The sequence below is a fragment of the Quercus robur genome, chromosome 6 (genome assembly GCF_932294415.1).
Source record: "Quercus robur chromosome 6, dhQueRobu3.1, whole genome shotgun sequence".
Taxonomy (NCBI): Eukaryota; Viridiplantae; Streptophyta; class Magnoliopsida; order Fagales; family Fagaceae; genus Quercus; species Quercus robur.
Genome location: NC_065539.1, coordinates 43,629,752 through 43,699,309, shown reverse-complemented (window position 1 = coordinate 43,699,309; position 69,558 = coordinate 43,629,752). Strand labels below are relative to the sequence as shown.

At 36.3% G+C, this 69,558-nt stretch overlaps 8 protein-coding genes, 1 long non-coding RNA gene and 1 other non-coding gene across 18 annotated transcripts in view; 4 read left to right on the top strand and 6 right to left on the bottom strand.

The window, feature by feature from the left end:
- The window catches only part of LOC126688909 (FIP1[V]-like protein), a 9,981-nt gene extending 9,113 nt beyond the window's left edge, over positions 1-868 (bottom strand). For 2 of the 3 annotated variants that reach the window (XM_050383842.1, XM_050383843.1), the window contains exon 1: positions 73-865. In XM_050383842.1, the coding sequence (XP_050239799.1) occupies positions 73-633 (561 nt within the window). In that variant the 5' untranslated portion in view covers positions 634-865. Of the gene's footprint in view, positions 1-72 lie in introns of all 3 variants that reach the window. The other variant, XR_007644367.1, reaches the window with a different exon arrangement.
- A 3,584-nt stretch (positions 869-4,452) lies between these two features.
- On the bottom strand, positions 4,453-6,592 carry LOC126688908 (LEAF RUST 10 DISEASE-RESISTANCE LOCUS RECEPTOR-LIKE PROTEIN KINASE-like 1.2). The gene is made up of 3 exons (XM_050383841.1): positions 5,764-6,592; positions 4,863-4,904; positions 4,453-4,741 (listed from the first exon to the last, which is right to left on the bottom strand). The coding sequence occupies exons 1-3, from the start codon at positions 6,500-6,502 to the stop codon at positions 4,626-4,628; spliced, it is 897 nt and encodes a 298-aa protein (XP_050239798.1). The 5' UTR covers positions 6,503-6,592; the 3' UTR covers positions 4,453-4,625.
- Positions 6,593-27,509: 20,917 nt separating this feature from the next.
- On the top strand, positions 27,510-28,979 carry LOC126688907 (protein TAPETUM DETERMINANT 1-like). The gene is made up of 3 exons (XM_050383839.1): positions 27,510-27,746; positions 27,865-27,942; positions 28,116-28,979. The coding sequence occupies exons 1-3, from the start codon at positions 27,590-27,592 to the stop codon at positions 28,415-28,417; spliced, it is 537 nt and encodes a 178-aa protein (XP_050239796.1). The 5' UTR covers positions 27,510-27,589; the 3' UTR covers positions 28,418-28,979.
- A 2,005-nt stretch (positions 28,980-30,984) lies between these two features.
- Positions 30,985-33,570, bottom strand: LOC126689734 (receptor-like protein kinase ANXUR1). Its single transcript, XM_050384922.1, has one exon. It carries the CDS (start codon positions 33,568-33,570, stop codon positions 30,985-30,987), a length of 2,586 nt encoding a protein of 861 aa, XP_050240879.1.
- Positions 33,571-36,704: 3,134 nt separating this feature from the next.
- Positions 36,705-37,308, top strand: LOC126689733 (dirigent protein 11-like). Its single transcript, XM_050384920.1, has one exon. The coding sequence runs from the start codon at positions 36,754-36,756 to the stop codon at positions 37,306-37,308; it is 555 nt and encodes a 184-aa protein (XP_050240877.1). The 5' UTR covers positions 36,705-36,753.
- An 872-nt stretch (positions 37,309-38,180) lies between these two features.
- On the top strand, positions 38,181-42,985 carry LOC126688905 (uncharacterized). 5 transcript variants are annotated; one of them, XM_050383836.1, is made up of 13 exons: positions 38,181-38,334; positions 38,415-38,560; positions 39,897-39,945; positions 40,035-40,181; positions 40,702-40,838; positions 40,936-41,005; positions 41,209-41,299; positions 41,691-41,760; positions 41,894-41,989; positions 42,114-42,213; positions 42,309-42,395; positions 42,557-42,579; positions 42,668-42,985. In XM_050383836.1, exons 1-13 carry the CDS (start codon positions 38,283-38,285, stop codon positions 42,803-42,805), a joined length of 1,206 nt encoding a protein of 401 aa, XP_050239793.1. In that variant the 5' UTR covers positions 38,181-38,282; the 3' UTR covers positions 42,806-42,985. The 5 variants fall into 5 exon arrangements, with proteins under 5 accessions (XP_050239793.1, XP_050239792.1, XP_050239791.1 ...); XM_050383835.1 differs by having other exon boundaries at positions 38,182-38,334; positions 40,080-40,181; positions 42,488-42,579; XM_050383834.1 differs by having other exon boundaries at positions 38,182-38,334; positions 42,488-42,579.
- Positions 42,986-43,163: 178 nt separating this feature from the next.
- Positions 43,164-43,359, bottom strand: LOC126690664 (U2 spliceosomal RNA). Its single transcript, XR_007644708.1, has one exon. It is a non-coding gene; the product is annotated as a U2 spliceosomal RNA (small nuclear RNA).
- A 1,496-nt stretch (positions 43,360-44,855) lies between these two features.
- Positions 44,856-45,969, top strand: LOC126688904 (uncharacterized). Its single transcript, XR_007644366.1, has 2 exons — positions 44,856-45,175; positions 45,617-45,969. It is a non-coding gene; the product is annotated as an uncharacterized LOC126688904 (long non-coding RNA).
- A 1,381-nt stretch (positions 45,970-47,350) lies between these two features.
- On the bottom strand, positions 47,351-51,952 carry LOC126688903 (vesicle transport protein GOT1-like). 2 transcript variants are annotated; one of them, XM_050383833.1, is made up of 9 exons: positions 51,624-51,952; positions 51,360-51,420; positions 51,188-51,250; positions 49,598-49,689; positions 49,392-49,472; positions 49,160-49,257; positions 48,994-49,075; positions 47,655-47,734; positions 47,351-47,500 (listed from the first exon to the last, which is right to left on the bottom strand). In XM_050383833.1, the coding sequence occupies exons 3-8, from the start codon at positions 51,216-51,218 to the stop codon at positions 47,696-47,698; spliced, it is 423 nt and encodes a 140-aa protein (XP_050239790.1). In that variant the 5' UTR covers positions 51,219-51,250; positions 51,360-51,420; positions 51,624-51,952; the 3' UTR covers positions 47,351-47,500; positions 47,655-47,695. The 2 variants fall into 2 exon arrangements, with proteins under 2 accessions (XP_050239790.1, XP_050239789.1); XM_050383832.1 differs by having other exon boundaries at positions 47,351-47,734; positions 51,624-51,950.
- An 11,519-nt stretch (positions 51,953-63,471) lies between these two features.
- Positions 63,472-67,776, bottom strand: LOC126688902 (L10-interacting MYB domain-containing protein-like). Of its 2 annotated transcripts, none has more exons than XM_050383830.1 (4): positions 67,436-67,776; positions 67,234-67,291; positions 63,809-64,512; positions 63,472-63,724 (listed from the first exon to the last, which is right to left on the bottom strand). In XM_050383830.1, exons 3-4 carry the CDS (start codon positions 64,499-64,501, stop codon positions 63,476-63,478), a joined length of 942 nt encoding a protein of 313 aa, XP_050239787.1. In that variant the 5' UTR covers positions 64,502-64,512; positions 67,234-67,291; positions 67,436-67,776; the 3' UTR covers positions 63,472-63,475. The 2 variants fall into 2 exon arrangements, with proteins under 2 accessions (XP_050239787.1, XP_050239788.1); XM_050383831.1 differs by lacking the exons at positions 63,472-63,724; positions 63,809-64,512 and adding exons at positions 64,611-65,371; positions 65,464-65,814 and having other exon boundaries at positions 67,436-67,568.
- Between the last annotated feature and the right edge of the window lie 1,782 nt (positions 67,777-69,558).

Genomic DNA, 69,558 nt, shown 5'->3' with positions numbered 1-69,558 from the left:
CAGATAAATCAAACTTACACATTTCAAATTTTACTTCATTCAAAGAACAATTCCACAAATAGACAAAACTACCTTGTACTGCGGATACAGCGAATTACACCCACCCCTCACACCATTTCCTCTCTCCCCATTAGAGCTCGGCTCCAACCCATCGCCGGATTGATTGCCCCGCTTCTGAATCTTACTGGGCCCACTTCCCTCCTCAACAACGACAAAATCATTCTTAACATCACCATCATCCTCATCCTCATCATCAACATAACCACCACCACCACCTCCTACAACCCCTCCATTCCCACCACTCGTACTCGGAAAATTCTTACAATCCTCATCGTTCAAAACTATATTCAAATCATCCTCACTGTCACTATCACTCCCACTATCCATATTCAACTCCGAACCCATTGTTTTCTGTGCCGAACCGTCGTGGACCTCATCAAATATCTGCGAATTGGAACACAGACCCTGGTTAGGGTTAGGTTTATTGGTAACATTGTTATCTTCTTCTTCTTCTTCTTCTTCCATGGGTTCAATGTACGAATTGGCAAGGCCTGGAATGCCATTGATGGCTGAACTCGCTTGGATTTCAACATCGGTGTAAAGATCACCGAAATCGTCGCCGAACTCTTCCATTTCAGTTTAAACCCTGGGAAAAATCAAAGTGAAATTGTTTTCCCTATGGTTTTGGGTAAAGAAAGAATAGCCTCCATGTGTTTGTGTTTTTTCCCAATTGGAAAATAGGAAATCTCAGAGGCTGAGAATCATAGTTGGGGTTTATAGATAATGAGACGCCCTAAAACCCCGAAAAATAAAAATGCATTAAAACCCCAAACAGGGTTTAGGATCTTAAACCCTAGCGTAGCCAATGGTTGATTTTATTTTATTTTATTTTTGAGATAGCGAGGGTTTTGACTCTTGAGAGACTAGCAGCGCTACTTTTTTTTCTTTTTTCTTTTTTCTTTTTTTAAGTCTTATTTTTATTAATTGAAAAGTTGCCAATTTCATTGAATGGATAGAAAACATTTTAAATTCAACAACATTAGGACACAAATTCATTGATTATTGAATTTTCTTCTAAACATGTTAGAAAGTTTATTTAAAAACTTAAAGAGGAATTGTCTAATAAAATAGCGGCAAGACAAGAGGATAAGTCCTCTAATAAAACAAGAAGTTATTTTTTTACCTATAAATTTAATTAGGTTAGTCTTTTAGTATCTTGAAATTTTGAATTTTATCTGAAAAAAAATCATCTTAATTGTCTAGGTAAAATAATAATAAAAACTATCTTTTAGAGCACTCCCATCAGGTGTGTTAAATGTGCCAAATGCTAAATATTTGGCACATTTAACACACCAAACACAAAAATAAGCTCTCATCAGCTGTTCTATATCTCAAAAAATTTAGAACACGTCTACAGTACTATCTCAAATATGAGACGGTACGGAACAAAATGCTATACACTGTTTACCCATATTTAATTCGTTTTTTCTCCCTCCTCCCTCATTTGTCTCTCTCGGTCACTCCGTCTGCAACCCATCGCTCTCTCTCTCTCTCTCTCTCTCTCTCTCTCTCTCTCTCTCTCTCTCTCTCTCTCTCTCTGTGTGTCTGGCATTCTCGCCTCGCCGGCTCGCCGCGCCGTCTTGCCGCGCCGTCTCGCCACGCCGATCTCACCACGTCGAGAGACAGAGATCGCCCAGGCTCGACCCACTTCCATCAGCGACGGCGACGGAGACGGTTTGTCGCTCTTGAAAGGTAACAAACACTGAAGGAAGAAAAAAAAAATGGGTTTGTGCCGATTCAATTTATGATTTAAGTGTAAATTGTAATTAATTTTATAATTGATTTGGTGGATTTGGGATGTGGTTTGTTTAAGGTTTCTGCCGGTGGTGGATGTGAATTTGTGCCGGTGGTGGGTTTGGGTTTGTGTCGATCTCTGGTTTTTATTTATTTTTTTATTTTTTAGGCAGCGTTGGCGGATGTGGGTTTGTGCCGGTGGTGGATGTGGGTTTGTGCCGGTGGTGGGTTTGGGTTTGTGATCTCTCTGGTTGTTTTTTTTTTTTTTTTTTTTTGGTTGAGGCGGCGTTGGCGGATGTGTATTTGTGTCGGTGGTGGATGTGGGCTTGTACCGGTGGTGGGTTTGGGTTTGTGCCTCACTCTCTGGTTGTGTTTTTTTTTTTTTTTTTTTTAAGGCGCCGGTGGTGGCCGTCGGTGTTTGTGCTGGTGGTGACCCTTGGTGATGATGATGATGATGATAGTAGTGATAGGGATAGGGAGGAGGAGGAAATATATTATTTTAATGTGTAATAAATATTATTTTAATGTATAGAATTGAAGAATAGAACATCTGATAAATGGTATGTTGTAAAATGATGTGTTAAAATGATAAAGTGAGTTTTTGGTGTGTTAAAATGGCATTTTTTTTTAGAAAGCTGATGAGAATGCTCTTAAGGTTTAGGCTAATCCTAGGTGTATGTGCCTGCTTCTCGGTTAATGGGCCAACTGTATGATTGGGCTCACAATTAATTTATTGACGTGGGGTTATGAATACCTTACAACGCGAAGTTCCTCTGAATAAAGGTTTAGGCCCAAAAGGATTACTAACCAGGCTGATCGAACACTTTTACCCCTGTTTCCTCCCTCGTTCTCTCTCTATTCTCTAGCTTTTTCCTTTCTAGTGTCTAACTCACTCTTCTGACCTTCCCTTTATTTATAGCTTTCTTTTAGTAGGTCATGAATGATTGTTTTCTAACAATTCTTGTATGGGTGGGACCCGTTTGGATTATTCCTGACAGAGTTGGGCTCCATTTTGGAAACAATATTGGAATTCGTGATAGACGCCGAGTGATACTTGGCAACGATATCTCCTAAGGCACTACTGATATATTCCAAGATGCATCCGAACAACAACGGCATCGAGGCTTGAATAGGCCTCGGCCTAACCAGCCATGCAGTCCAAACTAACTGGTCCCATCAGCAATGGACCTATGACCGTTCTTCGTATAGCCTTGGGCCCAACAACAATGGGCCTGTGACCACACACCGTACACTAGGTATTACCAAATTTTTTCAAAAATATAAATTGTACTTCCTTTCCTTCTACATCTTTGGTTGTTATTTATTAGCCATTGGCAACCAAGACACTTTTTCAAGCATATAAGAGCATTCATAGTAAAATTGCTAAAAATATATATAATTTTTGGCAACTCAAAAACTATTTTATATATTTTAACATCCCATTTTATAATATACCAAACATCAAAGATTTTATTTTAACATTCAACATATTAAAATAATATAAATAACACAATAAAATAATATATCCAACACAATAAACAAAAACCACAACCATCAACACATTAAAATACTATTTCTTTTTAACACCCCACGTTATTTTTTATTTTTATTTTTTTGAATTTAAGCTACAATGAGTAGCTAGAGATAGTAGGTCACTATATCTTAAACTCAATTTTATTTTATTTTATTTTGAATTTATTTCCTTTGCTGTACAATACATTTTTAGATTATTGGTTGCGAAATTGACTATAAAGTCAATTTAGCAACCTTACTGGTGATGCTCTAATAATTATAGTATAGTCATTATGCAATTGCGTTCTATGTCATCAAGGCAAAGTGTTGGAAGGAAGTAGAGGACTTAGAGCTATAGGAGAAGGGGACTTTCGAAATGTGTATAGTGTTATTTGTGTTTAGGGAAAAATTATATATTTTTATAAAGGGTCAAGCTAATGGGTGCCCTTAGGACAATGGTTAACAATTCATTTTAGGAAAATTTTAACACAACTTTTATGAGAACTGGAAAAAGATGTCAAAACATTAATTTTTTTTTTCTTTTCCCATAAAACTTTCTGTAAATGGATAGTTAATCATTACCCTAAAGGTATCTGTTAGCATTTCCCTAGTATTGGTAGTACTTGGTATTAACCCAAATCTCGAGGGCAATTTTTGCATTTTATCGTAATTGTTTTAATTTGCATTTCATATAACACATAACCCTTTGGTATAAGTATAACACATAAACCCTTAGGAATAACTAGAAGCATGACATTTAGCACCCACATGGAGTAAATATTTGGTTCACAAGATAACAAATGTTTTGACAATAAATAATTTGTTTGTAGTGGTCGATTATTCAAAAGAAAGTGTACATTTGGTGAGCTCAGTTTTCATATCGGCTAAAATGTCGAATTTTTCCTGGTCATGTCCAATATTGGCCGGTATGTTGCAAAAGAGGCATCTTGTATTGGTTCACTAATTGGTACAAAAAATACTGACCGTACATCCCGTTACAAAATCGGCAACTTTCGTATATGCTCAAATTCCCCCAAATTTCATCTGGACAAAAATGAAAAATCATGAAGATTGGGCTCGAAGTAGGTTTAGGCCGTGAAAATTGAGACAATGGTTCTAGCATGAAAATTGAGACATTGAAAGCAGTTTATGATAATATTATGGTGCAAATCGTGAAATTATGGAACCTCAAATTAATATTAACTTATGGATTCGAATCCAAATTTTCAAAAGATTCAGACAATACCACTAAGCCACGATTGACGATACAACAATCGTATTATGTCAATTGAGTTTTTTTTAAAAAAAAAAAAAAAGTCTTAATTTCCACTGCTTGGTATTCGATCAAAAACTGGTTTGTATACTGCAACTTTCTTTTTATTGATGAAGTAAAATAGTGTTGCCGCAACAATGAGACCGCCAAAAATCACAGCACCTGCAGGAGGATGCACATGGAGGATATTAGCAACCAGAATCAAAGCATTGGGGATGGGTTTTTCTTTTCTTTCTTTTTTTTTCTTATTATTTTATATAGATTTTAAAGAAGCATTGCTTACCAATTGCAACAAAATTCGGTTCAAACTTGATCATAACACCACCTGAAACATTACAAACAATCGTTACATAACATGAATCAGTCTAAGTCGATATAAATTAAATAATAATGAAATAACGGAAGGGAACATAGTAAATTGAGTATAAATATTTCTTAAAAAAAAAAAAAAAAAAAAAGTATAAACAATGCATCACAAATAGTTTGCATCACGAATACATGCAAGCAGTTTGCATTTATGTTCAAAAGATTGACACTTAATTGTTAAGTACGTTTCAAACCTTAAAAGTTTTAGTATGTTTCATTCAAACTTTTTATATATTTCATTTACAGCTTGAACTTTTCCAAAAAAAAAAAAAAACAACTTTTAAACCTTCTATCATCACAAATGCTCCTAATGTGAATGTCATGCAACACAATCCAGTTTAAATGAAATCTATTATTTATTTCAAACTATAAGATTTAAATGAAACTATATATCATAGGTTTAAATGAAACTTATCTAATTAATTAAAAATCATCAGACTGTTATGGACCTATGCCCTATGGTGTGATATTACTTATGGCCATTTTTTCTTTCAATTCAGCATTAAGTTTGAATGAATTATCCTTCTTCATTTCTAAATTTTATTTTTTATTGTTTTAGTCGTTAAAAATTGACATTTTTATCAAATTGATCAATCCATCTATTATTATCTATCTATAAAACTATCATTAAGTCCATCCAATGTCTCTCTCTCAAAAAAAAGAAAAGAAAAAAAGCCATCCAATGTCAAGACAAAAATGATAATTCATAATACTTAAAAAAAAAAAAAAAAAAAAGTGTTTTGGGGGGGGGGGGGGGGGTGTTTCTATTTTTATTTTATTTTTTTTTAAGATGCAAATGAAATAGTAAGAGCAATTACCCTTGACACGACATTTAATTGAATCTTGTCCATCATTGCAAATGCAAGAGAAATTTTGATGTTGACCACTACTAACTCCACAGAATCCACCGCTGGCTTCACATGACTCACATGCACCATCTGATTTCCATGTCAGCTTAAACCCATCTCGTAGGGCTTGGCCAATCAACCCTCTAGCCAAAACTCCATCTACCTCCTTTGCAATAACTGGGACAGTGACAATGGACTCGCAATATGCATGCCAATCAAACTCTGGTTCTGCTCCCACCATGAACACGAATGAGCGCTTAGCACCATAGTCAAGACACGTTATAGGAGGATGTGAAGGTGGGTATAACGTGCAGTTATAAAAGAAACGTAACATAGTGTTGCCTAAGGTATAGTTCAACAAAGAAGAGGTGCTTAGGTTAACATCATGAGGTATTCTTGGACAATTTGTGTCTTTAACTTCGAGGTAGTTGAGGGTGAGGGTATGATCAGAGTAGTTGATTGCTTGAACACTGTAGAAGGTGTTAGAGAGATAGAGGGTTGTTGGGTTTTTATTATTGCATGAGAGGTTAAAGCCAGGGTATCCACAATGTTGAAACATTTGGTTTTGGTGCCAGAATGGGTAGCCAATGGTGACACCATTGCCACAGTCAAAAGGAGGACAAGTAGCATTGATGTAGGTGAAGAGGAGGTTGATGAAGAAAAGAGAAGGAAGATAGTGTGCCATAGAAGCCATGAATGAGCTTGGCATACTGTGTTGTTAGGGGATTGGCAGTTTAGCATTTGATCTCAGAGACAAAAGTGGACTTTAACAAATTTGATCTAGGCTGTTATAGTCCATTAATTATTTGATATTCTTTGTTTTGTTTCTTTGATTAGATTGTAGTAATAATATTAGAGAGAGGGTCCAAAACTGAAGTCAACGGAGCAAGTAGCTAACCAAGAAAAAGTCATTTTATTTTGAGAATAAATCATTTGTTTTTAGCATTTTTCTTTTTTTAATTATTGCTAAGACATCTGTTTATAGCAGTTGGTGATCAGAAGATTATAATTTATATCATGAAGCATGTGTCTTCGTTGGGGTCAATCATCAATCCTACTCGTACAATATAGCTTAGCTTAACTTTGATTTTTTTTTTTGGGTGGTGTTCATTACACAAACTATGACTCTTAAAGTCACAATTTAAGTCATACTTTTAGTTATTTTTTGGGATGTATAAATGGTTTATGTGTAATAAGTATTAACGAAAGTCATGAGCATTTCAGATTAAGATCAAGATTTAAGGGTGATGCATGTTACATTTTATAATACCCGAATTTCCTTGGCCTTGACGATGACAAAACCCCAATCTTTCCTTTCAAAATTATCAACACCCCATATCAAGTCTAATGAGCCAAAAATTAGTGTAAGTTCCAAGTCCATTTCAATACCAAATGCAAATCCAACATTAGTGATTGATTGACATATGCCACTTAGAGGCAGCAGTCCTAAAATCACTTCATACCACATCTGACTCAATGCTAATCAACTCCCTATTTGCCAACAAGACCACTAATCCCTATCATTTTAATATAAAATTTGGGTCCGGTTAATATTTGTCTTAAGGGCATACATTAAATTATCTATTTTTGAAAACATTTTATTGAAAATTGAAAAAGCTGTTAATACTTTTTCAATTCTTGAGAAAATTTTTTCCTAAAATGGTTAGTTATTGTGTGCCCTTAGGACACACATTAGTAAAATCTATAATATTTAAAAAATTGTATATCACTTGTCGTGTTACCAGAACCTTATAGCTTAATTATTATTTTTCGGAATTTTCAAAATTCAGATCCAAATCTCTCCTCAATATCAATTATATAATTCCTATCCAAAAATTAGATATTAATTATATATATATATATATATATATATATTATAAAAAGTTAAAAACTATCAATTATAAATAAAGAAAAAAAGAAGAAGAAAATTATCTGTCACTTTGCGGAAGCCAGGTCCCCAAATCAGGGACCAATTAAGCAAATCTCTGTACGATGCATGTGACCAAGAGCCCCCAGTCACATTTTTATGGTAAATTGGAATCCCTTTTTTACCATTTGAAGCATTAGTTTCAGACCCTGTTCTTCCCAAATTGGCCAAATTAAACATATCATTTTACATTAAAGTCCAGAAAACTGTCTGATTTTTTACAAGGGCCTCATAGTCCAACTAATATTTTAGCCAACGAACGTACGTACTTACTTCAGTTTTGTCGGAATATCGTACGTTATGCGCAACCCACCGTGGGTATGCACTATGCAGTATTGGCATGCGCATGGGGTTCCAAGTCCACGGCCACGGGCGCTGAAATGGCTAATCTCTGCAGTGCAGGACCTGCAGGGTCGAAGTTGTACAAACTACACACTACACGCACCTGTTATTTTACTCCCTATAGGCTATAGCTGGCTAGGTATCAGGAATCAGGATAGGTTTGGCCTCCATGCACGTGATTCATCACGTGGGACAAAAAAATACTCTATAATAGGGTTAGTTTTAGGATTTTTTTTTTTTTTTTTGTCAATATTATACTGTATACCATTAATAATTTTGTATTAATGTGTACATATACTCTTTGTGGGCCGGTTAATCAATAATTATTAAAACCGTGTCAAATGGGCCTGTGGCCCATCCAAGGACGTTAAACCATCTGAGGACGTTAAATCATCCGAGAAGGCCCATATAAGGTTATAAGGGGAACCAAATGAAAAGAAGAGTAAATATCACATGAGATGGGTCCAATATTCGTCCGAGGACAAAATCCTTCTCGGCAATATGTGTCCGAGGACGACTTGAACGCCATATTGTTACAAACACACTTCAGATCTACATTACCACTAAAGGTGGGACATGGGCCCAAGGGTAAGAAAGAAAAGATAAACAAATATCTTTAACAACTGCTGCCTCCGCATTAATTGCCTCTCAACCAGCTCTCTGGCCGCATTAATGTGGAGGTGATGCCTGAACAGTGATGAAGCAGTCTTACAGCTGCTGGATGAAGGTTCCAGGAAGTGTTGGATGGGACAGGAAGGGATCTTCCGAATCCAACCTACACGTGTGTGGTGAAGATGACACCAAGAGGGTAGTATATAACATGAAAGAATGCATTGAGAGAAAGAATCGGAACTTCTAAACAAGTGACGCTTAGAGGAAAACCTTATGAAATAAATAACTTAGCTTGTTTCAAGGAGAAATTGATCGTAATATTTGTGTTAATCCATCTAAAAACGTTAAGTTTAATCGTTTTTCTTTTGAAGTTAATCTAGTTCTTTTATATTCACGCTCTACAAATTTATTGTTTGGGCCTTTAGCGTTCGAACCCAATACGAGTTTGGGATCGTTACAAATTAAGTCTTTACAATTGGCACCGTCTGTGGGGAGAGCTTGATTTAGATTAAAAGAAATTTGGTTCAACGTTTATGATGGAGGAAGCAGGTCCACATCACTATGCAGCAAGACCACATCAGGTAGATGCCAACCTACACCAAGCAGAGTCAAGAGGCTCCCAGCATGGTAATCCGCATCGGAGTCCTGAAAGGAGAGAAGGCCGTGAGGGGAGTGTGCGCACAACTCATACCACCAAAAGTCGCTCTCGTGGGAAGAGTCATGTTTCTCAAGCAAAAAATGGCAGGAACCTACAACGTGAGATTGACGAGTTGAAAAGAGAGTTGCGCTATACTCGGCGGGAACGTTCCCCACCTTGCTCCGAACCATCATTCGAGTAGACGGATGGAGCTAGTTATAGGCGGAGATCCAGAACTCCGCCTAATGAGACTTTTTCCTATGAAGAGGAGCACAGCCATTGACATAGGTACAAAAGCCCGCCTTGCAGGGGCTTGGGGAACAACGCCATGAATAAAGCGTTAAGCCAAGTCTCCAAATCACCCTTCACAAGGAATATAGAAGATGCGATTCTTCCTCGACAATTCCACCAGCCAACATTCACCCTATATGATGGCCGGTCAGACCCAGTAGAACACGTTAGCCATTTTAGCCAAAATATGGCTATCTACTCCAGGGATGAGGCCTTGATGTGCAAGGTCTTTCCATCAAGTTTGGGTTCGGTGGCGATGAGATGGTTTAACGGTTTAAGGGCCAACTCTATTGAGTCCTTCAAAAAGCTTACCCGGGCTTTTGGCCCTCGATTTATCACTTGCAGTAGGGTTCCTCGGCCTTTGGGATCCTTGCTGTCTATGTTCATGCGAGAGGGCGAGACTCTCAAAACTTATTCAGATAGATACTGGGAAATGTTTAATGAAATAGAATGAGTGCATAATGATGTGGCCATAAGTACTTTCAAGGCTGGTCTTCCAGCTGATCATGATTTAAGGAAATCTCTAACTGGTAAACCTATTACCAGTGTACACCAATTGATGGATATGATTGACAAGTACAGAAGAGTAGAAGAAGACCAACTTCAGGGAAAAGGAAAGGCTAAGGTAATCCCTTAGGAGATGAGGGATTTCAGGTCGGACCGTTACAATAGTAACCGACCTCGGAAAGACTTCGTTGGGCAATCAGGTTCTGCTGATACCCAGGTGGTTAATGCAGTGTTTTGGGAGCCAGTACAGCAGGTATTAGAGAAGAAAAAGAATGAGCCTTTTTTTAAATGGCCAAACAAGATGGCAAGAGAGCCTAAGAGACACAACCCGAACCTTTATTGCCATTATCATCAGGATCATGGGCACACGACGGAGGATTGCAGGAATTTATAGAACCATTTGGAGCAGCTGGTCCGAGAAGGGAAATTGAAGCAACTCTTGCATCATTCCAGTGGTAGGGTAGGCCAGGTAGGCTTAGAGATGCGTGGGGACGCTTCTTCAAGACTCCCCCTTGGCACAATAAATGTTATTTTTGCTGCCCCAGGGAAGACTGGATCTTGTCCTTCCAAGGTACTGTCGGTGTTTCGACCTCCAGCTAAGGATCATTGCCAAGCGTCAAAAAGAGTCAGGGTGGACATCCCCCTGATTTTGGGCTTTTCGGATGAGGACAAGGTTGGAACCATACAGCCCCATGATGATGCTTTGGTGGTCACGTTGAGAATTGGTGGGTACGATGTAAAAAGGGTGATGATTGATCAAGGTAGTGCTGTTGATATAATGTACCCAGATTTGTATAAAGGGTTAGGATTGAAGCCTGAGGACTTAGCAGCCTACAGTTCCCCTCTGGTGAGTTTTGAGGGAAGGATGGTCGTTCCAAAAGGACAGATCAGGCTACCTGTGCAAACCGGTATGGATGTGGTGGAGGTGGACTTCATTGTTGTAGATGTTTTCTCTCCATACACGACTATTATGGGCATACCTTGGTTTCATACCCTAGGAGCAGTCTCTTCTACTCTACATCAGAAAGTGAAGTACCCATCTGGGGGCCAAGTATTGGAAATAGTAGGAAGCCAGGTTACAGCTCAGCAATGCCTAGTAGCAGCTATACAACATCGGCCAGAGGCAGAGACCTCTGCTACCGCCGATAATGGATTATAGCAATTAAAACCCCCAGCATTACCCTTAGATGGACTAACCGACGAGGTAAAGTGTGAAGATTTGGAGAGGGTAATTATTGCTGATGATCCGGAAAGATTTTTCCAGGTTGGGGCTAAACTGCCTTTGCAAGAGAATGAGCGATTGCTGGAATTCCTCAGAGAAAATATAGATGTGTTCGCATGGAGCCCATATGAAGCCCCAGGTGTAGATCCGAATTTCATTTGTCATCGACTCAACGTGAATCCTTCTGTTATTCCCAAAAGACAGCCACCTCGGCGACCATCAAAAGAGCACGCTGAAACTGTCAGAAGTGAGGTGGCCAAGCTCAAGCAGGCTGGGGCTATCAAAGAAGTTTTTTACCCTCAATGGTTAGCCAATACGGTGGTGGTAAAGAAAAAGACAGGAAAGTGGCGAGTGTACGTGGACTTCACGGATCTCAATAAGGCTTGTCCCAAGGATCCTTTTCCCATGCCGAAGATAGACCAGTTGGTGGGTGCAACTGTTGGTCATCCTCGGATGAGTTTTTTGGATGCCTTTCAAGGATACCACCAATACCGCTAGCGTTGGATGATCAAGAGAAGACGACATTTGTCACCCCTATTGGAAACTATCATTATAAAGTGATGCCCTTTGGTTTGAAAAATGCAGGATCTACTTATCAATGGATGATGACTAAAATGTTCGAACCGTAACTGGGCAGAAACATTGAAGTCTATATCGATGATATGGTAGTGAAGAGTAAAGTGGTGTCTGAGCATGTGGAAGATCTTACGAACATCTTTGGAATACTGAGAAAGCATAAGCTACGTCTGAATGCTTCAAAGTGTTCCTTTGGTGTAGGCTCCGGGAGGTTCTTGGGATACATGGTGACTCATAGAGGAATTGAAGTGAACCCAGATCAGATTAAGACCATCAACGATTTACAAGCACCTCGGAATCCAAAAGAGGTGCAGAAACTGACTGGAATGACTGCTGCTTTGAACCGATTTATCTCTAGGTCGGCCGAGAGGTGTCGTCCCTTTTTTCTTCTACTGCATAAGTGGAAAGGATTTGAATGGACTGAGGAGTGTGTTGTGGCGTTTCAGCAGTTGAAGGGGTACCTGTCCAGGCCGCCTATCATGTCTAGTCCTGAGGTGGATGAGGTATTGTTTGCTTATCTGGCAGTTGCCCCTCATGCAGTTAGTTTTGTCTTAATACGAGTGGACAGTGGCGTCCAAAGACCAGTTTATTACGTAAGTAAGTCCCTTCATGAAGCCGAGGTGAGATACTTATCATTGGAAAATGCCATCTTGGCAGTGGTCCATGCAACACGTAAACTTCCACATTACTTTCAGGTCCATACTGTGGTTGTCTTAACTCAGTTACTTCTCAAGTCCATACTTAGAAGTGTAGATTACACTGGGAGAATTGCTAAGTGGGGCACAATCCTAGGTGCTTTCGACATCAAGTATATGCCTCGCACCTCTGTGAAAGGCCAAGTCCTTGCCGATTTGGTAGCTGAGTTCGCCGAGTGTCCAGAAGAAGCTAACATGAAGCAAAGTGACATGGATGAAAAATCGGTTGGTCTGATATCCACACAAGGCGATTCCTCCTGGAGGGTATATATGGACGGAGTAGCAAACCAACGGGGGGCAGGATTGGGGCTAGTTTTGATATCCCCTTAAGAGATCATCATTGAGAAATCCTTGAGGTTGGGATTCTCGGCTACTAATAACGAAGCAGAATATGAAGCAGAATACGAAGTTTTGTGGATGGGAATGAGTATGATCCAGAAAATGGGTGGAAAGATAGCAGAATTATTCTCGGATTCAAGATTGGTAGTCGGGCAAGTGAAAGGAGAACTGGAAGCCCGAGATCCAAGAATGCAGGGGTATTTGAGTCAAGTTAGGCGTATGCAAACGAAATTTGAATCTTTCGTCTTGTCTCATATCCCCCGAGGTGAAAACACCCATGCCAATTCCTTGGCAACCATTGCCACCTCTTCAACATGGAATTTTCCTCGGGTGATAATCGTCGAAGATTTGTATACATCCACCCCACTAGAAAAGGACGTACGTCGGATTCATCAAGTCAATCTAGCGCCGAGCTAGATGGATCCCATATTGAAATTCCTCGAAAGTGACATCTTGCCCAAAGAGAAAATAGAAGCTGATAAAATACGGAGGAAAGCTCCTCGGTTTTGGTTATCCGAGGACAAAAAGTTATATAAACGGTCATTTTCTGGGCCGTACCTACTTTGTGTACATCCCAAGATGTCAGAGTTACTCCTAGAGGAGCTGCATGAAGGCATTTGTGGAAGTCATACAGGGGGAAAGTCCTTATCACACCGAGCCATTACTCAAGGATATTGGTGGCCAAATATGCAGAAGGAAACGCAGGAGTATGTTAGAAAATGCGACCAGTGTCAAAGGTTCGCTCCAAACATCCACCAGCTTGGAGGAATTCTCAACCCTCTGTCCAGCCCTTGGCCTTTTGCTTAATGGGGGTTAGATATTATTGGTCATTTTCCTAAAGCCTTAGGAAACAAAAAGTATCTACTGGTCGGCACGGATTATTTTACTAAATGGGTCGAAACTGAACCTTTGGCTAACATCAGAGACGTAGATGTTAAGAGGTTTATTTGGAAGAATATTGTTACGCGATTTGGAACTTCGCGCACTCTTGTCTCGGATAATGGCCTTCAATTTGATAGTAAGGCCTTCAGGCAATACTGTTCAGACTTAGGTATAAAGAATAAATATTCCACTCCGGCCTATCCTCAAGGGAATGGGCAAACTGAAACTGTTAACAAAGTAATAGTCAATGGACTTAAGAAGAGACTGGATGATGCAAAAGGAAAATGGGTAGACTGTAGAGGAATTGCCACATGTTCTCTGGACCTATCAAACAACGCCTCGACGATCAACAGGAGAGACTCCTTTTTCCATGACCTATGGAGCCGAGGTCGTCATCCCTCTAGAAACTGGATTCCCAACGTTAAGGACTAGTACATTTTCCTCTGACAGTAACGATGGGCTGTTGGGGAAAAGTGTAGATTTGATTAAAGAGCAAAGGGAAAGTGCAATGGTCCAATTGGCTTACTACCAGCATAAACTCAAGCAAGGCTATGATACTAATGTAAAGCCGAGACCGTTAGCGGTAGGAGATCTGGTGTTGAGGAAAGTTCTGGGAACCACCAAGAATCCAGCTTGGGGAAAATTGGGGCCTAATTGGAAAGGGCCTTATCGGATTACTTCAGTAGCCGGAATAGGAGCCTATTATCTGGAAGACCTGAATGAAAAAGCTGTACTCCATCCTTGGAATGTAAATAATCTCAAGAGGTATTATTATTAATAAAAGTACTCTAGTTTGGGTTTTCTTTTAATTTATCCTGATCATGCATCTTGTGTTTCCACATCTAATGACATCTATTGAAGTACTAAACAGAAACTAAGTTATGTCAGGTCCTCGGACCACAAGTTTAGTGGAAATTAATACCCTATGACATCTTGTGAAGTATTAAATAAAAACTAAGTTATGTCAGGTCCTCGGACCACAAGCTTAGTGGAAATTAATACCCTATGACATCTTGTGAAGTATTAAACAGAAACTAAGTTATGTCAGGTCCTCGGACCACAAGTTTAATGGAAATTAATACCCTATGGCATCTTATGAAGTATTAAACAGAAACTAAGTTATGTCAGGTCCTCGGATCACAAGCTTAGTGGAAATTAATACCCTATGACATCTATTGAAGTATTAAACAGAAACTAAGTTATGTTAGGTCCTTGGACCACAAACTTTGTGAAAATTAATACCCTGTGAAATCTATTGGGTCACTAAGTGGGTTCCTTGGAAACTAATACGGCCTCTTGCTATTAAAATGCTAATGCCACTTGGGCTTATGCATTCCAGAAAAACAAATTCTCAAATATCATTCTAAGATCACAGGATTTTTAATTATCTGTTGAAGATATAAACCCCAATAAGCCTATGAACATCATCTAATGTGCAACTGAAGTACTGTAGACCTAACTTTATCCAAGTTTTGAACATTCCTTTAAGTTTCAATTGATTAGAAAGAATACACATGTATCCAAAATGTCTCCCTGAGACCTCATAGTATTAATGTTTATCACCCATTTTTAATCGCCAATTGTTAATGTTTATAAGTTATTTTTTCTCTTGCAAACGAAAGATAGTCAAAATGAATCCATTCAAGTTAAGATAACACAGTGAACGAGTACAAAAATAAGATAAAACAGCAACAACAATAAGCAAATAGACATAAATATCCTTACAAAAGTCCTAATCAAATTATAAAATAAGTCCTATTTTTTCAACTTAATTTGGAGCTTGGAAGCTTGGTTGGCTGGTTTATCTGCCTCCGAGGTAGTGACTCCCTCTTTGTCTTTATTAGCTCCCCCAGCTGGCATGACTGTGGAAGCCAAATCCTGCTGAAAGCCTTGAGAGGCTACCTCTGCCTCAGAAGCTGCTGCAGTCTTGTCCAAAGAGGCTTCTGGAGGGGCATTAGTCTCTTTAGCTGGTTCTGGTTGTCCAAGAGGAGGAAGATTTTAAGGCAAAACCTCCTGATTAGGATTAGTGGTTGAAGGAATGTCTTCAGCTTGATTGGATGGAGGAGCCGAGGTGCGGATTGCTATAGGGTAGAACACATTCTCTACCTTCCTTAACTCGGATGAAGCCTCAACCCCAGCTCGGTTAAGGGCTTCATCCCAAGTTTGGGTGCAGTAAATGTGGCACACCATTGGCACCTCTGCCCTTAGTGTCTCCTCCGTCTCAGCCACCCCGATTTCATAGCCTTTCTGTTCGGCCTCATTCGTTGCCTGTTCGGCCTCGGCCTTTGCCCTCTCAGCTTCCTCCCTGGACTTTTCAACTTGCTCCCTTAATTTTTGGGTTTCCTCCAGGTGCTTTTTAAGAACTGCCACTTGCTCCCGGGCAGCCTTCAATTCCTCATTTGCTTCGCGCAAACGCTTTCTCTGGTCCTCAGCTTGCTTTTGGAAGTCCTCTAAAGTCGAGTCAACGCTTTTGCGAGCTTGTTCCTCAGCGGCTAATTTCTTCTTCGCAGCTGCTAAGTCTTGCTTGGATATTGTCAAAGTTTGTACAGCCGACGCCCATTTCTTCCTTTCATCGTCTAGCTGATTGTAGCAATTATTGAGCATCTCATCCAGCTTAAAAGTGTTTTGGATAACCTGAAAGGAAGAAATTAACACTATAGTCAGTAAAAAGTACACATCAATGAGTAATGATCAAAAAATGAAAAAGAAGAGAGTTAGCACTATACCATTCCCAAATATCTTTTATTGTTAAGGATGAGTTCGTTCTTCCTTGCATTCTTTATTTTGGCCATGTCCTTTGGGAGTAACAAAGTCTCCTTCATAGCAGAGGCTATATGGCACCCAACGCCACCGTTGAAGTCCCTAATAGATGCATCATCTCGTAGGGGCTCCCCACCATGCATGGGTGCTGGCAACCATGCTTGTGGCTCAGGAGGTTGAATGTCAGACCTCTCCTGGCCTCGTTGAACAGGGTGGCTAGTTTTCTGCTGCTTTGTAGCTCGCTGGGCATCCTTCTCGCGGGTCGGATGGGACTTTCCAGCATCCACCACATCCTTCCCTTTCTGCTCCCTGCGCCTTTTCAACTCAGCAGCATCAACTCTGACTGGCTGGGGAGGTTGATGAGAAGGTTGATGAAGAGCAGGAGGAGGAGACCTGGTGGGAAGAGAAGGAATCTGGGATTGCGTTGATTTTCCCGACGCATTCTTCCGAGGCTGATTCTCAATCAACTCCATTAGACTTCTTTGGGGTTTCCTTTGTATTCCCATCTCGTCAAGATCTTCCTCGGAGCGTATAGGTTGATCAAAAATCCCAAAGTCGTCCGAGAAGTCTGAGAGTTCTACAACTTCTTCTTCTTCTTCTTCTTCTTCCTCTTTCTCTTCTACTTCCTCTTCCCTGAGGACAGGCTGGGATGAAAAGGATCCTGTTGAGATGGCAGCCACAAAAAGGGGTCTAGTGCAGGAGGTATCCTTAGGAAGTAGAATACCTTCTGGAACGACGAACCCCTTGTAGGCAACGCTAATACGATGAAGCCGAGGATCGCGGGCTCTGATCATGCACTTCGGCGCTTGGAAAGCAAATGAGAGGGGAGTGTATCCGAGGATTAAATGGGCTGCCCGGAGTTGGCCGTCAACTTCGTTCACGTATATCTCGGCTTTCAATACCCTGTCCAAACTTGCTTTGTTGACTAAACTAAGTCTGGGCTTGGTAGAATGTCTATCTGCAGAATCATTGAAATGAAATGAAGCGTCGTTAGAGATAAGAATACTGAGACTCAAAACAAAAAACAAAAAACAAAAAAAAGAAAGGGGAAAATATGTATGCATAAACTGAACGTTACGAATCTATGACTGCATTCCCACCTGGTTCTCCTTCCTCCATGGGGCATGGCAGACCATCATGCCATTCCCCAGAAAAGATAAGGAAATCCTCCTTTAAGTTCTTGTTTGAAATGGGAAGACACTGAATTAGCCTTACCGCGGGATACCTCGACTTGAGATAATATCCCTGCCCCTTCAAATGGTGGAGGTTGTACACCCAATTCACGTCATGATGGGTCAGGTTTAGGTCCATTCTCTCATTCAAGGCTTCTATACTTCCCAGGACCCTAAACATGTTTGGGGTATACTGAGTTGGGGATAACCTAAAGAACCTAAGGTAGTTCCTAGTAATCTTATCCATGGGGATGGTCATCCCTCCTTCTATGAAGGCAATCATAGGAATAACCACTTCCCCGGTTCTTCTAGCACCGGCCCATTCCCCCTGGACTGCATACCTCACACCCACTGTTGAGGGGATCCTATACTTAGTGCAGAAACTTCTCATACCTTCCTTGGACTCAACCAGACATCGAAACTTACCCTCCTTTTTCCCCATTTTCCTAAAGGGTTTAGTAGAGAAATTAACGAGTTTAAGATGAAAGCTGTAAAAGTTTTGAAAAGACTTACAGGTTTGAAAGAAGGTCCTCGAACAAGATTTTAGTATTTGTAGATGCCTAGGAAAACGACGAAAAAGGAGAAAGACAGGTTCAGTGTATGAGCTCTAGAATTGTGTGATTGCTGAAGGTAAGAGAGAGAATTGATTTGAAAATCCCTTTATAGTCGTGCAGAAGTTATGAGCAGGAAAGTTCTCGCTCGCAAAACGAGACAGACCCCCCATCGTTCGATTTACATCTTACCATTGAACGTGGGGGACAGGGGCGTCGCCAAAATTTAATACTGCTGTGCTTGGGACGCTGAAGCGTCAGGAGCGTGCCCAAAACCTAAAAGGATATGGGCTTATGACATCAAAATCAGTCTTTTCTCCCGAGGAGTCGAAAAGCAAGATTTTGAGGGGCTATTGTGGGGGCCGGTTAATCAATAATTATTAAAACCGTGTTAACTGGGCCTGTGGCCCATCCGAGGAGGCCCATATAAGGTTATAAGGGGAACCAAATGAAAAGAGGAGTAGATATCACATGAGATGGGTCCAGTATTCATCCGAGGACAAAATCCTTCTCGGCAATATGTGTCCGAGGACGACCTGAACGCCATATTGTTACAAACACAGTTCAGAGCTATATTACCACTGAAGGTGGGACATGAGACCAAGGGTAAGAAAGAAAAGATAAACAAATATCTTTAACAACTGCTGTCTCCGCATTAATTGCCACTCAACCAACTCTCTGACCGCATTAATATGGAGGTGATGCCTGAACAGTGATGAAGCAGCCTTATAGATGAAGGTTCCAGGAAGTGTTGGATGGGACAGGAAGGGATCCTCTGAATCCAACCTACACGTTTGTGGTGAAGATGACACCAAGAGGGCAGTATATAACATGGAAGAATGCATTGAGAGAAAGAATCAGAACTTCTAAACAAGTGACGCCTAGAGGAAAACCTTATGAAATAAAGAATTTAGCTTGTTTCAAGGAGAAATTGATCGTAATATTTGTGTTAATCCATCTAAAAACGTTAAGTTTAATCATTTTTCTTTTGAAATTAATCTAGTTCTTTTATATCCACGCTCTACAAATTTATTGTTTGAGCCTTTAGCGTTCGAACCCAATACGAGTTTCGGATCGTTACAAATTGAGTCCTTACGCTCTTCATTCTTGTAAATTTTTAAGATGTTCAAATATTAATAACTATTTCATCTATAAAATGTTTTAAAATTCATTAGTATTTTAAAATTATGCACAAAACATGATTTTATTAATTGAATATTAAATAATATCCAATTAATATAATATTTGGTGTGCATGTTAAAATAATGAAATATTGTAATCAAACTGTGAATTACACTAAGTGAAACGTGATTATATGTGTGTGTTATGCCATTAGTGTATATTTGTAACATTTTTATCCAAATGCAAAATTATTTTTAACTGTTTTTGCTTTTGACTATTGCATTTTATGATTCACTAACCATAAGCCCAAAACTAGCCACATGTCATTTTTTTTTTACTTTTTTTTTATTATTATAAAGAAACCAATGTTTAAAATGAACAATGAAAAAGTTTAAAAAATCAAATACATGACATACTACAATTGATGGAGTATAAAAGGGAAAAACTAAACGAAAGGTTTTTCTCCAAAGAAAAACTCTTCAAGTTCATTCTATATCTTTTTATTAAATGTGAATCTTGAAAATCTAACCATTGAATTACATTCTTTTATTATATCTTTCATACTTGCAAAATTTCAAGAAAATTAAAGATCACTAGTTATTTCATCAATCAAATATTTAAATTTCAAATTTTTGTGGTATAAAGTTATGGATAAAAAATAAGTTTATTGATCTAATAGTAAACAATATCCGATTTGGACAAAGGTTGACATGCGTGTTAAGAATATAAAGAAAATGCATTTCAACAGTTAGATTTTCAAAATTCACATTCAATAAAAGATATAGGACAAATTATAACTTACCCACGTGTGGTTTGACTAAAATTTAAGTTGCCTATTTATGGTTTGAAATTTGACACTTTACCTACCTGTGGTTAGTTCAATTAGATTTCTTTAACCCATCTCTATAAAAAATGTGACTAAATATGTGATTTTACTTCACTTTTATGTTTCTCTCCTCCAAAAACACAAAAAACATAAAATACAAGATCAAATAAGATAAAAAGAATCTAGTAGAACACTTGCGTATTGAGATTTTAAACCACAAGTAAACAATTCAAATTTCAGTAAAACCTCAGGTGGGTAAAGTGTCAAATTTTAAACCACAGATATGCAATTTAAATTTTAACCAAATCACAGGTGGATAAGTTGTAATTTGCCCAAAGATATATGAGGAGTTTGAAAATTTTATTTTCTAAACTAATTTGGAGAAAAACCTTTTCCAAGACTATGAGTAGAATAATTTTTTTTTTTAATAGATTTCTCTCCTATGCATGTTTTTAGTTGTTTTTAAGTGAGAAATTTGGGTATGTTTAAGTAATCATATATCGTATGATTAGACTAATGATCAGATTAGTTTAAATACTTAAGCTTTGATAACAGAAATATTATATATAAGACACCTAATGCATACAATGGATGTACTTAAGCTTTGATAACATGTATATTTTGGTTTTATTTCAATCTCTCAATATTTATCTTTACTATAGTTTTTTTTTTTTTTTTTTTTTGATAGGATACTATAGAAAATTTTTAGTCATACAATAAATCCAATATGGATACACTATATAATGTAATATTAAACGAGTTCGAAATATATATATAGTTCAAGATTAATAAATTTGGTTTGATCCTGATGGAACCAATTTTGTTTTTGTCAAGCTCCTGCCTATAGGGAAAAAACCAATGATGATAGCAATACAAGAAGCAGATTTTTTTTTTTTTTTTTTTTTTTTTTTTTTTTTTTTTTTTTTTTTTTAATGTGAGATTGGCTATCTCTCTCTAAAAAAAAATTGGAAGAAGTGAGGTTGGCCTAGAATCATCTTTCTTGTTCGGTGGCTTAGATTTGAAATGCATGCCTGCAATTCATAAATCCAACTCACATGGGATAAGTCTCTTTTTCTTGAAAATATAGGTTGCTAAATATAGGAATACGACTATATGTTTGCACTGTATGTGCATCAATTCGAGGCTGAAAGTTGAGGTTGAGCTTCACCATAAAATAAAATGAAAAGAAGTTGAAGTTGAGCAACCGATACAAAAATAATATGAACCAACTACCACACATCAACTAGATTCCCTTTATTAAAGGTAAAGAGAGCCTGAAACTTTGCATTAAAAAGAGAGCTTTCAGGCAAAGCAACATGTTCTATTGTTCCAATTGTATGAAGATCACGGAGAGCCCACAACTCTGCCATAAATCGCGGCTTTGCCCTTATGGCAATGCAACATGACTAGGAAGTAGGAACTGTTTGCTTTTAATAATGAGAAAACCTTAAAGGTTTTTGATTCTTAAGAAAGAGCTAGCTTCCTTTCTTGCCTTGGCTATTTTTTTAAGTCTTCCCTTGGGACGCATGAACCCGGATCCTTCTCACTTTGTGCAACCTTTTGTCAACACAAACACATATGCATAAAACTTAACCTACTACTGATATTATAAGCTTGTTTTATTGACTCAGGCCAATGGATAAAGTGTTGCTATAGTCACACTCAAATAGAATATGCCAACTTAGGTCGCCTCTTACCCATTTTTTTTTATATAGCAAAAAAAGAAGAAGCTTGTTTTATTTTATTTTAAAAAATAAACTGTACAACTCCTTCTTTAGAAAAGTGGAAAAAGCTCATTAGGGAAGAATAATGAGAAGAATGAATGAAAGTTAATTTATTGGTGCAAGCCCCAAGCTTATCCCAAAAGAAGTTCTTTAACCCCAAACTAGTTTAGACACTCGTAAAACCAACATCCAACCCTTTCCTTTACAATGTGGGATGTCATGAAACGTTAATGTATTTAGATATTTTATGTTGATGGGTGAAAAAAAGATAATTAATGTAAATTGCATGTAAATATAACTTGATTTATCTGAATGCACCAGTACAACCACATTTCTTATTATAAAGCAATAAAAATAATCCTTACCTTTACCAAACCGGCAATGAGTGATTTTACCTTTCGTAAATATCGGAAATAAGTCTATAGACGTAGGCTTAGTCAAATAAGGAAAATTTTCCTTCTTTCGATAGTGCAGGAGGCTATTCCTACAAGTTTCTACAGTTGGGCAGTTTGATATGCTACCAATACACCTTTCTATTGCAGCTCAGCAGTCATGGACCTTTGTCGTTTCTCGAGATGCTGGTTCTAAGGCCTTGAGATGAGAAGACAAGGAAGCAGGTCACTCAGTGGCACAGACAGAGAGAGAGAGAGGGGTAACTGGAATGTGGAATAAGAAATTAGGATTAAGAGTTGAGCACTTGAGCGTGTGTTTTTTTTCTCAACTTTTGATATATTTGTTTTGATTGGAGCAACTGATATATTGGATCATCACTTTTATTATACATCAATTAACAAGATATGTATGATAAAAAAAAAAAAAAAAATTAACAAGATATGTCAACAAAATATGAAAATTGTTGTGTCCAGATACACCATACTTAATATTTTTGTTTTTTGGCCAAGAAATTGGCTTCACTTTCTTGGTTATGAGCTGCAAAGACGGACATGTACATTAAGGGGCACTATTCAGCAAAAATAAAAAATAAAAACTAGTTAAGGTACACAATACTCTTTGACTGTGAGTCTGAGTAGAATTAGTTTGCTTTGAAGTTAGGATCTTTGTGTGTTGGCATATTGTGTGCCAAAACTTTCATGTATTTGAACATTTAGGGCTTGTTTGGTTAGTCAATTTTCATCACTCATCACTTATCACTCAAAATATCCCAATTTTCACTACCCACCGTTTGGACACTGTTTTCACTTCACATAACTCAAATATTTCAACTTTTTTGTGGGACCCATACCTGATCACCAAGTCAGATCCTTCTGTTAGCTTACCCGCGAAACCCATTTCCCATTTCCTTCACTTCTCATTTCCCCTTCACCCCTTCAACAAAGTGCCTCTCCATCGATCTCCCAAAACCCAAACCCGAACCCATAAAAATTTCAAAAGCTCCCTCGCCTCGTCAGGACAGTCCAGCTCCGACCATCTCTTCCTCCACTCGCCGTCGATCTCCCCTGTACTCTTCTCCCTTTAATTTTCTTTCTTTCTTTTCGTTTCTTTTTTTTTTTTTTCCTTTTTTTTTAGATTAGCATGTTGGTGTGTGGGTTGTGGGTATAGATTGGTTTGTTGGGTTTTATGGGTCAGATTGGCGTGTTGGTGTGGGGGTTGTAGGTATAGATCAGTGAGCTGGTTGTGGTTGCGGCAGTGGGTTGTGGGTGGTTGTGATTGGGTTGGTTGTGCTGATGGAGTTGGCTGGGTTGTGGGGTTGCTGGGTCTGTGTTTGGCTGATTTGTGGTTGCTAGGTTTGGGGGTGTTAGGTTCGGTGGTGGAGCTAGCTCACTAGGATGAAGAGGGAAATGAAAATAAGAAGAGGGAAGTGAGAAGAGGGAAAATTTTCAGCAAAAAAATTGGGGAGAACTAAAATGGAATAGAGCTCCAACAGTAATAAGCACAAGCCTGTTCCGAATGTGACAATGCACTGGCGAAGGGGCCCACAACTTCATCTAATTTACCGACTTGCCACTGAAACTCAGTTTTTGAGTTTTGAAAACAGGTGAAACCTATTTTCAATTTTGGTTACTCACATACATTTTACTGGGTCATTGAGTGATGAAAATTGCGATTCAAAACTAATCCAAACAAGTGTTGAGCAGTGGGACCCACACAATTTGGATGATGAAAACAGAAAATTGAGTGATATCACTCAAAACTCTCTTCATCCAAACAAGCTCTTAATTTCTTTGCAAATTGTATTTGTGGGTTTCCCCCAAAAAAAAGAAGGTATTTGTTAGTCAATTTTTAATTGCGTAGAGGCTTCAAGAGCTAAAACTGAATTGGAGTTGAACAAAATGGAATTTCAGTCGAGCAAAATTGAAAATGAGCTCCACGAAATAGCATGTGATTGGTTTTTAAATAGTAGTTGTGATAACAATGTCGCAGACACTTGATCGTGCAAAATGGTTAAAACTGGATGGAATTCAATTACGAATTCTCCTTTTGTTCTAGCCTTTGCCCATCCTATATATACTGTATTCCTTGAAAGGTATTTCTTGATAGGCCAAGAATGTATTGACCCCTTTGGTAACTTAATCAATTAATTTAGCCAAGTGAAATTAATTAGATTTAATTGCATGCAATAAGCGTGGTAGTACAAACAAATTACCAACTAAGTTAAATGCAGCGGAAAATAAATTTGACATTGGTGATTTGTTTACAAATAGGGAAAACTACCGAGGCAAAACCCCACCGGATAAATTTAAGGTCACCACTTCCGAGAATCTACTATTATCAAAACAAGCAATTACAAATAAAAGGAATCTCAGTACCTAATACCAACCTACAGTTGAACCCTTACCCCAATACCCAATTGAAATTGTAATGTAGTGACAATCTCTCATTTCAATGCACGGCTCCTAGTACGTGACTAACCAATTGATGCACGGATCCAAGTACGTGACTAACACACCAACTTGAGGAAGTGTTGGCTGCAAAGTTTTTCAGTTCATCCAACGATGAAGATCAAGAAGCTCCTTGGTTACAAAACTCTTGGCGCAAAGGCGCAGTAGCTTCTACAAGGAATATAATGAACTAGAACAAATTCTGTTTCTGGTCACAATTTGCATTGAGTTGCATCACTTTGCATCACCTTTGACGGTCCTTAAAATAATCTTTTTATATGTCTAAGGTTGTGAGAAAAGAAACTCTACACAAATATACATGGATATGCCTGAAATAAGATCTGAAAATCTAAATTTCGTAATTCTCGACAGATACAGCTTCTGTTGAGCATCAGCATTAAACCTTGATAGATATGGATTTGTCAAGCTATCTGTCGAGCTTTAATGAATAACACTCCTTCACTTGTTTCTTGGACAGATTTGCATAGTTTCAATGATAAACTCAAACTCTTATTTCTTGAAATACTAAACCCACCCTAGATCTACCCAATTACAAGTAAAGTGTGTTTTGTCAAATGATTAGCCAATTTACATAACATATGTCTCTAACAATATATACATACGTCCTAACATTTCCCACAAAATTAAACTCTAACTTGAGGAAGATGTTGGTTACAAAGTTCTTCAGTTCATCCAACGATAAAGATCAAGAAGCTCTTTGGTTACAAAACTCTTAGCGTAAAGGCACAGCAGCTTCTACAAGGAATATGATGAATTAGGACAAATTTTGTCTCCAGTCACAATTTGCATGCACAATCAATTTGCATTAAGTTGCATCACTTTGCATCACCTTTGACGGCCCTTAAAATAATCCTTTTTTATATGTCTAAGGTTGTGAGAAAAGAAACCCTACACAAATATACATGGATATGCGTGAAATTAGATTTGGAAATCTGAATTTCGTAATTCTCAACAGATACAGCTTTTGTCAAGCTGCTGTTGAGCATCAGCATTAAACTGCAATAGATATGGATTTGTCGAGCTATCTGTCGAGCTTTAATGAACAATACTTATTCACTTGTTTCTTAGACAGATTTGCATGGCTTTAATGATAAACTCGAACTCTTATTCCTTGAAGTACTAAATTCACCCTAGATCTACCCAATTACAAGTAAAGTGTGTTTTGTCAAAGGATTAGCCAATTTACATAACATATGTCTCTAACAATATCTACATATGTCCTAACATTTCCCACAAAATTAAACTCTAATTTGAGGAAGATGTTGGCTGTAAAGTTCTTCAGTTCATCCAACAATAAAGATCAAGAAACTCCTTGGTTACAAAACTCTTGGCGCAAAGACGCGACAGCTTCTACAAGGAATATAATGAACTAGGACAAATTTTGTCTCCCGTCACAATTTGCATGCACAATCAATTTGCATTGAGTTGCATCACTTTGCATCATCTTTGACGGCCCTTAAAATAATCTTTTTATATGTCTAGGGTTGTGAGAAAAGAAACCCTACACAAATATACATGGATATGCGTGAAATCAGATTTGGAAATCTGAATTTCGTAATTCTCGACAAATATAGCTTCTATTGAGCTACTGTCGAGCATCGGCATCAAACCTCGATAGATATGAATTTGTCGAGCTATCTGTCGAGTTTTAATGAACAACACATCTTCACTTGTTTCTTGGACAAATTTGCATGGCTTCAATGATAAATTTGAACTCTTGTTCCTTAAAGTACTAAACCCACCCTAGATCTACCAAATTACAAGTAAAGTGTGTTTTGTCAAAAGATTAGCTAATTTACATAGTATATGTCTCTAACAATATCTACATATGTCCTAACATTTCCCACAAAATTAAACTCTAATTCCCATATGATAAGTGTTAGAGAAAACCTAGCAAATTAATTCTCTTTACATTTTCCTTCTCAAAATAGCCATATTCCATGAGATGAGATTAGGATCATCACACTTATCACTGCACTTGGTTGAAATGTGAGTGTTGATTAGAGCCACCACAGATAATCTAGAAGAGTTGGAGATTGCAATTGAAGCTCAATTGCAGATCTGAGAGCTAGAGTAGAGAAAGGACATGCAGAGTTAGTTGTGAGCAAGAGTTTGGACTTTGAAGGGTTCTATATGTAATATGTACCACATTATCTATTCTAGTTGTTCATTTTTGGCAATGAAACCACATAGAGGTTTTTATGCCTGACACTTAGGTTTTCCTTTTCGATTACATATCCATGTGTTATGACTGTGTTTACTGTGTGCTTGGGTGTACAATTGTGTTTTTATATGCCATAATCCATGCTTCTATTAATTGGTTAACCACTTGTATAATTTGAATCAATTGTTAGATTAGCCTAAAATTAAAAAGTTGGTAATACTTTCTACTTTATTAGGTTGCCGAATTTCTTACTTGATAATTCTAATTTTCAGGGAGAGTAGGAAGGTAATATTTAATAGTTGGATGATGTGAAATAGCTTTTGCTTTTGTGCATTTAATGGCTGCTTTCTTTTGTCTTGGAAACAATTAAAGCAGAGAGAAATTGGATGGACGAGACTGTTAGGATGAAACTGGTGGTGGCCCTCACTCTCCCTAGCCTTTCTTGCAGAACTTTGTTTAAAAGGAACCACCACACAATTCTTGTACACATACCACTAGGGGTCACCAACAACATAAAGAACTCCTTCATGCCCACCAACCCTCTCACTTTTTCTTTGTTGTTATTGATTGATTTTCACCAAGCAAAATGACAGTGGCAGGAGTGGAAAATGAGCAGTCAAACTGCCAAACTCTGAGAATTATTACACTCTCTAACTCAAAAACCATCATGGTCTCTTGTCATGTGTTCTTCCTCCACTTGATCATGCTCATCATTGTATTTTGCAGTCTTGGGATACATTCAGGTGATAAGAAATTTCTCTGCTTTGTTTCTAGTTCCCTCTTGAGCTTTGTTTTTAGGCAGTCTTTTTTCCCCCCTCAAAATTTGAGGAAGAGTTTACATGCCTTTATAATCTTTTGCAGAAGCTTCTAGTAATGAGTTCATACATTCATCTCATGGAGATAAAAACCATTCAAGCTGCAGAACACTTTTGCTACATGGTAAAGATTCCATGTCTATGACACCATTGTGGACTATAGTTTGTCGTTTATAACTTATATTCATCCATGCAAAAAAAAAAATTTGGGGTTAAACTTTTGAATTGACTCATGTATGATATATATACTTCCGCAACCCTGTATATTAATTACTTTTGTTTTCTTATTTTCATGAGGCACTTGCACAAACAGAGATATAAGCATCTCACAAAGCAGAGATTCCACATCTGGAATCCCACAGTACATAGTCCAGATTGTCAACACCTGTGTTTCTGGATGTGCTCCTTCAGATATTCATCTCCACTGTGGTTGGTTTGCCTCTGCAAGAATAATAAACCCAAGAACCTTCAAGAGGCTCTCCTATGATGATTGCTTGGTTAATGGTGGAAAGCCTTTGAAGACTAGCCAAGTCATCAGATTTACTTACTCAAACTCCTTCATGTACCCACTTGCATTCAAGTCTGCCAAGTTCTGCTGAACCCCAAAACTAGTCCAAATGGGGCATGAAATAATAGAACCAATTGCACCATGCATGATTGAAAAAAAAAATCCAAAAAAAAATCATGAACCCTACCATTGTAACAGCCTTTTCACAACCTAGCGTTAACCCTTTTTAGAACTCTACAAATCCTTGTTGGGTTCCTTTTCAATAATATCTTATTTTGATAATCGTTGCTGTCGAAAGTGTTCTAGCTAGCATCCCCATAATATACCTTGAAAGTTCCATTACTTGGAATTTAGTCTTCCCTAGTCAAAAGCTACTGTTTATGTACCTGCATGGCAAACAGGTCTGAAACTTGGTGCTTCATTTGTGGTCCGTGTGCTATCAGTGCTGTCTCTCTCTCTCACTTTTGTTTCCTTTTGTCACAGAAAGAGAGATAGAAGTATGTCTTTTCTATTTTATTTTTCTTCTAGAGCTGAAAATGGGGGGCCTCTTTGCTAGATAGGATGATTGGAGCAATAGAAAGTGTGTCAGCAGTGCCTGGTTTGTGTGGAAGAATTCACAAAATATTGAATTAAAGCTGCGGCATTGAACTTTACTCTCTCTCTCTCTCTCTCTCTCTCTCTCTCTCTGTGCAGTCGGCAGAAGAGGTTGGATGTTAGCATCAAGGCTCACAGCTCAAGAACAGAAATTGAAGAAACCAAGCACCAGAGGAATACCCTGGTTGTGATCTTGAAGATTCATTTTTATTCTTTAATATGTATGCGAGTTGAGACTAGAGAGTAACCCTCTTGTCCATTAGAAAATACAAAAAAAGATAGTGAGTTAACTCTTTTTTAATCTAGGTCTGTATCTTTTTGGCTGTCTGATGCCTTGGTTATCTATAAATATTCATACCTCCAAAGGGGTGTGCTGTCATTTTCTGCATAATGGTATTGGCATTGAAGAGCAGCACATGGTTGGAATCAGGACTAGAATGCATATGATCTAGGAATAGAAAGCCTCTGCATATTGGGTTCCCAAATGAGCTTCATGATTTATCCTTGTTTTTCAATCTAAAGTCTAAACCATTGAATCTGAGAACTTCCACTGTTGACAAACAGTGCAGAATTTTAGGAAACATTTTTCCGACTTTTTTTTCATAATTGAAATGTGTCATTGTATAATAAAAATGGTATCAATAGTAAATTCATATGAAAGTGATAACAAACCATGTCAACAATTGTGAAAAATGTTGTCTCTACTGAAAATTTTCACCGTCGTCTACTTAGTATAATGTGATTGAATCTAATAAAATGGATGTGATTTTTATCATGATTTATCATATCAACATTTTGTGAAAATTTTTGTATCTTGCAATTACTCTTTTTATCAAGACTTGAATCATGACTTTAAGTCACTTTTTCAGTGCAACCTTAGTATGTAAATGCGTATGCAACCAGTATTTTCCTTTTATCAATGCTTGAGCAGTACTGGCCTACCTTTTTTTGACGAGAAAGTGAGCACTGGCCTACCTGATTGGATTGTATGAGCCTCTCCATGAATATACCAAGATGGTCAGCAATATAATTTAGATGTTGGGATACCTGCGACAGTCCCAGGACAAATGCATCACGATATGTATGTACCTTTTTTTCTTTTTTTTGCTGAATGATATGTATGTACCTATTAACCTATATCCTTTCTTCATAAACGTGTCATAATTTATGTATTCTGTATCCAAATTCATAACAAGGGCCAATGTGCTTCAGTCCCATCACATATTATTCCTTACTGTGCACATATTCGAACGGGGGCACACATGTTCAATAAATTGTATTACAATGCCTATACTTTATGATGATGCCCAGTACTATGCAGTTTATTGGGGACCTAGGAAGCAAATATTTATCCCTGTTCCCCTGTATTTTCTAACATGTTTGGCACGCTATGCATGTGTGGACCTCTCAGTCAAATCAAGCTTTGATTCCAACTTGGAGGGCTATCAATTGTAAAAGCTCAAACAATGTAGGAAGTGAATCAGCAATGTATCTATTTGGTTCAGCTTATTTTCATCTATAAATAGAATGCACAACTTCATAAAGTACAAATCCAGGTTCACCTTTAGCCACCAGTAGAAGGCATCGCTTCATCCAAAAGCTTAAGCACATGAGTTCGTACCCATCTAAGTCGTGAAAATTTTTAAGATTATAAAAAGCTAGTCAAAATGCTAGATTTCTGCCTATTTTTGTTGAACAAAATTGCAGAATTAATGGACACAGAAGCTTGAAGCAGAAACCAATCAAAAAGCAACAAAATGTTTCAGATTTTCTCAACCAAATTTGAATGCAAATAACCTCAAAACGGAAAAGAAAGATTGGAAAGCTAAGGAGAGTGATAGGAAGGGGAAACTAGAAGAAATGACAAAAGAACCACATTAGTAAAAGAAAATTAAAGTATATACCAGGCAGAGAGAGCTGGGAATTTGCCTTACTAGAAGTTTGAAAAGGAATTAGGAATAACTAAAAGAAGCAAAATACACCAACAATCTAACAAATATTCCTGTCCCAAAAAAAGAGAAGGAACAAAACAAAACTATAAACTAAAAAGTTACAAAATTGGCCTCATCTTCCACTAGGATTTACTAGCTGTGAGAAAGCTGCATTTGTATTCAAGTCATCCGTGTCCTCACTTGCTGCAGTTTCCTCCTCAATCTTCAACATATCATTATGTTTAGCATATGCACCATTTGCCTTCTCTTCTGCAATCCTTCCTGCTCCATCTGGATTTTCTTGTAATTGGAGTGCAAACTCAAGGTTCCATAGCACATCTCCCATTGAAGGCCGATAAAGCCCATGATCAGACAAACACTTCTCAGCTGTCTCAGCAAACTTCTTCAAGCACTCAGAATTTATCTTTCCCTTAAGATGAGGATCAATAATATCCTCAAGAATTCCTTTTCTCTGGCAGTGCAAAGCCCAATCTGCAAGACTAACTTGTTCCTTAGGCAAGGTAGCATTAAGTGGTGGCCTAGCACATAACACTTCAAAAAGGACAACCCCAAAAGAATAGACATCAGACTTTTCTGTCAATTGTTGCCTGCGGAAGTATTCCGGATCCAAGTACCCAAAGCTACCTTTCACCATTGTGCTAACATGTGTCTGATGAATATCAGGACCTGTTTTTGATAGCCCAAAGTCTGAAACTTTTGCTACCCAAGTATCATCCAATAAAATGTTTGTAGTTTTCACATCCCTGTGAATGATGACATACCTGGATCCAGTATGAAGATAGTGAAGTCCCCTTGCAGCTCCAATACATATTTCTAACCTTTGCTTCCATGATATAGGAGTTTTGTTGCTCTTATAAAGGTGCTCCCTTAGAGTCCCATTGGCCATGTAATCATAAACCAAAATCATCTCTCCATTCTCCTCACAAAACCCAATCAAAGAGACTAAATGCCGGTGTCTCAGCTTTGAAAGCATTTCAATTTCAGTCTGAAATTCATTAACTCCTTGTTCTGAAGATGGGTTTGATCTTTTAATAGCCACTTTGGTCGCTCCATCAATAATACCTTTGTAAACCTTGCCAAATCCTCCAACCCCAATAACCTGTGATTCATCAAAGTTCTTTGTCCCTTGTTTAATCTCTGATAATGAGAAATGCCTACATAGTCCTGCTGCCAGAGTATTGAGGTGGCTACTGCCTACACTCTTGCCAGAGATTGTTGATTTGCTTGTTGATGTCTGGGAACCGCCATAGAGTGGCAACCAATTACCTGTCCTAGAATCCGTTTCTTTAGCATTAATCTTGCGGTAGACAATGAAGCCAATAGCTGCAACCAGAGCAAATCCAGCAGCCCCTCCAGCAATAACCCCACCAATCACCAGAACATGACCATTGGATCCTGATGAACTAAAACTCTTTACTGCCTCAGCTTCAGCCTGAAGCAGCATTGCTGATGGCTCAGGATTTTGCCCTGCCAAGTTCCCACTTGAGTCATTGACCTTAAAGATCTCCAATCCATTAAGAATGGCGTCATAGAATTCCGGCTTCAATGATACAGAAGGGTGCAATGCCACCCAAATTTGTTCATCACCACCACTTTCGCTAACATAAGTTGCATAATCCTTATACACAGGCACTCCTGATGATCCGGCCCACGCAATGACATCAGCAGATGGCTGTGCTGTTTGGTTGTTCACATATATATCAAACACTCTCTGATTGATCTTGGTTTCTTGGAACTCGCAGAAATGGAACCTAACAACATAAGTAAAATTTGCGTCGACCTGAAACACCCATGTGAGATTATAATTCTGATTGACTTCTGAACTTGGTCCCATTGATCTCGCTGTGCTGTACACATTGATAGGTGCAACGTACTCTGGCACATCAGATGAATATTGAATGCTAACATTACTATCAGCCTGTGAAGTGATTCCAATGGCTGCACCATATATATATGGTGAATCATCATACCATATCCGTGTAAGTCCGGAGTCATTAGTTGCAGGAATATTTTGTCCACCAACATTGAGCCTAAACATTGTTTGCAATGAAGAGTTTTGAACATCAACAGATTGGTCAGAGAACCCGACCAAAGTTGCAGGCTGAAATATATCTGGCATGGGAATTATCTCAATGCCATTGACAAAAGCAAATGATCCTGCATATTTTGAAGAGGGTGTGAAAGTGATACTGAGGCTGCCAGATTGGACAGGAATGAGAGAGAACTCTTTAACAATATATGCCTGTGTGAGAGCTTTAGCTGTAATAGACGCACTAAAATTGTTAAGGAGAATGAAACCATTTGCGACAGCAGAGAAATAGGAATCAGAGGAATTGAGATTGCTATAAGTTGATGGATAAAAATGGAGTCTGATCCAGAGGCGCTTCTTTGGTGAAACAGAGAACTTGTATGTGTATTCAGACTTGAAAATTCTTGCAGACATATATGGGACTTGGGAAGGCAGAGAAGGGTCTTGGTATTTGGCAGTAGCTATTGCTGTGTTTTTGGAAGAGGCAGCGAATTTGGAATCTGATATCCATTTTCGGCCATCAGAGTCTGTGCCACCACTTGAAGAGCCACAGGAAAGGATATAAGAATCTGAATCTGAAGTATTAGAAGCTTTACCAAGAACACGGATGGTGTTCAAGGTTAAAGAGAAGAAAAATAAAGAGAATAAGATGTGGGAATTGGATTTCATGGCTTGAGGGTGAAACCTTTTTAGGAAATTAAGAGTGAGGAACAGAATTGAATGATAAGATAAAGAAGGAAAATATGATGCACAAGAAAACAGAGTACATGAAAACAGGGGACCCAAAAAAAAAAAAGAGAGAAAATGTTTTCCTGCACACTTAGAAGAGTGAGAATAAAGATAATAAGAAAAGGCTATTGGATTTCATATCTTAAGGGTGAAACCATTTTCAGGAAATTGAGAAATAAGATTCAAATAATAATAAAGGGAAAATATGATGCACAAAATAACAGGGGACCCAAAAAAAAAGAGTGAAAACTGTTTACCTGTGCACTTAGAGGAGTGAGAAAATGGAATTTTTTCAGATTAAATACAATGATGTTTTAACCTGAACTATGTTTTGGTGGCAAAAATGTACAAAGTTGTTGAATTAGTTGAGATTTGCTGGGAGAGAGGCGTGGGAAGCAGAGGAAGAAGAGCCATTCCCTGCATTATTGCACTATTTTGATTTTCTCTATGTTGTTTTCAGGGTCTAAAGGGACCGTTAGCCGTTAGGATAGGAGATAGTGAGAGAGTAACGGCTAGAGAGAGCACCAAATGCTAGTTACATTTATTGCCCTTTAATAAAGGCCTATGAATAGGCCAACCAGTTTCTGTAGTAGAAACTGAAGCTATTGCCACCCCAAATTTTTAGAAATTAAAGGATATATTAAGGAGTAAATTAATAAATAATTAAATATCACACACAATCCAATCTATTCCTATTATTAAAGGAAAAAAAATTAGGTTCGTAAATCTCAAAAATAACAAAAGACAGAGATAGGAAAAAAATTTCTGAAGAACAATCAAGGATGGATCACACAAAAATATTATGCTATGGGAATCATTTGAGTAATTTACTATATAAGAAAAACATGATATGTGGGATTGATTATTGAAGAGCAACATGCTCATTGGTATAAGAGGATGTAGAGTTCTGGCCCTTCTGGGACCAAAGATGGGTTTATAGAAGAACCTTAACTCGAATGTTCCTCCAAAGGCAAAGCACCTTCCTTTATATATTGGTTCTTAATGTTTTTCTTTTTTTTTTCCTTGAGATTTACTATTGTTTTACTGTGAAATTAATGTAAATAAATTAGGATTTTGTTAAGTGTAGAAATAACATGGCAAGAGTTAAATTAGGTGGTGTAAGCATTATTTTAAGAGGAATGTTAGGAATACAATATTTTTTTTACTCAATTATCACTTTTATTTTACGTAATAGGTTATCAACACTGATCACAACATGCAAACTCAACAATTATATAAAATCCTAGCCAAATGTGTTTTTGTAGAATTTAGGCTAAAATTCAATTTAGTTTATGAATTTTTACTTCAATTGTAAATGATGATGCCGAAAAATCAACAGTGAGTTACATGGCCCTCACGTGCTCGCGACAATGCCTACACAACACAAAAAGAGAAGACCTTGCAAAGAGCACCGGTGTAGTACCGGCCAAATACCCTCCGAAGGTTAAGTTAGAACTTCTCACAACTCTAAAGTGCTAGAGCGGATAAATTATGTGCACCTTGGCTAGTAAGGGTATTGGGGCTTTTATAGTAGTAAATTGTTGACATCTTTTTCTTGCTGTAGAGGTCTTTTTCTTATAGGAGTCTCTTTGGGCGTATTTGGTGGAATCCTTTCCTTATAGGACTCCCTTTGAGCAGCACCAAACGTGGAGGGCAAGACTTTTCCTTATATATGCAATCGTGGGCAGCAAGCAAACCGCTATTAGGACCGTCAGCTTATTGCACTCCCTTCAGTCTTATAGGTGTCAGCTTATTGATGCCGTCAGCTTTTTGGTACTACCTGCCAACTCCCTTCACTATCCCTATCAGATTTCCTCTTGCCGTCAGCTTGTAATGGAAGCTGACGGTTTTGCCTACTTATGCCTTAAGCACTATTTTTATCCATATCAATTAAATTGGCCCTTAAGGTTTAATTTTTGTTAATTTAGTCATTCACTTTGTAAAAATGAGTAAATTTGATTTTTCTGTCCAAATCTATTAGCAAATGATGTCGTTTAAACTTTTTTTTTGTTTTATTAAAAATTTAACTAAAAACATTTATGAGATGCTCCATTTAATAGATCTTGCAGTTTAATGAGTACTTAAAAAATGAACAAAACGATCAAATTGATTCATTTTGAGAAAATGAGGGACTAAATTAGCAAAAATAAAATTTTAAGAATTAATTTAATAATTGAAAATTTGAATTTTAAAATAGAATTTTTAACTTCCTATATATTTCATTCTCTTAATTGTCTCTACCACACACAAATCATACATTTGTCTGTCTCGTAAGTGAAATCCTAGTTTGAATGGGATTGAGATTCGGTGCAACTATTGCACTTTGCAATAGACTTTCAGGTGTTGAGATTGAAAGTTAAAAAGTTTACTATTAATTTTAGTTCTTGGATTTTTTTTTTTAACTTTTTTTTTTCTTGTTAACTTTTCCCTCTCAAATGTGCGACTATGATTGATAGAGAAAAAAAAAATTATGGGTCTATATATAAAAGTGATAGTTTACTAATCACAATCACACATATTATTAAGTTGTAGTAAAAGTTGTGCGTGAACTGTATTGGTAGAATAATGATTTCTCTCTAACATCAAAATGGTACGGTGCAATAGCCTGCACTGGATCCAAATCCGTCTGAAAGAAGAGAGTGGGGTTTGGGATAAGGGACTTGAGCCCATACCTTGTCAAAAGCCAGTATGAATGAACTATGGTCTATGAACATCAGAAAATGCATGAGCTTTAACTATAGCCTATAGCCCAACTGGTCTGGAATGGTGGAACTACTCAGCCCATAAGATAAGAGGTTCCAAATTCCAAAACCACACTCATACTCCAAAATTGAAATTGCAATCAGATCCACAAAAGACAATGTCATTTGAATATGTATATTATTGTCAACATATTGCTACAATACATAAAATAATCATATAAAATTGAATAATGAAAGCCTAGTTAAACAACAAAAGGTAATGCCTAGTTTTTCCCAACAATCATGTCATTTTCCACTAAAAAAAATCCCAACAAAGAGGCAAAGCATCTTTACCTACATGTCCACATCACAACATAGTTAAATTAAACACCAAACCAAACCTTCTTCTCCCAAAGTAAACATACCCCAAAACCCAAAAGCCATGTCTAATCCTCTGAACCTCACCACCACCAATTTCTTCTTCCTCATCTTCACCATAACCATTCTCTGTGTGACCTACACAATCCCAAGGCTCCAACTCCAACAACCCAAGCAAACCAACCTAGTCTTCTACGTGCATGACTACTTAACTGGTCATGACATGTCAGCAATCACTGTGGCTGGGAAAAGTGGGACCTCCTCTAGCATCTTACACTTTGGCACAATCTTGGCCGTTGATGATCCGGTAACTGAGGGCCCCAGCATAGAATCAAAGGAGATAGGTAGGGCCCAAGGCTTTTACATAAACTCTCAGTTGGATGGCAAAGGCTTGCACTTGGTTTTCTCTGTGATTTTCACTGATGGAGATTTCAAAGGGAGTACTTTGGAAATTCAAGGAGCTGATATTTTTACTATGAAGGAGAGGGAGTATGGTATTGTATCAGGGACTGGTTATTTTCGTTTTGTGAAGGGGTATGGTGTTATGGAGACTGAGTTCATGGACATAGCTAATCTTAGAGCTATTCTTAAGCACAATGTAACAGTCAAGCACTATTAATCATAATATAAAGTTACTAATTCGATATCTTTTGCATTTACATAATTTGCTACCTTTTTACCTTTTGTTTTGGCAACTAAATTGATCATTTTTGTTACTTATTTTGCTGCGCTTCATATGCTTTAAAGGTGGTCATATCACATGTGTTAGGGCCAGAGCATAGGGGCATTGGTTTCTTGCCTATCATTTTCAAGCCCCATTTTTTTTTTTTTCACTTTTTCTTTTTTGAAGAGTTTTTGTCATTTTACAAATTACAATGGAGAGAGAAATAAGTTGTACTCATAAATTAATTCAGTCAAACATTCTCCCTTATGTGTGGGTTCAACTTCAAATTTCTCCTAAAGAAATATTTAATATATGACTTTTTAACTTTTTCTTTGATTAGATAGCAAATTTTTACTATTAAGTAAAAGGTAAAAGCAAATATAGATTTGCACTCAAAATTATCTTATCTTTTTTTTTTTTTTTTTTTTAACTCAAAACCACCTATCTTGATGCAATGGTAATTAAAGTATTGCTTCTCAAAAAAGTTTAAATTAATAAGAAATGATAAATAGAATCACTAACAATTATTTTAACCAATTCTTATATATCCTAGTATTTTTTATTTATATGCTTTTGGAAACCACAATTTCGACATCTTGAAGGGATGAAATTAATTCTCATCCCTATTTTTTCACAAGGAATCCAAATATTTTAAGACTTCCAAAGTCAAACATCTCAAGACTCAAATTATCGACTCTGTAAGCAATTTTCGCAACGCTTGCCTGTAGGCTGTAGCATAATTAAATGAGGGAAATCGGTATAAAGCACCTGTCTTACCATTGCAGGCCCACATAGCAAAAAAATAAAAGCCCACTTTCTCAATTGGGCCAAGAAGAAAGCCGAATTCTCTTACCGCCGAATTCTGTTAAAAACGGATAAATATCCATCTCTTACTCACCCTCTCAGTGTTTCTGAGTAGCACTCTGGGGATGTCTCTGAGATTTTTTTGCAATTCTACAAGCTTCCCTCAACAACATCAAGGTCCTTCTTCTTCTTCTTCTTCTTCTTCTTCATATTCTTTCATTGATTCTATGTCTGAAAGGTCTATGTTTGAATTTCAGTGAGAGGAAATCTTAAAAGCAGCAAAAACCTTGACAAGGTTAGAAACCTCGTCAAAACAGTTGGGGTTCCTTCATTAACTTCTTCTCCGCTTGAATCTCTCCGAAAGGGAAACTGGGTCAAGCTCATATGTGGTGCAAGCTTCGAGGTATCTAGTACAAAACCCTCAAACCCCATTAACCACAACACCACAACCACTTCTATATGTTAGAATACTAGTTTATATGAGTAAATTTTTGCTCTTTCTTGTTAGCTTAAGCTTTTGGGATATTCTAATAATGTCTTCACTCTAATAAAAAAAAAAGTCTAGGGACATAAAAAAAAATTCACAACCTTTTTCACAATACCTAAGGTAAAATGGTTTGATTGTTTGTTAATAAAAGTGGTGTTAGTGGCCTATGTCAAAGCGATGTTGCTCCTATCATAACTTGTCCTGTCACTAATCCTGGAAAATTTTGTGAAAAATTGTGTGTCTTGTGTTACTCAATTAGAAATTCCACTGGTTGGACTTCACCTAAGAGCGGAAGTCTGCCCTACATGTCTAGCAGTTACGCCATATCGCCTGCAGTAACACTAACCTTTGATATCAGGAATTTCTCACTGGTTTACGCTCTTGCTGGAGGTGAAAACTGTGTACATAACTAATTAGGGTTACTATTTATAATCAATGAAGTGTTGCCAACAAAAAAGCACCTTTGAAAGCTCACTTATGTTGGAAGATGGAACAAGCACTCTAAAATGTTGTCATGGTTGTTACTAGCTGTTAGAGACACAAACATTGAATTGTCCCCTCATTTTTCTGCAAAATCCTGCAGAAAATACACATTCTGCAATTGTCTCACTTGAGCAAGAATCATCTTGATTAAGCTAGATGGCCATCTCATCCGAGCAGGACTTTCTCGTTAGTGCTAAATCCTCTGAAATCTCTTCTCAGAAACTTTGCTTGTACTTAGCCTGTACCTTGCTTGAGCAACATCAGGTCAGAAATTTCACTTGTCTTGTATCTCGCTTAAGCAAGGTTCATACATAAAGTCTTGCCTGTCCCTTGCTTGTATCTTGCTCAAGCAAGATTCTAAAACACAATTTTATTTCTTTCAGTCATTGTTCTACCACTAAAGTAGGATCACTTACATATTACAAGTGTAGGATCACTTACATATTACAAGTTACAACCTACATATATATACTCATATATACAAGTATACAACATTAAAAATAACAAGTGTAGAGACAAAAAATTTCACACTTGCTAGCTAAAACAGTGTGATTGGTGTTAATAAAAGTGTCAGTAATGGCTCATGTGAAATGGATGTTGCTCCAGTCATAACTTGTCATGTCAACCAGTCTTGGAAAAATTTGTTTCTCTAGCGTTCTCAATTAAAAACCATTGGTTGGACTTCACTTATTAAGGGTATTTTTGGCCCAATTGTGTAGTTGTTATTGTCACATCGCTTGCAGTAACACTAACCTGCCTCTCTTTATAGGATGTTGTCGATATCAGGAATCTCTCACTTGTTTACACTCTTGCTGGAGGTGAAAACTCTTGAAAACTAGTGTTTGTATTTTTGTGTGTGTGATGTAGATGAATGTGAATTATATGTTTTTGATGAATGGTTGTGCAGTTGATTGCATTGACTGTGCAGCTGATTTGGCGGTTGTGAGCGCAGTAAATGATGGAATTGAATCTGCTAGAGACATAGTGGGCCTTAGAAGGCCTTGGGTAATGATCAGCATCAATGATGACGAAGATCTTCACTTCCGAAAGGCTGGTATACATGCCTCCTTGCATTGGTTTAATTAGTAGTATCTTATTTTATCAGCACCAGCTAGTGCAGAAGCACATGTAATAAAATGTGCGTTATCAATTGAATTGAATAAGATTTGCAAGTGTTTTTACTTTTTATACCTTAGATACAAATTATCATGTTATTTATGTAAATCAGACTTTGGCTTGATACACACTTATCACTAATGAATTAGCAGGTTTGTCAGGAGTAAGTCAATCTTTAATTCAGCTCAATCATGAAGACAAATATTTTCTTGGTATAGTTAGACAAGCAAAGCATTAGGGTCAATGAAGCATTTAATGTCATGGATTTAAAAATTGTACAAATTAGATAGGTCATAGTATATTTTTGGTTTATCCAATGCAGTATGAATAAGGGAAAGCCTAATGTATCAGGTTGGAAATTTAGGTAGGTCTTGGGTACTACACTGGCCACTTAAAAACAGGCTCATATATGAATTCTTTTTCAATTTTTTTAATCTGACTTCTGGCCACTTTAATAGAGTTTGATCCAGAGGATTGCCCACTTGACTGTTCAAGGCCTTGTGAGATTGTTTGTCCTGCTAGTGCAATATCACTCAATGAAGGAAACTCTACATTAGAAGTTTCAGATGGTACCAATGCATCTAGAGTTTTAAAGGTTTGTGTTCTTGATTCATTTTGATATGATTTCTAACTGCACACCCTATTGTTCATCATGGGACACATTTGCCATTTGTACTTGATATAATGTGCAGGGTGGAGTTATAACTGAACGCTGTTATGGCTGTGGCCGTTGCTTTCCAATTTGCCCCTATGATAACATAAGTGGGTGTTACTTTCCTTTGTCGTGCTGCTGCTTTTCCTTAATGTAGGCTATATAGCCTCTTTTTTATTTCTTTTTGAAGCCTTGGTTAAGACTCCAATCTTAATCACATTTGAAATTATAAACTTGTGTATTCTCCCTCTTCTGGTGTTTTAATTTAGATCTCTTTCATTATTTTCACATTTAATCTAACAAACTTGTTTAGGGGCGGTTACATATATAAGAGATACTACTGCTACGGCTGATCTTATAAAAAGAAATGGTATTGATGCTGTGGAGATACATACAAGTGGAAGGTACTACTTCGATTATATTAAACATTTTATAATACAAAATAGATCGTATATAATTTAAATAGGTGAGCGGAGAAGGGCCATGGGATCTATTTTTTTTTTTTTTTATTGCATTTGCAACTGAACTTTATCCTCTTTAATGACACAGGTAAAAAGACTGAAAAATATCTCCTCAAAAGGAGCCTGTGCCAAATCTAAAACTATGCATATGATTGTAGTTGTCTCATCTCAAATGCTAGAGAAATTAATATGCTTCACTGCAATACCTTATGAAGGACAAATAACTTTTTCTTTGCCCTCAAATTCTTAGGAAATAACCAAATGTGACTATATCTTATTGAGTTTCATCCAAATCTAGGCACTGACGCACTGCATGAACTGATCCCTTCTGTAGGCAGAGTGCTTTCTTTGAAAAACTTTGGGATGGCTTGGGAGATTCAATTTCACATCTGAGACTAATAGCAGTAAGTATGGGATATGTCCTCTGTTGTCTTAATGTGTGTGTGTGTGTGTGTGTGTGAATGTTTGATACTAAGCTGTAAAGCAGTTTCCCGGTGAGGATCTTGAACATTGTGAATTAATACTTTCTGGCTCCAGGTTAGCTTACCTAATGTTGGGGATTCAACCATATCCTCAATGAACACGATGTACTCTATTATGGAACCTAATCTACCTTGCTTCAATTTATGGCAGGTCTGTCCTATCTTAACTGAAATCCATTTGAACTGTTTAAATAAGTTTCAAATGATATCATCAATCCAAATTTTACTTTTCCTTTCAAACAATCCATCTATCTAATATAATTCATGAAATGAAGTTGGATGGCCGCCCCATGAGTGGAGATATTGGACGAGGTGCCACAAGGGAATCAATTGCCTTCGCTGTTCGATTGGCTGCTGTGAAAGACAGGCCTCCTGGTTTGTATTTGGATTCCCTAAGTTCATAGAAAATGTGTTAAGTTTCGATTTTTCTTTTGGTAAGGTGTCAGTTCTTTACTCCTTTCAAATGGTAGGTTTTCTTCAATTGGCGGGTGGCACCAATGCTCACACGGTTGATGGATTAACGAAAATGGGACTTTTTCAAACAACATCCATTACTAGTAATTTTATCACCCTTTTCCCCCCTTATTTATCTGTCTTTCTGAGTTCTATTGTATTCTTTTGATGTTTCCCTTCTGTTATTTGTTACCAGAGAACCCAAAGGATGAAATACTAACTGCCAGTTTGCCTAACTCATTGCATGCTTTAATTGGTGGCATAGCTTATGGTGGCTATGCAAGGAAGGTTGGCCACAGTTATATTCACGGTGATTCCATTTTATAAGTTTTCCTCAATTATATATATGCTTTAACTTATGCAATTCCATATTCAGATTGTCGGAAGGGTCTTGAGTTCTATGCAATCACAGTATGGTGTTGCTCGCATTGAGGATTATCCAGAACATCTCTTGGAGGCACTTAGAGAGGCCCTTGCTTTAGTTGGAACAGTCAAATCCTATGATCCATTTTAAACATGTCAGTAGTAGTACTAAATAATAATCCTTTTTTTTTTCTCTTTCTTTTTCATTGTATATCCCTAGTCAACTATCAAACAAACCAAGCTTTCACCAAAAGAATGTATATGTTATATCCAATTTTTTAGGCAATGAATAGGTAATGTAATATTCATTCAGTCTGAATACCTTTTATTACTTTTTGATTTATGGGCTTGTTGGTTCATGGACCTTTCAGTGGGAGCCATGAACAGGTTTTTTATATCACTTAGAATTGTGCTTATGCAGTACACTATCACAAAAAAAATTTCCCTATGATCCTTGAAACAGATCCATTTAGGCCATAGATCCTTGAATCACTTTAACACTAGATTTAGTGGGGTGTGCCAAGCCCAAGCTTTAGTGCAACGCAAAGGCTACACTCAAGAACTCTAGCAGCAAGCTACTGTGGTGAGTCCTTCCCCATGAAAAATTAATTTAATATCATGTGAGCTTATAACCCACGTATCAGATATTAAACTGATAAGAACAGATACTACACTTGATCTTAGCCAAAAGGCCGAGAAAGGTAAGATTTTGAACTTGTTAAGCTGGCTGTTTTATATTAAGTCCGATGCTTCTATTTTATTGTGCCTGTTGGATGTGGGACTTACTCAATTCGAAACTGTTTGTTATTCTTCTGCTCCTAGCAATGTTGTTGAACTCCTCCAACAGTTGGGCACTTCTTGATCTCTCAAGCCTTTAATAAGCCTTCCAAATACCAAGTACCAAAACAAGAATAACAAGCCTTGCATCTGTGGAGATAGGAAAATCTCTATTAGCCCAACTGTATGTATCCCGATTGTGGCAGCCTTAGGGAACTAGCATACTCTATCCATGACTGAGTTTCATAGACTGCTCTGTAATTTACTATTATATGAGATGAGAGAATACAACATTATTGTATTCTCAGAGTATTGTATAACAATTTAAAAGTGTATGTATGCTAACTTATTTATGAAACAATCAGTGTGAAGCTCAATTTTAGTTATTTAAATTTGTATCTGTAATTGTTCCCCAAATCCCTAGATTAGATCCTCAAATCCAAGTACAACTTATGTTTAACTCTTTATTTACAGAACTTATGTAGGTTGTACATCATTATTTAAAAATTTGCAAAAAGTTATAGTACTTGGTAATAATACATTAATACTGCACATTGTAGCTCTCTCTCTCTCTCTCATGCCTTTTCACCATAGCATTGTGTGTTGCTAATAAGGGGCATCATCAACGATGGTCGATCTAGCTATGAGTAGACATGAGGCACTAAGGTGGTTGTGGGTTGCCTTGTTAGGTGTTGCCTCGTGGTTGGATGGGAGGTTGAGTCATGAGTCGCTAGGCATTGGGGTCATGGGTCACAGGGCGTTGGGGTAGTGTGAACAAAAAAAAAAAAAAAAAAAATTATATATTAATAAGATGTATTATAAAATAATAAAGAGTGATACAGAGGGTGTATTATAAAAATGAATCATTAAAGTAGAAAAGAAGTTTTTGAAGAGGTAAAATCTAACTGAATTATAGAAATCTGAATACAAAAGCTTTTAGAGCATCTCCAGCAGTTTATCTAAATTTTTGTACTGTTTGGACAATAAACAGTGACATTTATTTTTTATCTACTTACTTTTTCAAATACACTTTTCAAAAAATTCTCTATCATTTTCTCTATCTCATTTAAATATTATTTCTTTATTTATTATTTATTCTTTTTTTAATCATCATTTATTATTCCTATGTTCATTCCCAACAACTATATTTTTCAATGAGAAGTGTTATATTCATAATGTTTTTTGCAATACTTTCACAAGAATCACAACAAAATCTTATGTAAAAAGTTATTACTAGTTCTAATTTGAACCCACCACTAAAATTATTTTTTTACTTACCAATATTAGGTAATAACAATCTATTAATTAAAATTTATTGTAAAAATATTGTGGTAGCATTTCTTAATTATCATTTCTTATTCTTTATATTATTTTTCCTTTCTTAATTTCATCCATACGTTTCTTTTCTTTTTTTCCTTTTTTTATTCTCTTGTTTTTTCTCCACCACACACGTATCCCACTCCTATCTCTATCCTCCCGTCTTTTTCTTTTTCTACTTGATTCCAGATCACTTTCTCCAGTTCTCTCTCTCTCTCTCTCTCTACTTTTTCTTTTTGTACTTGATTCTAGAACATTCTCTAGCTCTCTATGTGATAAGAAACAAAGAAAGAACAAGCAAGAGATATCTTGCTTGCTCCACCGTTGATCGAAGGACACAGGCAGGCGCAAAATCGGTGTTCACTGTGTCAAGCCGCGCCTTCCGCTCTGCCGCTGCTCGTCTTCCTCCCCAACGCAACCCAGATGGGTTAGATGGCTTCTGTCTTTTTTCTTCTTTTTTTTGCTTTTATTGCTATGATTTGATCAAATTTTAAGATTGTGTTTTTGAGTTTGTATTTTGATTATGCTTGAGTTTAGAGATGTTTAAGAGAAAGGATTGTTGTGTTTGTAGCCATTGTGAGAGGAGAGAGAAAAAATTGTTTTTTACTGAGTTGTATGATTTTTTTTAAGTAGAAAAATTCATTTGGAGTTGCTACAGTATTTTCTATATCTAGAGAAGCATTGTAGCAACTTCAAAAAAAATTTAGAAAACTTTTGCATTTGGAGAATCTATTGGAGCTGATTTTTGGGGTTTGTTCTCCAAAAAAATAAATTTACCTAATCTATTGGAGATGCTCTTTATATCTCCAATAACATTATCTTGTCCCCCAAATTTGGACCTTCATTCTTTTCTTTTGGACACCATTAGGGACATAATTGCAAGGATGGCAGTACAAAAGTTGAATAACAAAATGGTGTGTTGGTGGGTTTGGCTTTCAGAATACTTATGGCGTGGCATCCAAAGGTGGATTAGGGGATCCAAGTTTAAATTTGAATGAGATCAAGACAACAATTTGGTTTGTATTTGATGGATATTAGATAGCAAAAAAGTGAGAGAAGCTAGGGATTTCATCCAATAAGAACATTCGGATCAGCCTAGCAGTATTTTTAGTCAAATTTGGTCTATAAAGCTATTTTAATTTACTCATTTGTAGATACTCCTACATCAAACTCAATACTCTACCTCCAATTTTATATTAAATAAATACTTATTTTATTCATTATTAATTATTTCTCTCTCTCTATTTCTCACACTCTCTTCCAGTCTTCCTCACCAAATCCTATTGTGTCTCTTTCTTTATTTCTCACTCTTCCTCCATGATCACCGAAGCTTTCACTCTTCCTCAATGACCACCAAGCCTCTCTCTCTTCCTCTCACTTCCTCTCTTCCTCCATGGCCAGTGAGCCCATCGTCGATCTTGCTGTGGGTGGATTGGCTGGGGTGGATGGTGGTATTGATGGCCATGTTGGACGGCTCATGGGGTTGGGTTTGCTGGGTCTTTGAGTTGGGGCTTTTGATGGCTATTTGTTGTGTTTCTGAAAGCTTGAGGTTGATTTTGGGCGAAGGGTTTAGTGTTGCAATATTTGAGGTTAACGGTTTTTTTGGTTTGTTGGTTGTCTGATTCAAAGTGGGTGGAGTGGATCAGATGGTGGGTTGTAGATCTGATGTGGGTTACTACCTTGGTGGTGGATCGGTGAGAGAGAGAGAAATAAATAAATAAATAAATAAAATAAAAAAGATACTATGTCTACAACATTTTTATAACAAATCACAGATAGTTAGTTGTTATTGGATCAAATTTGAACCTATCACTAAGATTACTTTTTTGCCTCAACAATAACAACCAGTAACAACCTACCACTTAAAATTTGTTGTAAAAATGTTGTGAACATATCATTTCTCAAAAAATATATATATATTTTTAACCTCAGTGATGAGCAGTACCTCACCACAAGTAGCGTGATACTGTTCATTGCAAATCTTTTGAGAGTGTATGGCTATTTTTTTAACAGCAGGGTAGTTTAAGCCTGCAGCAGAGTGCTCGCTTACTACCGTGAAATTTTATTTTTTTGTTTTAACTGTCATTTTAAATATTTCAGGGGAAAAAAAGATTTCCCCTTTTAAAATTAATTTCAAGTATATAGATCATTTGATGTCTATTACATTCAAGTTGACCAAACAAACAATCAGCAGTATATTGTCCAAAATAGTTACAATCCAACAGAAGATCTTTAATCAAACTGCCTAAAATCACACATCTATTTTGGTCTAATGACTCTAATCACCACCTAACTATTAGATTATCAGTTACACGATCAGAGAAAAATTGGGGGCACAACTTGAATAAATGGTACCAACTGAAAGCAATACCAAAAAGAAACCATTATTATAATACCTTTGAAAGAACCAGGCATTTCCTACCATTGACTGAGATTGGGATTACATAAAAAGATCAAGATCTTCGTCTTCATAATCATGAGCAACAATAAGTCAATGATAGCAACAATATTAGATCAGCTAGTCTATCTTCTTCATTTTCTTTTTTCTTTTTTTGGGTTTGGGTAGTCATTTCCAGTGGGATCTGGCCAAAATACAAATAAATGAAGTGAAATTCCCCAATGCACTCCATTTATTCATAAAGGTAAGAAGAATCACAAGTCAGAACTACACACAATCAATGGTAACTTGAATATTGGAACATGCACCAGAGAGGTTAAGTCTGAAACAACTTCTGATCCAGTAACATAAACCCTGGAATAGTACATATTAAAGCTCAGATTAACTTTCCTTTCTTTTGGTAAAAGATAAATCTCATCATCAAATGAGTATTCTTTTCTACAGCCACCACGTCATCCAAATGAAAAAATTATGGGTCTCGATTTGACTGTATATTACAAGAACTTACGACTGGGCCTCTCTGCAACTTTTATGGAATCTTTTCCTGGCTTATACAGGCACCCGCTTACCCCGATACCGGTCAAAGAACTGCACATGGAAAAAGCAAGCAAGCTTACTTATAAAAATCACACTTTGCTGCATGAGCGAAGAGTATGGACTACGGAGAGATTAGAACCACATAGAACTAAGAGTAATGCTTTTACACCATCTAAAGTGAGTGCAAATATTTACACAGCAATACATCCCCTTCATTGAACTGGCACTATTTTCTATATGGATGTTAAATGTATCAATTCTCCAATAATTTTCCATCATTTTGGAAGGTACTATGGGTTGGGGGTGGAGGGAAGATTGAATATTCTGAAGTCAGTGTTGCACCAATGTGAAAACCACTCCCCCCCACCCCCACAACCCACCACCCAAAAAATAAAAAGAACAATGAATAATGTAGCTTGTAGGTGACAAGAACCTCATTATATGATTATGGCATATCAATGATACACAGAGCTGTGAAATTTAGAACTTCTGCCGTAAATGCGATTGCAATGCACATGCTTGTAAAGAATTATGCCCACAAGATGAATTATCATAGATCATCAGTTAGAGGTTACCTATACTTTTATTTAATTACTACAATAAATTACCAATCACATCAAGAATTAATGAGATTTGTTGATGCATCTGATCCACAATGATATTTAACAGCTTAATTGCATCTAAACCTGGAATCGAAGTCAAATACAATTAGCAGAACTCCCCACCCCCCCCCCCCCCACCCCTCTTCTGGTTTTTTTTCTCTCTCCTTTTGCTCAATTCTGAGCAAACACTCTCACTGCTTAGAATACATTGACAAATGTCCAATTAATTCCTTTCTCTTGTATTTCCATACTTTGCCATTTAGATAATCACTTGCTACTTTATAATCCAATTTCCTATGTTGCCCTCACCTTTTTTGAGCAAACAAAAAATTCTTATTAAAAGTTGCAGAACCTCTTATATGAAGTAAATGACAATTTAGGAGGATCAATATATTTTCATATTAATCTATAAAGCACGGCACCACAAGCAAAGTCCAAATGTTAATCTATAAAGCACTGCACCACAAAGATTTTTTTTAATTTTTTAATTGGATAAATAAAGCACAGCACCACAAAGAAGAATAATTTTTCTTTCTTTTGTCTAAATGAACTTCCACGAGACTAATTGCTTCAGTCTTTGCCTATATGGTCTTTTATGAATACTAAAGTCTAGCAAACATTCAGTTAAAAAAATAAGATAAGATATTACAGTTTGAATTTGAAACAAAAATACTATAACAAAACATTTGAGTTCCAAAATAAACATACCGATCTGATATATGGCTGTTGGATCAACCAACCGAGAATAGGTATCCTTTGCAAGAAAACTGCCAGTGTTGGCCAGAAGCCACTGCAAAGTATATTCCATAATCAACTTTAAAATTGCATGATGACAGATTAATGTGAAATACATGGAAGTAAGAATTATACAGACCTGAAGAGTACAATGAACCCGTATGACTCCAAAATCATGCCCACAATTGGCCATCCAATGACAACAAAGAAGAAGCCAACACCAAATGAAATTGTTCCCTGTACAAGCAGAAGGGGGGAAAAATAAATAGTGAAAAAGACACGAAGCCATGCATGCATGTGTATGAAAGTGTTGTATGTGTGTGTGTGTGTGTGTGTGTGAGAGAGAGAGAGAGAGAGTAAAGTGATTAAACCTTAAAATTTTGACGCTTCATGAAGAACTGCATGGTAGACTTTGGTCCAATGGTCAGAGTCACCCCTGAGAAGAAGAGTATCTGATTAAGTACACACAAAAGTAAGACTGTTAAATAAGTTTCATGTCAACAAGAAGCAAAAGATATATATTTATTAAAAAAGAAAAGGAACCCAAGCAAGCAAATGCTAAGACTGAGGCACTTACGTTTCCCATGGCAAGCAATCCCTTGTCAAAGAAGAAGATAATCCCCAGGAATGAGAAAAATACGCCAAATCCTGTCAGTCCTAATCCAATCTCTGTTTCATTTCACAATCGCAAGTATTAGGGGCAAACGAATTCAAATAGACTAAATATGAAAGCACCAGGCACTACTACAATGTTTTAAAGAACACAGATAGAAGACAAGCTAATTCACATGAAAGTACCACATTTACATCTAATTGGCCCCAACATGAAGCAGAGATAGACAAACTCAACATGATTCAAGAATAAAGGCTATGTTCATGTGTATTGAATGTCTCAGATAGAAGAACATAAACCTAAGAAATTTTTTTAAGCCCCCAAGCAATAGGTCCAGCAGTACAAGAAAGGAATATGACTTGATCACCTAATCCAAAGTCAAGTCACTTGAATCCTATTCCTACTACAGTACACAGAATCATCATTCTAGTTTTGGTGTGGGGAGCTGAACTATATAAAACTTAAGATTTACCCAGATTTAAAACCATCTCAGGGTACTAAAATGCTTATACACAAATCTGCATACAAGGGCCTAAACTCCCCATAGTAATCACACAACTTTCTTCTATGACTGAAATGCAAGGTCTGCCACCTTCAAGAAAGACCCGAAGAGAATCACCACAAAGGAGGTTTGGCAAAGCTGTAGTAGCTACTGCTCAAAACTCAAGAAAGCATGCAATATTTTAAGACAATCAGCCCTTGTGCAAATGGCACTCCTCCTCTCACAAGTGTGGTTGGAGGGAAAGTTGCTGGTTCAAATCCCAGGGGTATGTGACTATGTATGTAACTTATCCATTAAAAAAAAATTCATTGAGCTATAGTAAACTAGTATTTCCTTCTCCAATTATTATGGGAAGGAGGGTAAGGTCGTGAATTCAAGACCCACTGGGGGGTGATAGCCAAACAATAATGGCATCCTTTGTGATGTCCCATGTCTGTGATTCAAACACCCACCTACCCCACAATCTACCTATCATGGGGGAAAAAAACCCTATTCATTTAACACATTATGTCACCTTTTTAACTGATACATAAACATGTATATATTTCTCAATTGACACTTCCTGGTGTTTCCAACAGGGACGTTCAAGGTTCAATTCCCCTGCCCGCAACTATCGAATTACCAAAGAAACATGTATATACTTCTCAACCGTAGAAACATCATAAAGCCGGTTACCAAAACTAAATATTCAGTGTCATAACTATAAATTAAAGACCCAAAGCATCAGAGTATTTCATATAAGCACTAACTCAATGCTGAAAGCAAAACTTAAAGGAAGATAATTGCAAGATTATAATTATAAATCTTCTTAAGCAAAGCACATATACAACCTCGATGAACTTAGGTTAGGTCAGTTTTATCTACATAACCAAAATTTGTAAGCTAATCTTTCTCAAATGTACTTATAAATAAGCTTATTCCAACTCTATTCTCAGCAATACATATCATTTCCATATTCAATAAAAGCACACAAAATAAACACTGTAACTTCAAAGTTTTTAATCTCTTTCTCCAAAAACATAACTAATACATCAAAAAAAAATTGCACTCACTCTTTCGGTCATTCATCTCAAAGGAAACCATTTTTTCGATGATTCAGTTAAGCCTAGGGTTCACTGCACCACAAAAGAGTAATATTCGAATTGAAATGAGAGAAAGAAATAATCGAATTAGGGCTTGGATTTGGAAACTACGTATTCATAGAAGATCTGGATGTAATAGTACCAGTTCGGTGAATCTGAAGAAGGAGCGAACTCGATTCGATGGCGAAGATATTTGCGAGGACCTACAAAACAGAGATTTAAATCGAACGAATCGTTAAAAACAGAGATTAAACTGAGTCCAAAACTCCGTTTGGTTGCCGAGAAAATAATAGAGAAATAGTAAGTGAAAACTTAGCCCTAAGTTTTCTCTTTCATTCAATACGGTTTTCTCAGTAACCAAACAGGAAGGGCAAAGTAATTGCAGAGAGAGAGAGAGAGAGAGAACCTGTGAGTGTGATGCGCACAAAGAGAGAGAGAGAGAGAGAGAGAGAGACAGAGAGAGAGAGAGGGCGAGAGAATAGCAGAAATGGCTATCAGAGAGAGAGGCGCGTGAGAGTCACGAAATATGCGTGTCAGTTTCTCTAAGAAGCAATGAGATATAACTAAGTAACGAACTTGTTATAAAAGAACATTTTATTTATACTCCATTTATATAGTGCTAAAGCCTTATGGGCTAAGCCTAGTGATGCTGTTAAACCAATTGAAAACGAGGGAGGACGGTAGAGAAGTTGAATTGGCAATTTCTTTGCAACTGCAGTGGATGCTTTCCAGGGACGGAGGGAGACTTGGACTCGGGGAAATGGCCCCCCTAATTTTTTTTTTTTTTTTAATTTTATTAATATATACATAGTATCAATTTTAGTAATTTTATACTATAAAATTACACTTTACCTGTAACATTATCATTGATTTTTTTTAAAATACTAACCTAGCCAAAAAATTTTCTATAACATTTTTATAAACTGTTGAGATAGTAAAATTTTATTGGTTTATATCTAGGCTATCACTTATCTCACATTTTTACTTACTAATAACCATTCACAACATTAATAATTTATAAAAAAGTTTGTAATTCTAGAATTTCCCTCTTTTTAAAGGCCAGGTCTAAAATTTAAAGCAAAATAAACAAGCCAAAAAAATTATTCAACAATAAAAATTACCAATAGTAAAGCTAAAAACAGTTAAACTCAATCAATCAATTTTACCCAAAACAAACAACCTGACTCTTTAAACAAATTTAAACAAAATAATTTCGTCCTTATCTGGATGCACACATAAAAAACACAAATAAAAAAGAAAGAAAAAAAAAGCCATTAGCTGCTAAACAACTGAGCCGGAAGCTAAAGCCACCGCACATAACCAACAGCAAAGCTACCCTCCCTAACTTCAAGTCCTGGCTCCGTCCCTGATGCTTTTGGTATTTAAATTTTGTCTCCTTCACTGAAACTATTGAATTATAAAAATAAATAAATAAAATGGCTAACAAACTATTTAAGAAAAGTTTTAACACTATTTTCATAAGAAATATAAAAAGTCGTCAAAAATTTTAACTTTTCTTTTCTTTTCCCATAAAATTTAATATATATATATATATATATATATCCTAAACCAACATCATTAAGACATCTATTAACATTTCTCATTAAACTAATATATTAATAATATCAAATTTAATACCAAATTGTACCGTGAAAGAGAGAAATGAAGCCTTTTTTCAAACCAAATAATGACCTCTCGATTCTCTTTTGCAGTACTAATAAGAGTTTAGTGTCTTTATAAGGATAAAATTTGACAACATACTCGGTTGTACCCTAAAACTATAACTCAACTACATATTTATTTATTCGATGTAAATTTTGACAAATTCACCATTGGATTACATTTTGAACAAAGTTTTGTCACAAAATTGGTTGTAATCTAATGCTTTGTTTGTTTCGTTGGAAAACTTTTTGTAAAGATAGGTTTCCACATTTTTTAGTATTTGGTAGCACACAAAAAAATTGATCAACGGAAAACTATCTTTAATTAACGAAAAATCTTAATAAAAATAAAACTTTTTTTTTATAAGTTGTTTTCCAAAAAAAAAAAATTTGGAAAACAATCTCTCTCTCTCTCTCTCTCTCTCTCTCTCTCTCTCTCATGATAAGCTCTCTCACTTTTTCTCTTCCCTTTACTTTTTTTTTTTTTCCTCACACCCCCACTGTCACTAATTCTGGTCTCTCCTCTTCCCATAGATCTCTCTCTCTATCTATCTCTCTTCTCTCTTTTCTCCATGTTTCTCTTGCCCTCTATAACACAGATCTCTAAATAGATTTTTTTTCCCCTCTCACTGATCGGTCAATAGCTCTAACATGCAAAGGAGAACAGATTTGTAGTGGTAATTATTTCATTCCTCTCTACCAAAATCTCAATTCTTTGCTTTGAATTTCAAGCTTGATTTTCTTTTTTCTCTTAAAAATTTTCGGTTTTATGGATTCCAAGCAGAAGTTACTTCTTTTTCGCAAATAAAAGTGCAATAATAATAATAAGAAGAAGAAGAAGAAGAAATAATGAATAAAGTAAAAGACAAAAATTTTAAACATAGTGCCTATATGGCTATAAATTGCTTTTACATAGGACAATATTTACGGTAAATTAATAATATTATTATATAATGAATGATAATTGTTTAGGAGAATTGCATTTGTTGGCAGATACATTATGCAAATACTATGCAATTATGATATATTATGCAGATACATTATATAAATACATAATTTAGAGTAATATAGAAGACTTGTGGTTGACCATAGCAGACAATTAGTGTACCAGTAAAAAGAGTAGACAATTAAAAGTTATTGTTATTTGTACTTATTGAAGATATATTCCCTCGTCAAATTTATATATATAGACAAATAGTTGATATGTGTGTGTGTGTGTGTGTGTGAGAGCAAGATGAGTGATCACGAAAATTTGACAACTAATTTTGATTGTATCTATTGTCAAAATTTTAGTATGAAAACCAAATTCATTCTTGTTTTTATTTATTTATATTGATTACATTAGTTGGTTTACAGAATACACATGTTTTAAATTATACAAGAAATAAAAAAATAATTACATACCAAACACTAGAAAACATTCTCAAACTCATTTTCAAGGTCATTACCAAACATCGAAAACTGAGATAGTTTTCTAAAAAATGCTATTTGGAAAATGAACCATTTCAGAAAAACTTTAATGCTAAAACAAACAGAACGTAAGACTACAACCTTACTCAATATCATTAACATTACTACATATTTTGAAATGCTAACCATTAGATTGCATATTCTTTATGTTCTTAATACATATGTCAAATTTTGTGTCAATCAAATATTATTTACTATATGATCTATAAGATTATATTTTACGCATAATTTTAAACTACAAAAACTTGCAATTTAAACAATTCTTTGATGACATAGCTATTGATATTTAATTTTCTAGAAATTTTGCAAGTATGAAGGATATAGGAAGAAAATATAATCCAATGGTTTATTTGTCAAAATTCACTTTCAACAAAAAGATATTGAATAAGGTACAACCAATTTTGTAACTAAATTTTATCCTTACTTTTTCTTCTTATATCCTATTTGCTTGCAAAATTTTCCAAAAATCAAATATTAATAACTATATCATCAATAATATGTTAAAAAAAATCTAGTTTTTGTAGTTTAAAATTATGTGTTAAAAAATAAGTTTATGGGTTGGATATCAAATAACATATGATTGACACGAAATACGACATGTGTATTAAGAATATCAAAAAATATGCAATCTAGCGGTTAGATTTTTAAAAATATGTATTTATGTTAACTTTTTTTAGTAGGGGTTATAGTATTAGGCTACAACAAAATTTGTAGCCAAATTTTATCATAACTCTATTACATTTCAAGAGAAAGTGATATTATTTCAATCATAATTTATCACGCAATCGTAACGACCATCGATGACCAAATTGCTAAAATAAAAACACATATCCTATATATTTATCTAGAATATCAACTCCAAAAATTAACATTTGTATTAGTTTATTGAAAATTCATAACAAATACTAAAAGTTTTGAAACCAAAGCTTTTGCTGCTATATCATCTCCAACAATTTCTCCCTATACTTTGAGCTCTTAAGCATATACGAGTTATAATCTTAAGCCCAACGGGTATATGGACTTAATTTGTAGAGAATGGGTTGGAAAATTGATTTAGGCTTCTAGCCCAATGGGTATATGGACTTAAGCCCAAAACAGCCCGGAATAATAAATTTGTAGAGAATGAGTTGGAAAATTGGGCTCTAGTGAATCAGAGAAAACTATAAAATAGATCTGTAACAAAGTTTTAAGAGTAAATATTTAAGAATCAGTGTTCTCGGACCAATCCAAGAACATTATTCCTTAATAAACTTCTGTTATTCACTAGAGCCCAGTTTTCCAACCCATTCTCTACAAATTTATTGTTCCGGGCTGTTTTGGGCTTAAGTCCATATACACGTTGGGCTAGAAATCTAAATCAGGTCCTTACATTATTTTTTATAAATTACACTAACTTTATGATATTTTACAAAATGACATCCAATTAAAAAAAAAAAAAATTTTCCAAGCGTTTTATAAAATGACATTTCTTATTTAGGCTCGTATAAATGTGATAGTTAAATCCATACCCTTTCAAACTATGATTTCACAAACAAAATATTCTATTTTTATAAAAAAATTATAATCCAAGTTATGGATGAAATGACACTCTTCTCGGTTAAGTTTTGTGGTCCTTAAGGTATATAACAATTATAGGAATTTATTTTAGAAATGGAATATTATGGTAATAAAAAACTTAGCCATTGCATTTGTAAGAACCTAAAAAGCAAATTTGATGTAATTTACTCATATATCTTTTGGAAATGATAAATTTTGATGAACTAATTATATTTTTATCTTCCGATATCCGTTTATAATATAAAAATTTTCAATCCAGGAGCTTTTAAGTACTCACAAATATATCAAGAATCTAATAACTTAATTGGTACATCTCAATACACAAAGCGTTGGGGTTTTTGTAGGGAGAAAGAGTTCAAGATGTGGGATTAGCAGAATATTGTAACTATCTTAAAAAAAAAAAAAAAAAAAAAAAAACTCACAAATATCCAGTCACCTCACAAGGTCACAATCTTTTTTTATTTTAATTTGAAGGAACATAAGGTCACAATCTAATATAAGTATCAAGCACCTGTAGGCTTTCAGCCCATAGGGAAAAAAGGCCCACTTTCCCTGGGCCATGCAGTAAGCCCAGTTCCCAAACTGCGGAATTCTGTTTAAAAATTATCCGTTAAAACGGGTAAATATCTCTCTCTGTGTTTCTCAGTTTTTCTGAGTTGCACTCTGGGATGGCTTTGAACTTTTCATGCAATTCTACAAGCTTCCCTCAACATCAAGGTAGGTCGCTTCTTCTTCTGCATTCATTCATCATTCCCTTAATGAAAATTTCTACGTTTTGCATTTCAGTGAGAGTAAATCTTAAAAGCAGTAAAAACCTTGACAATGTTGAAAACCTCGACAAGACAATTGGGATTCCTTCATTAAGCTCATATGCGGTGCAAGCTTCGAGGTATCTACAAAAAGCTCAAACCCCATATACCACAACCACCTACTAATATGTCAAAATAATGATTAAATTTGCTCCCTACCTTAAGCTTTTGGGATAATTTGTAGCAAGCATTTCTGAGTTAGAACACTGTCTTTACTCTAAAAAAAAATAATAAGCTTATGATCAAACAATTTTCACAACCCTTTTGGAAATTTTAAGGTGAAATGGTGTGATTGATTGATGTTAATAAAAGTAGTGTTAGTAATCACTCATGCAAAAGTGATGTTGCACTAATCACAGTTTATCACGTTATCGGTTATGGAAAAAAGTTGTATCTCTAGCGTTACTCAATTAAAAATTCCACTAGTTGAATTTCACTTATTAAGGGGAAGTCAGGCCTACACGTACTTAACAGTATCACCTGCAGTAGCACTAACTTCCCTCTCTCCATTAGATGTTGTTGATAACAGGAATCTCACTGGTTTACACTTTTTCTGGAGGTGAAAACTCTTAAAAACTAGTGTTTTTGTGTGTGTGTGGGTGTTACGTAAGTGAAGGTGAACTATGTGTTTTGGACAAATGGATTTACAGTTAATTGCATTGAATGTGCTGCTGATGAGGCCTTGGGTACTGATCAGTGTCAATGATGACGAAGATCTTCACTTCCGAAAGGCTGGTATACAAGCCTCCTTGCTTTGGTTTAACTTGTAGTATTTTATTTTATCAGCATCATCGAATTCAGAAGCTTGTGTAATATAGAGTGTGCTATCAAATGAAAAAGATTTGCACGTGTTGGTTTTACAATATATGCACATTATCAAATTATTTTATAAAGTCAAAAACTTGGTTTGATAATTAAAGAAATTTATTTCTTGATTTAGTTAAACAAGCAAACATTAGGGTCAATGAAGCAGTTGATGTCGCGTGTTCAAACATGTACAGATTAGATGGACCATAGTATACTTTTGGTGTATGCAACTCAGTTTGAATAAGGGGAAAGCCTAATGTATGAGGTTGGACATTTGGGTAGGTCTTAGCCTCTTAGGTGCTACATTTACCACATAAAAGTAGGAAAAAAATATGTATTATATGAAGTCTTTTGCAATTGTTTAAACTGATTCTGGCCACTTTATAGAGTTTGATCGAGAGGGTTGTCCACTTGACTGTTCAAGGCATTGTGAGATTGTTTGTCCTGCTAGTGCAATATCACTCAATGAAGGAGACTTCACATTTAGAAGCTTTCGGATGCAGTGGCAACTCCAGGAAATTTTGTTAGGGTATTCCTCAATAAGTATAAATTACACAATTAAATAAAAATAAAATTTTATACATTGATAACAAAAATAATCAAAAAACACACAAATACATAAAATTTACAATTGCCTTTTATGAGTTTTCATATTTTGAAATCATTGTTTTCTTATCAAATATTTGTCCATAATTCTAGCAAAAGAATAAACAATAAACTATAAGTTCATTTGAAATATTAGTAAAATTATTAATTATTGTTGTTTAGTTATTTCATTAATTTGTTTGTCTTTTATAAACTATAATTTGTTATATTGTTATTTCATTAATTATAAAATTATTAATTATTATTTAGCTTAACATAATTTAATTTATTTGTCTTTTATAATGTATTGGTTAATTATACAATTTTAATTATTGTTGTTTAGCGTAACAATAAACTATATTTGCTTTAATTTATTTGTCATTAATTATATTGGTTTAATTTGTTATATTGTTTAGGCCTTTAGCCCCTGTGCACATTACACTAAAAGTGCCGAACATGATTACACATACCATGTGTAACATATTACACAACTTTAATTATTGTTTACCCGACTCTATGTACCCATCAACCCATCTACCCTCACCCCACTCAACAGACAAGCACAAATTGAGTCAGAAAATTTCACAATAACCTACTAATAAGATTTCACAATCAAAAATCACAAATCACAGTACACGTTACACAAAGACAATTAATACCAACACCAACACAAACTGAGTCACTGACCAATACCAACAGATAAGATAAAGCAAATTCAAAAAGACAAAAAAACAGGCAAAAAGTAAAATAGATAAGGGCCTGTTTGGGTAAGCATTTTTCGTCACTCAATTTCCGTCACTCAATTTCCATCACTCATCACTCATCACTCATCACTCTTCACTCAATTTTTCACATCCGTTTGCCTTCATCACTCAGTTTCCATCACTCACAATTTTTCACACTATTTGGAGGGCCCACGCTTGTCACAGTGCAGCTTTTTTTTTTTTTTTTTCACTAGCAGCTTCTTCTTTTTTTTTTTTCCTCCTGGGTTGGCTGTTCCGTCTGGGTTTTTTTTTTTTTTTTTTTTTTTTTTTTTTTTTTTTCACTAAGTTTGGTGAGTCTAGGTACTAAAGAAAAAAAAAATAGAACAGAACAGACGAACCAGTAAAAAAAAAAAAAAAAAAAAAAAAAAAAGGAACAAACAGCCAACCCAGAAAAAAAAAAAAAAAAAAAAAAAGGTCAAAAGGTGGTCAAAAGTTGCGGCTGTGGGTCCCTCATGTGTGTTTATTTACGGAAATGCCATTGAGTTATGAGTTATGGAAACTGAAAACAGCCTTTTGTTGTTTTCAGTTTCCATAACTCATAACTCAAAAATCAGAGAATTGAGTGATGGAAACAGAGTTATGGAAACAGAGTTATCGTTTGGCCAAACAACCTTTTTGCTATGGGTCCCACTATTTTTGAGTTATGAGTTATGGAAACTGAGAATTGAGTCGTGGAAATTGCTTACCCAAACAGGCTCTAAAGCTCTTCATTCATTTGGCCAGGCGCTAGCCAATCACAGAGAGAGAGACAGAGAGAGAGAGAGACAGAGAGAGAGAGAGAGAGAGAGAGAGAGAGAGTTATTGACTTATTGAGTGACTCTTAAAGAATAAAGAGAGAGAGAGACATTTTTATTTTTCATATTTTCAGACTCAGTGAGATAAAGTGAGAGAGACTGAGAGACCGAGAGAGAAAAAGAGAGAGAAATACCTTGAGGGAGGCCGGAGCGGTCTGCGAGCACCGAGCACTGGAGCGATCTGCGAGCCGATCTGCGATTTGCGATGAGGGGTGAGCGACGACGACGACGACGACTACGAGGAGCGATCTACGACGACGACGAGCTAAGTATTGGGGTTTTTTTTTGGTTTGGTTTTGGTACAGAGGCTCTGTATTCAGTATTGGGTTTTTTTTTTTTTTTTTTGATAAACACCTCTCACCTCTGTGTTGGTTTGTTTTTGTTTTTGCTCTGTAGACTGTATAGACTGTATTGGGTTTGGTTTTCTCTGCTTTCTCTGCCAGGACGTGACCGTGGGTTTGATTTCTGATTCTCTGTGTTGGTAATTTTTTTTTTTTTTTTTTTGAGAATCCGTGGGTGGGTTTGCTCTGCTGGGCTTGCAGTGGGCTTGGCTTGCCGTGGCCCATGGGCTTGGCTCTGTTACAAATTTTTTTTTTTTTTTCAGATTTTCGTTCAATTTTTTTTTGGGCTTTTTTTTTTTTTTTGCTTAAAAGTTGAACATATAATTTTTTTATTTTTTTTAATTCGAGGGTGTTCCTAATTCAGCTTAATATAATTTTTTTTTAAAAAAATTTTTTCAGGTCAGGGTGTTCCTGGGAACACCCTGACCTGTACGTGGCGTCGCCACTGTTCGGATGGTACCAATACATCTAGAGTTTTAAAGGTTTGTGTACCTGATTCAACTTGATAAGGTTTCTGACTCTGACTGCACACCCTATTGTTCATCATGGTGGATCACATTTACCATTTGTAATTTAAATTACTGTGCAGGGCGAAGTTATAACTGAAAGCTGTTATGGCTGTGGCTATTGCTATTTCATCTTTTTCTTGATTTCTGATCTGATATTCGTGCTGCTGTTTAGAGGCCTTTCCGAGCTCCGGTTTCTTCAAACAAGCCATCACCATTCTCTTAGGCAACATACTCATATTGTGCTTAAAACAACATTTAGAATCCATTTAGAAAAAATGGATAGAAAATATTTTTAGGTGATGAGAGAGAGAAGAACATAATAATATAAATATATATATATATATGAGACAATATCGGCTGCAATAAAAAAAAAAAAGAAAAAAAAAGGGGGGGTGCGGGAGGGGGGGGGGGGGGGTGAACAAGTAAATAAATGCAAAAATTGGAAAATAAGAATGGAGAATCTTCTAGAGGTGACAGCTAGTGCTTAGCAGAATGAGAACCGCTTGTCCCTCTCTTATCCCTATAAATATCCCCCCTCCTCTTGGAAATACACGATACAAGACACAAAATTTCCTACAAAAATTCTCTCTCTCTCTCTCTCTCTCTCTCTCTCTCTCTCTCTCTCTCTCTCTCTCTCTCTCTCTCTCTCTCGTTTTTCACTAGGAAACCCCTCTCAAAATTTCCAGCCCCTCTTTTCCTTCACTAAAAAAAAAACCCTTTTGGGTAAGTGGCTAAGTTGCAAAGGAATGGGTTTGCTTCCATATAGCTATACCCATTCCCCTTTTCTCTTGTTCTTGCAGTTGTCTCGTCTCAAATGCTATGAGAAATGAATATACATCACTGCAATACCTTATAAGAGACAAATAACTTTTTCTTTCACCTCAAATCGTTAGGAAATATCAAAATGTGACTATCTAATTGAGTTTCATCCAAATCTAGCCATTGACGCAACGCATGAACTAAACCCTTCTGTAGGCAGACTGCTTTCTTTAAGGAACTTTGGGATGGCTTGGGAGATTCAATTGCACATCTAAGACTAATAGCAGTAAGCATGGGACCTGTCCCCTGTTGTCTTAATTTGTGTGTGTGAATGTTTGACGCTAATTAAGCTGTAAAGCAGTTTCCTGTTGAGTGTCTTGAGGATTGTGAATTAATACATTCTGGATCCAGGTTAGCTTACCTGATGTTGGGGATTCAACTATAACCTCAGTGTACTCTTTTTTGGAACCTAATCTACATTGCTGCAATCTATGGCTGGTCTGTCTTCTCTTACCTTAAACCCATTAAAATTGTTTAAATAAGTTTCAAATGATATAATCATCAATCCAAAATTTAGTATTTCTTTCAAACAGACAATCCATCTATCTATGTAGTTCAAATGAAGTTGGATGGCTGCCCCAGGCCCCCAATAGTGGACTTATTGGATGAGTTGCCACAAGAGAATCAATTGCCTTCGCTGTTCGATTGGCTGCTATAAAAGACAGGTCTCCTGGTTTGTATATGGATTCCCGGAAAAATTTGCGAAACAGACTATTTCTCGGAAAAAATTAGGCACATGGCATGTGTTCAAAATTATTTAGTAAGTTGGACTGTTTTTGAAAGTCGAGTTTGGCAAACTCAACTTTGGGCTGGAAAACGAACACTATAGTGGCGTTTTTTTAGTGGCTATACCAGCGTTTATAGAAAACGCCACTAAAAAAAACGCCACTATAGTATATGTTTTCCAGTCCAAAGTCGAGTTTGGCAAACTCGACTTTCAAAAAGAGTCCAACTTACTAAATAACTTTGAACACGTGCCACGCGCCTAATTTTTTCCCAAAAATAGTTTGTTTGGCAATTTTTTCCTAGATTCCCTTAGTTCATAGAGAATGTGTTAAGTTTGTATTGTCTTTTGGTATGGTGCGCTCTTTACGATTTTCAAATGGTAGGTTTTCTTCAATTGGCGGGTGGCACCAATGCTCACACAGTTGACAGATTAAAAAGTTGAGTTTTTTAAAAAGTGCATAATGAAAAAGTGCTTTTTCAAAAAGCTGAGTGTTTGGTAAAAACTGTTAAAAAGTGCTTTTTGAAAAAGCTGAGTGTTTGGCTAGCACTATAAAAGTTGCAGTTTGAGGGGTAAATTACCAAAAAGGACAATGTATATATAAGGAGTTTATTTCATACTTAAATCAACTATTTCATATACTTACTAAAAAAAATAATAATAATATATATAATTGGTATTATTTTAATAATGTTTAGGTAATTTTTCTTTTTTAGTGTCATAATTATTTGTTATTACCATTATTGACTTCTTATCAATATTATTAAATCTAAATAATTTTCATCATCATGAAGCACAAAATAAAAATGTAAAAAGATAAAATATACACCAATAATCCAAGATTAAATTGTACTACATAAAAATGTAAAAAAATATGATAAAATACATACCAATAACCCAAGTTTAAATTGTACTACATAATATTAAAAAAAAAAAAAAAAAAAAAAAGACAACTACTAATTATTATCCTCCCAAATGGAATTAGCAATGGAATCACGAAGAACCACCATCGCAGGGTCTGTTAAAGTTCCTGAATTCTGCTCATAACTGCTACCTGCTTCACTATTATGTTCTCTTCTAGAAATTGAATCTTGAGTGGCGTTTATAAAGCCCATATCATCCCTATCATTTAGTCTAACAAAATTATGAAGAGCCATAGTAGCAGATACAATAAGTATTTGGATATGGAATGGAAAAGATGGCATGTTTCTGATAATTCTCCATTTATTCTTCCACACACCAAAAGTGCGCTCAATCGTACATCGAAGAGATGAGTGAGCATGATTAAATTTTTCATGTCTAGTTCTAGGGCTTCCACCTCTCCTTCGAAATTCCTGAAGATGGTATGATATTTTCCTAGAAAAGAAAATTCAATTGTATTAACACACACACAATATGTCATTATAATGAAGAATTGATTAACCATGGCACAAACCTGGTGGTGGGTGCGGAAAGTTGTTACTTTGTTTACGAATAGTATCAAGAAAAATAGAGGTGTCGTGTGCTGCACCTTCCCATCCAGGCAAAACAAATGTGAATAACATATCAAAGTCACATGCAGCCATCACATTTTGGGTTGGATATCCCTTTCTTCCAAAGTACGGAATGGACTTCTCAGTAGGTACAACCGCCATCACATGTGTGCCATCAATCGCACCGATGCAATCCTAATAAAAACATTAATAGTTTTCAGTTCCACATGCATTGTATTATACAATAGTACTTATTCAAATATACAATAGTACACATACTTTGAAATGTGGCCAATAAATTGGATGGTCTTGTATTTTGGTTGGAACTTCACTAAAAGTTGGATCTGAAGGCTTTACATATGCAGCTGCAAAGCGAGCACCCAACAGAGTTATCATCTTCTCAAAATGCCTACTTATGGTTTCACCTGAATGCTGAAATATTTCTTGAACCATTCGGTTACATGTTCCATGACCAAGTATCAGTAAACAGATTGCCACTGACTCTTCTAACCTTATATTCCTTGTATGTTCAAGTCCATAATCATGTTGTAAAACTTGACACAAATTATGAAACACCTCCTTTTTCATTCTAAACATATTGTAACACAATTTCTCATTACCTTCCATACAACGTCTCACCCAAACCCACCCTGTTTGTTCAGAATCATAACAAGGAGTCTTATTAATGTACTTATTGAAATATGTCACAACTGCTTCACAAGTAACTGCCACAAGCTGGTAAAACTCTTCATCAGAATCATCATTACTACCATCATCATCAGAATCACTATCACTGTCATCATCACTGTCACTACTCTCACCATCATCATCATCATTGTTATCACCATTATCATTATTGTCAACATTGTTATAATCACCATCATCAAAATCATCACAGTAATTTCTGTAATCTCCATCCATTAATAGTTCCATAAAATGGCCACTCTCATGAGTACCATTATAATCATCCATATTGGTTTAAGCTACACAACAAAATAACAAATAGTCAACCCTTGCTAATACTATTTTAATATAGATCAACATAATAATCAGAACATCAAGACAATTCAAAACATACCAAGACAATTTAAAATATCAAGTACATAACATTGTAATGAAAATTTCAAATGTGTTTACATTACACATATTAGTCCAAAGCTAATACTAAATGTCACATAACTTAGTTTAAAGTTAATACAATATAGCTAATACAACATAGTTAATACAACATAGCTAACTTAGTTTAAAGTTAATACAACATAAAGTTGTTCACTTCTTTTGGTTATAAATCATTCCTTGTAGCCACTCTAGCTGTACCTCTGGGTCCTTGAAAGTTAGGAACATCTCCCTACGTGACTTTTTTAGTAAGATATAGGAAGCTTGAACCACGAACGAACTTTCCACTCCAGGAAGTGCTCTCACAATCGTCATAACATTATCAACTGAACTTGGTGACTCTCGAGAAGTACCTTCAGACCTATTTTGACATGCAGTTATTAATTGACACATACGATCGTCCAACATTGCAGCTCCTCCTATCTTCTTCTTTTTCTTCTGTGAGGGTATTGATACACTAGTTCGCTTTTGTCCTGAACTACGTGATTGACTAGTTTGTCCTTGCTGCAAACTATCAATGTCTAAACTCATGTCACATTGGTTATCCTTAAATTCGGAGCTACCATCTGAATCACCAGCACCCTCTTCTGGCATTGTTGGAGGGAGTGTATTTGAAGAAGGGGTCCATGCAGCTACCCCAGTTGCTGCAACATCTCTAAACATTATATCAAGTTGTTCTAGATTCTGTGGACCTTTCTCTCGAAACTTTTTGGCTTTGGGTAATTCCTACAATATGTAATTGTAATTTCACTCATATAACAATAATATAAAAAAAACTATCTTCAACTAACTACATATTAATAAAATACTCAACTCACCTTCAACTTTAGGTCCCACCATTCATCAGGAGCAGCAATCGTTCCCTTCTCTGCATCCCAACCTAAACCTGTGTCAAGATTCTTCAATCTTTCCCACACTCTCCAGTCACCTTTCAATACATCCCACCTACTTTTTAATTGGTCCTTATCATAGTTTAGACCGGTCTCATTACAAAATTTGGTCACCAAATTGACCCAACCTTTGGGACTAAAGCCAGCACCTTTTGTTCTATTCCCGGCTTGAATTTGTTCCACACAAATGTTACAAAAGGTAGTTGTCCACGTTGGATTAATATCCCAGTCTGCTCTAGCCTTTTTTACCTCAGAGTTGGAAGTAGTCTTTTTACCCATCTATAAAGTTAACCAACCATAAGAAATGCAAAAAATAGAATTCCAGCCGGGAATGCAAAAAATAGAATGCAAAAAATAGAATTATAATCATCCATGTTGCAGCTTGGACTAGCTGCCAGTGCAGTGTGCAGCCCAAGCTGCACACAGTGCAGCAGCTAGTGCAACTTGGGCTGCTGCACTGGGCTGCACACAGGTGCAGCAGCTAGTCTAGCTGCTGCACTGTGTGCAACCCAGTGCAGCAGCCCAAGCTGCACACAGTGCAGCAGCCAGTGCAGCTTGGGCTGCTGCACTGGGTTGCACACAGGTGCAGCAGCTAGTCTAGCTGCTGCACTGTGTGCAACCCAGTGCAGCAGCCCAAGCTGCACACAGTGCAGCAGCCAGTGCAGCTTGGGCTGCTGCACTGGGTTGCACAGAGGTGCAGCAGCTAGTCTAGCTGCTGCACTGTGTGCAACCCAGTGCAGCAGCCCAAGCTGCACTGGCTGCTGCACTGTGTGCAGCTTGGGCTGCACACTGCACTGGTGCAGCAGCTAGACCAGCTGCTGCACAGTGTGCGGGTCCTCTTCTTCATCATCATCCATCTATAATTACTAACAAAAAAAGGGAGCTGTCTTAAGTTACTGACTATAATTATTTCATTTTAGTTTGCAAGGCACTATGAAATAATACTAGTGCAAGGCTATAATAATGTCCAAGAGGTTAATTCTTATCATTTTATTACAATTTGTAATATTTGTCCACACCATTATAGACTTTTACTTCGTGATTACTCTGTACAACCTCCTTGGCTCCATTACCTTTCCTATACGGCCATTAATGAATACGAAATATCAAATTTAGTAAAAAACCTTACTAGTTTATGTTAAATTCAAGGACCAAAATTAGACAGATTCCTTAAAACCAATCACAAGTTAGACCCAAAAAGGATAAAAACAAAAACTAAAATTTACACAAAACTAATTTCAGTTCATGCTAATAACTAATAAATAAAAATATTATGCATCCAGCAACAACAACATCTCTACCATCCATTTCCAATCAACACCCCATCAGCACTTCACCATGCAGAAACCAACAAAGCCAATATTCCACAATGTCACATACACACCGAACCATATCAACCAGTATCAAAAATATTTATATTTCTTCTGAAAATTCTTCTTTCCTTCTCATTCTTTATATTTCTAAAATACCCAAATCATACTAATAAAATACCCAAATCAGATATCGCATGAGACAGAGCATCCACAAAAACACAAATAAAAAATAAATAAATTACGAAGCATCTACCCATAAAGCTTTTTCAGTACCCGGCAAGAGAACAAATATATCTTTAGCAAGAACAAAGCATGCAAGATCTGAAAATTCTTTTTTTCAGCTTGGTAAAAAAAAAAAAAAAAAATTCCAGATCAATGTTGGTACCTGGTGGCTTTGGGTAGCAGATCCGTGTTGCTTGGGGTTTTTTTGATCAAAACTCTACCTGCAAAATGTATTTCTCAGATCAGATTAGACAAATAAAAAAAAAAAAAAAATTACAGAGGAAGCCCGTTGAAGAAGACGAAGAAAGAAGAAGAAGAAGAGGAAGAAGACGACCAACGGATGACAAAAGAAAAGAGAGACTTACGCGCGGAAAGTTGTTACTTGTAGCAGCACAGAGATGAGAGGAACGAAGGAGCTTGCGCAGAGCAGAGAGACCCAAAGTGAAATGCCTGTGCGATCTCTGAAGACATGAGCATTTGAAGGGTGATTTCGTAATTGCCTGCTCACCCCAACGGATACCCCAAAACGCCCAAAGACTTTTGGAAAATGGACCTGATGCTTCGCATAAGGGCTGATGCGCGTTTTGGGCGTTTTTTAAAACGCAACTTTTGACCCAAAGTTGCGTTTTGTAATAACCAAACGCAATTTTTGGGCCAGCGTTTTGCAAAACGCAACTTTTAGGCTCTAAAAGTTGAACCAAACGGGTACTAAAGAAAATGGGACTTTTTAAAACATCCAATACTAGTAATTTTATCGCATCTTTTTTCCTACTTTTTTTAAATTGTTATCGGAGAAAATATCTTTGTTTGTGTTTTATTGGTTTGTTAAAATGTGAAATTAAAAAAAAAAAAAAGTTGTTACATTAAAAAAAAATGTCCAAGCAAGATTTATCAGACAAGTTAGTAGGACCAAAAAATGAATGCCCTCCAGAATTAACAAAGTTAATTATAAAACAAACAGTGCAAACAAAAATATAAATATGATATTAAAAAAAGGAATATTAAACAAACCGCACACTCACATCACGTGCAAAAGAGGTGGGGTTGTCTAATTATATTTATGGCATGGCAGCCAAGCTCTATATAGGGTCCATTTGGATTGAACTTATTGTTGCTGAAACTGAAAACTGAAAACATTGTAGCAAAATAATTTTTAAATGTGTGAATAGTGTCGTGGGACCTGTGAACAGTGCATGAACAGTGTGTGAACAATGCATGAACAGTGTTTTTTGTCTCCCTGCACAGTAAAATCATGTGATTTTACTGTTCATGCGCAGGGGGAAAAAAAAAAAAAGCTTGAAAACGCAACGCCACTTTCAGCCACTTTAAGCCCAATCCAAACGCTCACACAATTACCCATTTAAAAAAAAATGGGAGATTATGTAGGTGGGACGTGTGGTTGAGTAAAATAACCTCCTGCCACATGCATCACTCAAAGCACGTGTTCATGTGCATGCTCAGAGACTCTTCTAACTTTTTAGGTAAAAATCATTAATTTGCATCTATTATAATTTTGAGATTATTACATTTTCTAATCATAGAAAAAACCTAGGGGTATAATGAAAAATTATTTCACTTGCAAATGCATAATACTCATCACACCCCTAGGTTTTTTTTTTTTTTTTTTTTTTTTTTTGTGATTGGAAAATGTAGTAATTCCAAATTATAATGGATGAAAATTATTAACATTTACCAACAAAAAAAAAGAAAAAAAAAAAAAAAAGAGTCTCTGAGCACACGAGTGAGTGCATGCTTAGAGACTAGTATTCCGCAATTATCATCCGTTTTTTGGCAATTCTATTAATGTTCTAATCAGTTTTCAATGATAGAAAGATAATGCTATAATTCAATATTAACATTTAGGAGATGAAAAATAAAAATAAAAAATCCTCTAAGCAAATCTTATAAATTTACATATGTGAAAATAAGGGTGTTCACCAAACCGCACAAACCGCAAAAAAAGCACCAAAACCGCCTGCAAAATGGCATAACTGCACCACACCGTACCGCACCACACCGCATGGTGCAGTGCGGTTTGTGGTTTTATAATAAGAAAACTACACCGTACCGCACCCTCTCTATATATTAATATATTTAATTATTTTTAATATTAAATATATTATTAGTTTAATAACCCTAGTTTTCAAAAAAAAAAAAAAAAGTTTGATAATCCTAGCAAGTGTTGATTAGAAAAGGCAGCCCAAAATAAAGAAAAACTAGCTCAATAGTTTAAAACTTGGACCAAAACATAGGGAAAAATAAGTTTTGGGCTGGGTAGAAAAAACCCAAACTTTGAAAAATATACCAACTTCAAATCATTCAAACTGCATCTTATACATCGTACCGCATATGTGACTGCAAAAATGAGGTGCGGTGCGGTTATGATTTTAGCTAAACTTTAAACCAAACCGCACCGCACCGCACCACACCGCACTGCACCACACCGCACCGCACATGTGATCACAAAATAAGGTGCGGTGCAGTTATG

Bases quoted from the DNA above. Each gene is read 5' to 3' on its own strand.
- LOC126688908 (XM_050383841.1), bottom strand. From the start codon at position 6,502: ATGCCAAGCTCATTCATGGCTTCTATGGCACACTATCTTCCTTCTCTT. The intron at 4,905-5,763 runs GTAATTGCTCTT...GTAATGTTTCAG, and splicing joins AATTAAATGTCGTGTCAAGG to GTGGTGTTATGATCAAGTTT. The intron at 4,742-4,862 runs GTAAGCAATGCT...ATCCTCCTGCAG, and splicing joins ACCGAATTTTGTTGCAATTG to GTGCTGTGATTTTTGGCGGT.
- LOC126688907 (XM_050383839.1), top strand. From the start codon at position 27,590: ATGACAGTGGCAGGAGTGGAAAATGAGCAGTCAAACTGCCAAACTCTG. The intron at 27,747-27,864 runs GTGATAAGAAAT...AATCTTTTGCAG, and splicing joins CAGTCTTGGGATACATTCAG to AAGCTTCTAGTAATGAGTTC. The intron at 27,943-28,115 runs GTAAAGATTCCA...TATTTTCATGAG, and splicing joins CAGAACACTTTTGCTACATG to GCACTTGCACAAACAGAGAT.
- LOC126689734 (XM_050384922.1), bottom strand. From the start codon at position 33,570: ATGAAATCCAATTCCCACATCTTATTCTCTTTATTTTTCTTCTCTTTA.
- LOC126689733 (XM_050384920.1), top strand. From the start codon at position 36,754: ATGTCTAATCCTCTGAACCTCACCACCACCAATTTCTTCTTCCTCATC.
- LOC126688905 (XM_050383834.1), top strand. From the start codon at position 38,283: ATGTCTCTGAGATTTTTTTGCAATTCTACAAGCTTCCCTCAACAACAT. The intron at 39,946-40,034 runs GTGAAAACTCTT...ATGGTTGTGCAG, and splicing joins TGTTTACACTCTTGCTGGAG to TTGATTGCATTGACTGTGCA. The intron at 41,300-41,690 runs GTACTACTTCGA...TCCCTTCTGTAG, and splicing joins GAGATACATACAAGTGGAAG to GCAGAGTGCTTTCTTTGAAA.
- LOC126688903 (XM_050383833.1), bottom strand. From the start codon at position 51,218: ATGGTTTCCTTTGAGATGAATGACCGAAAGA. The intron at 49,690-51,187 runs GTGAGTGCAATT...GAAATGAAACAG, and splicing joins TGAGATGAATGACCGAAAGA to AGATTGGATTAGGACTGACA. The intron at 47,735-48,993 runs GTATGTTTATTT...TTCCATGTGCAG, and splicing joins AACAGCCATATATCAGATCG to TTCTTTGACCGGTATCGGGG.
- LOC126688902 (XM_050383830.1), bottom strand. From the start codon at position 64,501: ATGGATGATTATAATGGTACTCATGAGAGTGGCCATTTTATGGAACTA. The intron at 63,725-63,808 runs GTATGTGTACTA...TGTTTTTATTAG, and splicing joins TTTATTGGCCACATTTCAAA to GATTGCATCGGTGCGATTGA.